At 39.6% G+C, this 72,089-nt stretch overlaps 1 protein-coding gene across 1 annotated transcript; it reads left to right on the top strand.

Moving 5' to 3' along the window:
- Positions 1–31,153: 31,153 nt before the first annotated feature.
- On the top strand, positions 31,154–71,992 carry DKK2 (dickkopf WNT signaling pathway inhibitor 2). The gene is made up of 3 exons (XM_061355167.1): positions 31,154–32,290; positions 70,809–70,959; positions 71,620–71,992. Exons 1-3 carry the CDS (start codon positions 32,033–32,035, stop codon positions 71,799–71,801), a joined length of 591 nt encoding a protein of 196 aa, XP_061211151.1. The 5' UTR covers positions 31,154–32,032; the 3' UTR covers positions 71,802–71,992.
- The last annotated feature ends 97 nt before the right edge of the window (positions 71,993–72,089 follow it).

Here is a 72,089-nt window from a genome sequence, read left to right as displayed (position 1 = left end):
TCTATGCAGCACTGGAATACAATAGGAGAATAAGTCTGGTGCAGATACAGTCACATTGTATCTTTTATTCTGTTTAAGACTTCAAGATTTTGTTTAGCTTTTCTCTGCTCACCTAGCTGTACTTTTGACTGCAAAACACATTTTTCCTTATCTCTGTAAAACTGGTTTTGATCGGTGACTTCTTTCGTGACTGTTACACTACCTGCTACAGCAGTCTCTTAGCAGAAAGAAAGAGAACTTCAACAACTACACTGAATAAACCCCTTTATTAAGAAAGAATACACTTTTATTCAGAAATATCTTCCCCAAGGGAGATTTTAATCAAGAAAGCAAAAAATATGAAGAGAAAGTGATTTTGGGGACTAAGTGCAAATTTTGTCTGCAACTAGTTTTGAATGCTTTGGGAATATGTTGCCTCAGAAATCACCTCATTTCTTCAGTGGAGAGACAGTGTTTGTTACCTGCATCTGAAAAGACCAAAAGCCATTCTCAATGTGGAGCACAGGAGTGCAGAGATCATCACACCCATCAGCGCCAGGTTCTTTCTGGTTTATGTTACAGCTAGGTAATGTTTAAATAGAAATAAATTAAGTGTTAAGCAGAAAGTCTTCCTGCCTTAGTGCAAATAGCAACATACTCCTGGCATGACAATATAGAAGTTGTATGGTCTGTGCTGGAGATGATCTCATAGTTGGTTTAATCAAAAAGGGACATACTCAGTCGGAGGGCCATAGCTATGGAAATTGAATCTTTTATCGTTTTGCAAAGAACTTCCTTTGTTGTCCTTTGGGTCACATTGCAAGGCTCATTTTGTTGCACTAGGGTTTTCTGAGTGAGAAATCACACAACGTTTTGATTGTGGAGTCTCAGAAGGCTTTTCTCATGCAGGCTGGGATGTATTAAAGAAATAAGTGGACTAGTGTCATATCATACATGCCTACTTTCTCCATTGACTGTGCCTTTTTCTTCCTTTCCCCATTATCTTCTTAACATCTACTCAAAATTCCTAAAATGGAGCAAGCATCTGTGCCTTCATACAGAGCATGTTGGACTATATACTAAGGTATATTTTGATGCAGAATATATCTGGAGTATGTTTGGATAGATGACATGAATATTGTAGTTATATGGTCTATTACTTTTCTTTAAAGAGTCAGTAAGTCCTCAGTAGGCTTTATTATTATTTGTTTTTTAATTTTGGAAAAACACTAAGGAATCCACAAAGCCAAAAGCTTGCTTGTAAAGCTCTTTAGTTCCTTTACTCATGTGCTTGTAACTCACAAACACTGTGTTTTTAGAGAAGCTGCTCTTAATGAACAGGCTTTTCCAATCTGTTATGAATAGAGTATTGAAACATGAAAGACACACTGTAGTTGCATCAGCTTCATTAATTCATATGATGGTTTTTTAATACTGCACTTTTCATGTAATTTTCTGTATTTGCATTTTCTTAAAGAAAGAGATTACATTCTATTGAGAAAAGGCTGATATTGCAATCTAGAAGCCCCTTTTATATGTAAAGGGAAAGATGTCGGACGTGTCTGATGTGGGAAGCCCTGTCATACTGTCTTATCTGGAAATACAAATGGAAAGGCAGTGTTATTCAGCAGTTACTACCAAAGAAACTAGAGAGACAGGAAAGGAAGAATCCTTCTGACCACTGCCACATGCAGTCTTGAGACCCAACACATATTGCAGGAATTAAAATCCACAGGTGTTGTAGAAAATCTCCTCATTTGAGGCTAAATTCTATTTGTATTGTGTTCAATAACAGAACTCCAAGAGATACTGAAAGTACCATATCAGAACTTTATTTCGTATCCTGTAGGGATGAATCCTTTTCCTTATAACAGTTTTATGAATTTTTGTGTATAACTCAGACCTCCTACACAACTTTATGGAACAGCAAAATATGATATTTATTGTGGAAATGGCAATGTAAGACAATGCACTGTAAGAGTAATCTATATGAAATGTTTTATTTTGCTAGGATATGAAGTTCACTTCAGTTTGGTGTTCAGAGTCACACAGCAATTCAGCAGATTTATGGCTTCACTGAAAACTGTGATGACATGCCCTTGCACTACTTACCTCTCGGTCCAACATCTGGGCCTGTGTCCAAGACTTGATAACCAAGTTATCCACAAAGTGACACAAACCCCATTCTGATTTAATACAAGAGGACATTCTTTTGACAATTAGTGTCAGTTCAAGGTTCATAGGTGCTTGACTCAGCCAGATACTTAGGCATTCTTTTATCTCTGAGCATGCAATCTGGGTGAGCCCTGTACATGCTTGTAGTCCCATTGATGTCCATGTAATTCAGCACTGGTGCATATCTCCAAAACTTATTGGTGCTTCCAGGAGGTGTAAATTAAAAACAAGTGTTGAAACAAAACAATGCTAAATTCCAGTTTCACAAGCCACACCTTGTCATTATTCACAGTGAACTTCATATAGTTTCTTCATATGTGTTGCCTATGTCTCCTGATAACGATTTCACTTTGAAAGAGTTGGGAGTGTAATTGCATCTCTCGGGCATACTTTTTCCCCTGAATGCCATTCTAGGAATGTATTAATATCTCTTTGATAGGTCAGAAGAATGTGGAATGTGCATACCAAAAGGGTGTTTGGAGCCCAAGGGAGGGCAAATGAGGAAAACAGCTGGGCTGGTAGAAACCTTCTTCCCTACAGGACTTAGGAGTGGTGCAACTTGCTGTGCCATGCTTCTGTACCGAGCCTCTTCTCTGTTTGGCTAGTGGCATCCCTACACAACATTATATCATCTGTTCTGAACCCTTCGCCACCCTCTTTCTTGTGACCTTGCGGCAATCCTGGGTGAAATATAATTGGAACTGAATGATACAATTTCTTCCTGAACTTGCAAGGCTTTAAAACAAGGAGGCAAGAAAGAGAACATGGATACCTCTTTTATGTCTGGTTTATTTCTGTAATTTCAGCTCTGATTCATGCTTTTATATGTGTGTTTCTCTGGTTGTGCTTGAAGCCCCATAGATTGTTACAAGTCCTCACGACTTAAAAATATATATTTTTCTGGCAATTCTTTTTAGGCTCCTTATATTGGGTGACCTAACTGGGGGTAGACTTTATCAACTGTATGTTCTTTCATGTGCCTTCTCTTTCTGCTACATTTCTACATGAAAAAAAATGCATTTGTACTTTTTAGTCATAACCCTGTGTGTCTGTTGTTTTGGGTTACCCTTTTTTAAACATGGCTTATTTCTCAATGTCATTAGTATTATTATGAAATATAATTGTGGTCGTCGTTGTCCTTGTAGCCCTTTTCATGTAAAGCATTTATTTAATTCCCTGGATAGTATTATCATTCAAGCTATTATCAGAAATAGTGGAAATACCTAACTGAGAACAAGCTCCTTGGGAATGTCTATATATACACATATGTATATATGTATTTCCAGTTAGTGAGCTATTAATAAGAACTCCTTGTATATAGTGTTTCACATAGTCTGTGTCTCCCCTGGTAGCTTATGTAAATGTCAGGGGAGGCAGTATTAAAAGACTTGCTCTGGTCAAACTCTATGACATTTAATTAATCTACTATCCTCTAGGCACGTATCCTGTTACAGGAGAGCAAATAGGTTTTGTGTGAATTGTACTTATCTTCTAGTCTAATTTAATTTACTTCTGTAAAATACTTACCTTTCCACTTACTAGCATTACACCCCTGCTTTCTTCAGTTCACCTTAAGCCTTCTGCTTCAAAATTCCCATCTTCAGTATTTGCTTTAGTTCAAGTGCTTGCCTCTCATTCCTGTTCATATATTTTCTATTCAGAAATAGAATCATAGAATAGTTAGGGTTAGAAAGGACCTTAAGATCATCTAGTTCCAACCCCCCTGCCGTGGGCAGGGACACCTCGCTCTAAAACATCTCACCCAAGGCTTTGTCCAACCTGGCCTTGAACACCGCCAGGGATGGAGCATTCACAACCTCCCTGGGCAACCCATTCCACTGCCTCACCACCCTAACAGGAAAGAATTTCCTCCTTATATCCAATCTAAATTTCCCCTGTTTAAGTTTTAACCCATTACCCCTTGTCCTATCACTAAAGTCCCTAATGAAGTGTCTTCCTCAGCATCCCTATAGTCCCCCTTCAGATACTGGAACGCTGCTACGTTCCACACAGCCTTCTCTTCTCCAGGCTGAACAGCCCCAACTAATGTTCTTACTATCGTGTTTCTCATTAGTGTTTGTTTGTTTTATAGAGGTTGACTTTGTCTCGTGTTAGTATATTGAAAGCATTTATTACTTACAGAGTTATGCTTGAATAAGAGTTACAGCTCTTTGTGAGGTGATCTAAGTGTGATATATCTTCACCTTTGTTCTAGTCCCCCAAAAAGAACAAAACTCTCAAAATTTAAAGATACATATGTGATATTTGGTCTTGTTGGAGAGTATCCCTGTTATTTTTGAAATGTCTTTATCAGTAAGAATGAGTAGTAATTCAAAGCTTGATATCCCTGTTAACATAGGCAGAAGCCCACTGGAGTCCTTGGGAATTTTGCCTTTAAAAATGAACAAGCAATTAATGTCAGGATTTCTGTCTTAAGACAATAGTCAAATGGGCATTAGGGCAGAGTGCTGTTCGGGTTGTCAGCCCCAAGTTTTTCTCCCTACCCAAATCAGAGAGCGGTCTGCAATTAGTGCTACGTAAAGGGCTTTGCCAACTGAAGGATGCCGAACACTCAGAAATCTCATTAATTTGAGAGGGAACTGTTGCTCTTGGCCTTTCTGTGGACTAGGCTGTATATGTTTCTAGCTGATTGCTCCAGAGACCTGGCAATGAGTCTGCAGGGCATTTTCCTAGGCTGTTGCACAATGTTTTGCTCACAAATATGCAGAGTATTCCCGAAGGACTTGATGTTGCTGGTAACATAACACATACTCCCACCCACCCCCAAAGAATAATGTCTATTAAACCCTTTTTAATTTGTTATGGTATTATAGATCCTGGACAGTGCATATTCACAAAACTGTTGTGAAGCCTCTGTCCTATCCCATTTCTCCCTAAGAGGCCTTTGATGCTCTTGATCCTATTCCGTGGCTCACCAGTGTTATTCAAGTAATTATTGAGGCTTTGCAAAACCTGCCTTCGGGCTCTCGACTTCTTTGAACATGCCTCAGCTTTTCCAGTCTCGGAGTCCTTTCTTCATACTCTGTACCATGGAAGACTGTTGTGAAACACATTTTCTGCATTCTTACCCCTTCAAGGGCTTCCATATTGAAATGTTCTCCAAACCGCTTTATTTGAGTATAAAGCTCAGAAGTTCTGAAAGCTCTGATTTTATAGACTCGAGGGGAAAACCAAGAAGGACCTTAAAGGGGATGATTCTCTGCAGAGTTTTTGAAGCAACAGGGTTTTGGGATGGTTTAGTCAAAAAATAGATTTTCAGTTAAACAGTTGTCTTAAATAAAGTGTACGCCTCTTGTGATGATTGCAATAGTTCACTGAAAAATAGCACGTTTCTAGTGGCATCTTATTTTGGGCTTTAAGACAAATACATTGACAATGTTCTTCTGAAAAACTGCCATTCTGCACAGCTTCTACTTATTTGATCAACCCTAAAGTTGAGGGTTTGGCAAGAGTGAGAAAAGGAAAGTGGCATTTTAGTGAGAAAAATTAAATTGGGTGGCTGAAACTTCCTTTTTTTTTTTTTTTCTTTTTTTCATTGGGAAATGAGGTGAGGTAGTGGATGGTTAGGAAGAAGAAGTTGCCATTTGACTTGTTTCAGATGCAGAAGGCTGAAATCTGACGGAACCATCTTTGGCTGGAGTGCTTCTTAAAAAGACCAGGGTTTAGCTTAATTAGAATGACTTGAGGACTGTGTTAGCTCTTCAGTGGTAAAAATAAAATAAGTTTCATATTTATCCTTACTGTTTATTTTCTTCTCTACATTTCCCTCCACAGAACAAACTTAAATACAGTGTGTGAAAGCGGAATTTACCTTTATAATCTGATTTGATGGAAGGGTCTTCTGAATGAAAAACATTTAGGCTGTTGGTCCCTTTCTCTCTACACATTTAGTGGTACAGGATGCATGCGTATAAATGGTGGGCAGCTGGGAGATGTTTGTTTTTGGAGAACTGGAAGCTCTTTGAAAACTGCAGGAGTAGATATGTTTCTGAAGTTTTATTTCATTGTTTAGCTTTCTGTCATCCAGAAGTGCAGTGTTTACTTAAACGTTATACAAGCTCAGTGTTGTAAATTAACAAGTACTGTTGTAAATTAGGAGTCTTGGCTTTAAACTGCTGGACTTAATGTTATAATTTAAAACAGCTCTACAAATGCCAGCTGTTGAGTCCTAACTTTATAGAAATACCTTAGTTTCAGAATGTGATATTCCCAGGCAGTTCTGAGCGTGTGTTGAGCTAAACCTGAGGTATATATTTGAATTTTTGGGATCAAATGAAACCTGCCACATAAATATGAGAAATCCATGCAATCCAGGGTTTGGTGCTAACAGTACATGCCCTCTTCTTGGGACATAGCTCCTGTGTAGCATCTACGTAAGGTCTTGTTATTAAATGTGTGCACAGTCCCAAGAATTAGTTTTTAATCTACATCGCATAATTAAGAATGTTTTTTTCTTTTTGAAGGAAAACTTGTCACATTGGCATTCCTATTTCTGATTATATTTTTCCATCATGCTGCATGAAAACATAATCACAGTAAGAGATGGAAGGTCAGTGCAAGATATGGAAATATGCTAGAGGTAAGGTATCTCAATGTGCACTCTCCATATGATGATCTCTATTCACACTTTCCTTTAAAAAAGAGTGTGTACTTTTTATCCATATCTCATGGAGGTATTCATTTAAGAGAATAAATAATGGGCATGGAAATGATTGAGTAGTAATAGGACAGGCATTTATCTTATGGGCATCCTTACTGCAGTTAGGCTACATGTTTTCTCTAAAAAAAAAACATTTCAAGTTAGAGGCTGTTTTACATAATGTTGCCTCAGTGATGGTTTTCATGCTGAACTCATCACCAAAGTAGTAGGAAAAAAACCGAGTGTGTTAAAAAGGCAAACCCCTCTTTAAAAGGTCACTAAGGTAGGCAGAAAGTGTTCATTGATGGATCCTGCCAGGAAGATGGAGCTCCTGTTGACATGAGATTTGGTAAGGGTTAATAGTTAACAGTTAATAAGATTTTAATTCATCACTTTAGTAAATGGGATGCAAACTTTCCCTTGCCAGTTCTCCAGTCTACAGATGAGAGTAATCCTCTCATCTCAGGAATTAAGCATAAGGCATCACTCAATACCAAAGATGTTTCAAAGAGTAAACAAATGTGTTCCTTGTTTCTCTCCCCATTATGCTAGAGTGTTAGATTTTGAGGTTACTGAATTTTGGGAGGGATGGTAGGAAGCAAATATGCTATGTGTTGTGTTGTTTTGGCATGGCTCATGCATTATACCTCCAGTTCCTGAAGAAATGAGTTCCCACAGTTGTGTACATCCCTGTATAAACTGGGGCTAAGCTCTGGGCAAAGTTGCTGGTATTGCTAGTGTTTCAATTTCACATGCAGTTTCTCATGCAATCATGGGAAAATATAACTCATTTTTGGTTTCTTTTCTGATGTTTGATGTTACAGAGGCAGTTCCTGTGCTGCTTTTCTGTTTCTACATTAAAAAACAACCAATTTACCTACAAGAGTGGTAAAACATTCCATGTGGTGTCAATTCTGGTTTCCTCCTCACTGTTAGGAAAGATGGTATGTTTCCCAGCTGTCTCCTGCTTTTCTCTCTACAAGAGCACTCATTTCCCATCCTATACCTTGCAACAGAATGTGACTGAGGCCAAACCACTAAGAGTGATTTTGCAGCTTGGAATTTCCCCATGGCTATTGTGTCCATCTCCTACATACAGCAAAAGAGAAGTGTTTGTCTCATCAGCTGCTTTTGTTAAGGGCTGATTTTAGGTGATGAACACTGCTGCTATGAGCTCAACTTCATAACATTGAAATAATGCACTATGATTTGATTGCTCTGTAACTACTCACTCTATTGGCTTTTGCCAAGAGATTTTTGTCGCATCTATCTTCAGGAGTCTAAGACATTCTGTGTGACCTGCTGTGCACTATCCCTCAGTTCTCTGTGACAAATAAAGTGCTTGTTAAGCCGTAGGTTGTCTCTATTAGAATGAAGTTACATGTAAAGTTATGAGGCAATATTTACATGACTTCTTAATGTGAATGAATCTGTTGGTGACTTTATTCCAATACCGAATAAAGTCAAAACCTCTCAAGCAATAGTCTTTGCACAGAAACAGACTTTTTTACACTATATCTATAGGGATGCTGGGAAGGGACTCTTCATTAGGGACTGTAGTGATAGGACAAGGGGTAATGGGTTCAAACTTAAACAGGGGAAGTTTAGGTTGGATATAAGGAGGAAATTCTTTCCTGTTAGGGTGGTGAGGCACTGGAATGGGTTGCCCAGGGAGGTTGTGAATGCTCCATCCTTGGCAGTGTTCAAGGCCAGGTTGGACAAGACCTTGGGTGATAGGGTTTAGTGCGAGGTGTCCCTGCCCATGGCAGGGGGGGTTGGAACCTGATGATCTTAAGGTCCTTTCCAACCCTAACTATTCTATGATTCTACATTATAGGGGCTTCAGTGTTAAATTCTCATGAGTAAGAAGGCAAAGGGTTTTAGATATTGGAAGAAACCTGCACCTCTTTCAAACCTCTGTTTATGTAGACTTCTTACTAAGAGAACTTATATAATTCTTGGCCTCATTAGAAGGAATTCAAATTGAGTAATTCTATTTTAGTGGCCAAGTTAAAAAAATGGTTAACGTTCTGTCTTTAAATAATGCACTTACTGTTGATGAAATGGTTCCAACACTACAGCAGGCTCCAAAATTGTTCATAACGCCAACCTGGCAAATTACAGCCCTCAGGTATGGTCAGTTCTGGTGCAAGTCTGACACACCTTAAGAAATACATTTAAACCTTTTTGTTGTCTTGATTTTTATTCTTTTTTTCTTTGTAATGGATTGAATGTGGCACTGGTCTATAGATGCAGCTGTGACTGGGATCTGATGTAGGAAATCATTTAATCAAGTGTAATCAGAGTTGGTGCCAGGGTGAGGAACCATCACGGACCATCACCTCTGAAAGCCAGGGCTGTGAGTTTTCATCTTTCAAGGCATCTCGAGTTTTTTGTAAGCAGTGTTAAACATCAGACCTTCACAGCACTCCCTCCTCTGCTTTCAGTGGCATTCAAGGGACTTGATTTATGAATAGGAAACAAATACTAATCTTGCTGAGAGCCCTTGATTGCAGACAGCCTTTCCTGTGCCACCCATTGCTTGTCATTCTGACTTCAGCAGTTTTTTTCAATCCCATACTGGCCCACAGTAATGCCTGTGCTGCTGTCATGTGGCGTGGCAAGCAAGATCATTGGTTAAAGTAACTCTTTTTTTTTAATTTGTGTAAAATTATTTCTATAAACGTTTATATATGTTTATGTTTGTGTAAGGTTGATTCCTTTCCCTGATTTTCCACGTGGTCTTGTGGAGAGCTGAACTGGATCAGCAGAGAGATAGCACAGGAAGAAGAGAGCGAGAGGAAAGAATTGCCTAAGCTGGTCCTGATGCTAACAAATGAAAGGCTGGAACTGGAGCTTTGGTGTATAGGTCTATAGCACATTTGCTCTGGTGGCAAAGCCAATTGATTTCCTTATTCTTTCTCCCAACAGCATTCAGTGGCTTCCCGTATCTCATGTACAATCTGAACTTATTTCCTAGAGTTAGGCATCACTACTGTGCTTCTAGGCTTTAAAGTAGAGCATATAAAACATTCTTATGACTTTTTATATGTGAATTCCCTGTCTTAAATGAAACTCTTGTATTAGAATTGAAGGGGGAAAATACTAGAACTCCTGGATATTATGTGTCTTGTGGTCATCTTTCTAGGTCTATGCTTTGTCTGCACTAATGAGAGCAGCAGAATATATCTCAGCTACAGAAAGCTGTCCACCCATTGTGCATGGAGCCCTCCCAGCACTGCCACTCTCTTTCCTACACCCTGTGGTTATTTTGTACTACAGGACTAAATATTGAACTTACCCATTTCCGCTCTTTGTCAGGCTTTGTTTGTGGCTCAGAAACAGCACTTAGAGGGTCAAGGAGCTTATGTTTCTTCATGCTTGTATTATCCATTGGCTCTAGATCAAGAAACATGTGAGCAACATTTATTAAATATGATCAGTTGCAGACCTGTAAGTTCACATCACTTCCACTGACATTTTTCCATTTAAACTCTTAATTCTCCCTCTTGTGAACTCAAACTGGTAATTTATCACAATCTGCTAGCATTTGAATATTTCTGATGTTATAGACAGAGATGTGTGAATGTCCAGGGCTATCTCAAGCGAGGTCAGTGGATCTGTCTCCCAGATCCTTGAATGTGAACTTCAGGGACTACTCTTGCAAAAGGTACCATTTAGTTCAATGAAAGTTGACACTATTTTCAGGGTTACCTGCGCAGCAAGCAGAGCTTGCAAAAGGTCCCAGTGAATAAGCCAGAGAGAAGAGTGAGGGAGGTCTCTGCTCCAGCACACAGGATGCTGGTCAGGCACAGCCAGTTTGCTCTCCAGTGCCTATTTTGTAATAACCTGAACCATATTATGCCTGGTGATTTCTTAAATTTACATTCGAATTTGAGTCCAAAGCTGAAACTGTGGCCAGGCTAAACTCATCTGGAGTTTTGCCTTTGACTTCAAAGGGCCAGACTTTTTATTCAGGTCTAAAATTGCATGAACGATTTTAAGGAGCACTTTTTCAGCTCCTCTGCAGAGACAGATCTATTTGATGTACAGCTCTCTGCTATGGCAGCAGAGTCTTTTCTCTATGAGGCGTCTGTGCTCCTCTAGCTTATTCCTTCTTCTCAAGTAATGAATCTCTGTTTAGGGCACCAAAATCCTTCTCTGCAACAGCTTGCATTCATTTTGAAGATGCTCCAGGTAAAGAAAAAAAGTCAGTGGAAGGAATATAATTCCTGTTGGCAGGCGGTTTTCCCTAGATATTAAAAAAAGAGAAATGGATCTTTTCTCTCTGTCATGCTTGTTTGTTAGCAGGAAAAGTGTTCAAGAAATATCACCCCTATCCCCAGAGCAGTGACTGAGACACTTGCCATCAATGTTCTACCCTGCAGTGCAAAAGGCTGTCTGGGGAGCACAGGAGAGTTAGGAGAACTGTGGAAAAAGGTAGTGGGAGAAGGATGCAGGATTCCCCTAAGGAGTGATAAGGTTGATCACTTTTTATGTAAGTTTTAATAGTCATTGACAGTGACTTTTAGAACAATGTGGTCCTCCTGCAATCTCTGTGGCAGAAATACCTAAGTATTCAAATAGGCAGGATACTTAACAACTTTCCTTCTTTCTTCTTTCACTCCCCAAATCGTTCTAAAGGCCCTGGCTGTTCTCTTAGCTGAAATAATGTTTGACATTTCAGTAATAAGACAAAAGACAACCTTCTCTTTTTGTCTTTTTTAATCCAGACAATTTAATACAATAAAGAAGTAGAGACATCAAAGCAAAGAAACTATATACATTGTACAAAGCATTGGGGATCTGTTCTCTTTTCAGAATTTTGACATGTGCTATGTAGTGTGGTTTCAGCTATTAAGAAAATACAGACATCTTTCTATGCAGTCCTTTTGCTATTTAAAACAATCATATGAAATCTCTTGATGCTGCACAGAGACACATACAGTTTTATTACCATCTTTCAGTGAAGGTGGGTAGAATATGTTGGCCTTGTACGTCATTAGAGCAAGAGCACAGCAATTAATTCTGAACGAGAGACACAGATTAGTTTTACGATACAAGTTTTGTGTACATAGACTGCTTTCTTGTTCTACCTTCAAAGTTCTGCTTCACTTCTTTTGAAGCACATTTGATAATAATTTATTGCCTGGGAGGGTGTTCTCGGAGACTTTCTTGTCCTATACCATAAGACATAGGGCTTATGTTATAGAACTTGTAGTCTTAGAACTGCTATAGAGACATCATATGGAGATGCACATGATCTGTCTTATCTAAACGGCAGCTTGTAATCCTGTGCCAACATAATCTTTAATCAACATAACAGTTCTTGAAACAGTTGACGGAAGAGCCAAATATTCTAATATTGGCATTAATTTTTCAGAAAATGTTCCTCTTATGGACCAGATGATGGTCTGTTCAAATACATAATGACTTAAATGCAGAGGGGACATAATTTAATCATCTCAGGAGGAGAATATGACCTGTAAATTAGGTCTTCTCCTGAAGATGCCATATGTAACCTTAACACAGGTTTGCTTCTATTATTGCTCTCCTCCAAGTGTGTTTATTTTGGAACTATTGAAAGACCCTATTGAAGGCAGGGTGAGCTGCAGGAACCCATTAGCTCTGAAAGCTATATGCACAATTATTTAAGTTGTGGCATAGATAAACAAAAATGATTTAAAACACCCCCAAAATCGCAGTCATTCAGAAAAAACTCTTTTGTGTGTGTGTGTGTGTGTGTGTGTGAAAGTTGAGTTCAAGTTGTCTTTGTTACCAAGATGATTATGCTTGCTGGGCTCAGGGTATTTCAACAATTATCATCCCTAAGTGTTTTACAACAGTGGGAAGGAGGTGCTAGTAGGTTACTATACATCAAATTAAAGAGAAGGGCTCTGATACAGTGTTTTAGATGGGGAGAGATGAATGGTAGTTCTTGTGCTGTTTTATTTAGCAGTTTATAAATGAATCATTTTGCCTGCATGAAGGTTTATGTGAGATTATTGTCCTGAGAAAACCCTTAAGAGCATGGGAAGAACATTTTTTCACACAGGGTTAATATGCAGGCAGTGATAAGTTATGAAGCTCTGATTCTCGCTTAAGTGGAAAGGTGAGACAGCAAGACTTGTATTAGAAATAAATATGTATTTGTAAAAATGATGTGTGAATACACAAGGTCAGGAGTCTCTTGGTAAGATTTCCAAATACACTGAGTTATTTTAGGATCATGAACTCTCTTGCTTGATAGGGATACCTGGTAGGTAGGGAAATTCGTCAGCCCACTGTCAATGCAGAAGAGATGATCTTCCTTCCTCTCAAGTATAAATGTAGTTGTACCTCCCCCCAGACACATTCTGATCTCTACTTCTGGGGGAAAGGTTTAGAAATAAACTTTCAATCCATTATGAAGACTTCTAATGTGAATAGTAAAACTTTGTGGGTTGGTTTTGTTTTTTTTTTTTTTGTTTTCGTTTGGTTATGACAGACAATAAGCTACACAAAGAAAGGAGACCATATTTGGAAAGAATCTGACTTTATTTTAACAAATAAATTTTATTCATATAAATAATGTATTTTATTGCTATAAAGTACTGTCTACAGAGCCAAGCTAGATATTGATTAAAGACATAGGCATCCACCATGAACAAAACTGAACCAGACTAAGGGGTTATAAGCAAACGAATGAGGTTATTTTCATCTTGAAGAATCTTTAGATGGATTCCTGAGATTATTTAGTGCTCTTTTAGCCACTAAAATTCCCACTGAACTCTTGATTTGTCTTGATCTGGTCCAGTTGGGACATTATTACTTAATCTTTTACATATTCCAAGATGTCACTTGGATTGCTAAGCAGACTCTGTTATGCTGTCAGATGTAATTTCCTTGGAAAAACTATCTTGCTGCATCCAGATAACCATCTTCATATGAAGATCATTTGTTGTTGCCCAACATGGCCAAAATTCCAACTACTTCTCTGACTGGGATGATGAGGTTTTTGAGAAAGCACTAGTAACTCCTATGTAAACTCCTATGTATTCCATTAAACGCATGTTTATAATCTGCAGCTATTCCCTTTAGAAAGGGGATTTTAAGACTGATGCATCTCTTTAAGTAGGTGAACCCATTAAATCAGACTGAAATATTTTTAAGTCTCCAACCAAATGCACAGCTGGACCTAGCACAGCTGAAGGGGGACTTCATGGAAGGTCAAGAATTAATGGCTGGAAAATATGCCAAAGCCTAACAATTGGAAAGTACGTTTGCTATGCTGCTTTTTGATTTAAAGCTGGTAACATGGGAAAGTAGTGATTGAGTTACTTCTACTGCATAACTTAGAGACAAAAGTTCTTCATTTGCCACCAAATTAAAAAAAAAAATAATCAACATTCCAGAAAGGCATTTGATACTTTTCAGATGAGACTGATGTTCCAAACATAACATTTAATCTGTATGTCAGCAGCTAATTTTCCTGATGTGGTATGTCATTTTTGAAGCATATCTAGAGAAAGAGGATTAATACTAAACTTCTTCTATTTTTTGTTCTTGTTTTCAGAATACTTATCATGCAATTTTTATTAATTATGGTAAGTGATAATCGTTATCATAAAATAAGAATCACATGTTCCCATGGATCTTGTACGAAGTGACTAGTACATTTCCTTAGTACCATTAGTAATAACAACAGCAATTCTTATACTTTTCATATGAATTGGGCTATGATAATATTAGGCCAAATAATACATACTACAACAGAGTAAGGATGTGAGTAATGATGCATTGTGGGGGCACAAATGAGCAAAAGGGAACTGCAGCAAGCTTTGGGTGACCCTGTGTTTTAATCCAATGCTGTAAACTTTTAAGCACAAGTTAAACTTTACTTGTGAATGGTGAAGCTGCTGATTAAGACCTGAATTATCTAGCCATAATGAGAACATTACTTTAAAGTGGGAGCTGCCAGCCTGGCACAGAGGGCACGTGTGACCCATGAAACATCTTGATGTGTTTAATGAGAGCCACTGAAGAGGAAGGTTAAATATCCACCAGCTAAAGTATTAGCATAGTATAAAGCTGCTGCAAGCACTATTTTCTTGGCACCTGCAGAACTCCATTTCCAAATGGCTACTGTCTAAAAATGGACAGATGATCCAGTCCAAAAGGAGATGATACAGAAGAGACTTGTCGAGGACCTTATGCTAGAAGGTGTTCGGAGATGTGTCTCAGTCTGCTTCAGTCAGTGATGTGTAGGTACAGAGATTGTTTCCAAAACACAGAAATGCATATCCAAGCCATGGAAGTATTGTGTGTATCAGTACAATTATTGCAGATTCTGGATCAGTACATTCTGTGCATTTATTTTTTGCGCTAGCAGTTTTTCTCCTCCCCCTCCCCCCTGTGATATGAAAACTCTTATGAAAACGTTCTTGATACAGTGGGCCTTTGATATCTGGCTGGAGCAACAGGACTTCTGTAGTTCCAAAGTCTAGATTTGCTTTAAATGTTTCTCACTGGACTAAGTATTTGTATTCCCTAATTTACGGCATTTAATTTCTGTCCTCGAAACAGAGACTCACAGAAAATTGCATGGTTCACAGAAGATTGCATGGTTCAGAAAGCTTGAGCTGAAAACACGTTGAATACCTTTGAAAGAAAAATAGAACATGGTAAAGAAACATCTCTTCAATGGGATGACAGTTCTCCACCTAGCAAGGTGCAGTTGCTGTGTAACTCACTAGAGGGCATGTGATTGTACTTTATAACCCCTAAAATATTCTGATATAAAAGAGGAAAAAGGAAAAAAAAAAAAGAAACCCCCCCAAAAGTTATAAATCTGATATAGCTGCATTGCAGATAGAAGAAGTTAGACTTGCAGCCCACTTACTTCAGCTGCTCATTCAAGTGCATTGTTTGGCAAAGAAGTTTAACCTAATCTTGTAGTATGGATACAGTTCCTTTTCTTTACCAGGGAAGTGAGACAGAAGTATACTTTGCAATTTACTCTGAATTCATTTTATCCACTTCTTTGTTCTTACTGTATTTTTCCTAATGTTTTCCTGAAAAAAAACAACAAAAAGCTATCATACCGATCCCTTCTTACGGAAGCTGCCAGAATAAGCAACTCAGATGCTCACTATAAATATTTCAGAATATCTAGCATTTCTGTTTGTAACCACTTAATCTGGTACACATGTTAAAGGAAATCAATTTTTAAAAGCAATTATTTTAGATTTAAGTTTTCTGTAGGCAATAGAATCTTGAAGACCTGGTTATTTTTAATATATAAACTATGCCCCTACCTCAGAGCTTTAAAATATAAAGGCATTTGGGTCAGTTGTTTTCATCTGCTGTGTAAACAGCCTAAATCTCCTGAATTGCTTTCTGAAAGCAATTTCCAGTTGCTTTCAATTTCAGGGTTAAAAAAAAAGGCATAACCCAAGCAAACCTAGTAAAACCCAATTCCCCCTCATCTTCTGTTGTGTCTTGTATTATGCCTGAGTGCAAAGCCATTTATGTCACAACAGTAATGACTTTGCATTTGCTGAAGTGAAAGGGCACAGGTACAGTACTGATTGGTTAAGAATAGATGATAAATGAAGGAAGACAGAAGACAGTGCTCTAGGAGTCCTGGGTTGAGTCCTGGGCCAGATCCTGAGCTTCTTCATTTAGGTTTTGTTTTACTTCAAACTCTTACTAGGAATTCTCCTGGACTTGGCAGTAAAAAGCCATGTAGAGGGACTCTAACTTCTTTGTTTGCTGAGGTGGCTTTTTGCATCTCCCATTTGCATCTCCCTCAGGCAGGAGGTGAAATGTTTCTGTGGTCCAGGAGTGTCCACTGAAACCTGCCAGTGCCTTTTTCACAATTCAGCTGAAACACATTCACAAAACCTTTCTCCCTGACCCATGTCACTGATCATGGCATTGCTCTCTCTCAGTTTTCATCTCTGTGCTCCAGGTGACAGTGTCTGGTCATTATCCAGCCCCACACGAGCTTCCAAAGATCTTCATTTTGCCTTCCACCCCTGACACGTGCACTCTTATTTCTCTGAGATTGTTCCTCTGCTCAGCCAGAGTCACCCTGGATTTTCCCTTCACACATCTCACATGTTTTTTCTTTCCTGCACTGTTAGTATTTATTCCATTTATTAACTAATAACTGTTCAGCTTACGGGGGGTGGGGGAAGCCATAGCGCATCTGTGCAGAGAATGTTAAAAGCATGAAGGAGATAAAAAGCTGCACTTTGGACATGTAATAGCTAAAAATTAGAATACGTTATCCTCCTTAAATCATTCCTCGAGATTCTCTTTTGTAACAGTGCCTATAAAAAGCCTCTGAAAGATGATATGGCTGAGTCACAGAGGAGCCTAGATAACACTATGGCTTTAATTATAGTGCAGAAAGATATAATAAGTATACGAAAAGTAAACATCAGTGGCTATCTACCCCTCCTATACCCTTCATATGTAATTTTAAATGATCTCTTGTTTGGGTCAGAACCTAAGGTGTTATCTGCACTGCAGGCTGCAGCCCACTGTGAACAAGTGGCGTCAGTCTGGGGCTTGTAGCAACGTAGGTGGGGTTGAGCAGGTTAACCTGCTGTCTTCTGCAGCCAGCACCCAGACAGCTTCCTTAAAAATAGCTCTTGATACGACACTTCTGAGTGCTTGCTTAGTCACATCCACCGTCCGGAGAAGGGATGTGAAGCTGGCCGGTACTGCCAGATGGCATAGCAGCAGCAACATTACATAAACATCTACTCTGGGAGATGGGGACAGTTGTCTCAGAGGCTCTGTGAAGCCAATTTGCCTTGTAGCAGAAGTCCCTGGGCACATTCTTCATCTATCTCCATTAAGATGGAAACCAGCTGGGGTTAAACTCATGTACTTCAAAATGTATTTTAAGTCAAATAGTTAAACAAATGAGGGACTAAGCCATTATTAGGAAAAAATAGAGGGTAAAAAAAAAAAACCCAAGCCAACCCAAACCATCAGTGTCATTACTTGAGAAAAACTCAATTTATTAAACTAGCAAGAAACATTTTTTTTCCATATTGTTTCCCATATTAAAGAAGAACCCTATTCTGCATCTGCCATGAAGATTTGGATGGTGTGTTGAGATCACACTGAAAGTCAGGGTGGCCTACATCAGAAAAGTTGCATTTCACAGAACATTTGCTATTGATATGTTGGGAAAGTGTCAGACTTGCGGGAGGACTGGAGAGTATTTGCATGATACATTAATAAGAAACAGTTTAGTATAATAGATTACTAAAGCATGGTTAATTTTGAAGCCAAAGCCCACACATTCTTAACTTTGTTTCCCAGCTGAAGAGCCAGTATACTCATGTATTGTACAGGAACTGGAGTGTTATTCTTTGAAAGCAAACCCAGTGTTTAGAAAATCCAGAATTGAGCTAACAGCACGGCATTATAGGCATCACACAGGATGTTATTTTAAGCTGTAAAGCAGAAATGTCAGTACACTTGACATCTTTATTTGCAGCACGTGTGTTTTGAGAAAGCAGGTTACATACATTCTTGCTTTACAAATCCTGTGAAACTGAGATAGTTTCATTTGTCTTGGGAAGCTCAGTATCTGACAGACTGACAGGAGGTCTAGTCGACAATTCCAAGAGGTTTTAATGTGGGGACATATGCTCCTGTCCTTCAGTTTTGAGAGAAAGCTGCTTTTTGAGACTGCTCTCCTCATCCCAGGAGCATTTTGAAAAGCAAGTTAATTTCTGAACTGTAGAGTTTAACTTAGTTTAACTGAGGTTGCTGTACAACTACTCCACTTGTCTCCGGGAAGCATTAATCTTCATCCCCACCTAGTAAAGAACAATGGACCTATAGGAATGTATGTACTTTAGGGCTAATTTTAAACATAGTATTGACAAAGTACTGATTTCCTAAGAAACTACAGCAGATTAAGTACATTTTCAGTTTAATCAATGCAATAAAAAAATAATACAGCCTCCAAGGTGAAGCTAGGCATGGCATCCATGTTGCTGCAGAATGAAAATCTGTCAAATGCTGCTGCAGTTGACTGGTCACCTGTAAATTCAGTGTTTAGGAGCTGAGCAGTGATTTTATACTACTGAAGTCAAAGTGAGTGCATGTGCATGTGAGTGATGTTCTGATCACTTTCATCCTTTTTCCTAGGAAGGAATTTTCTCTCTTTGATAAAGAATGCATAGTAACAGGGAGTGGCTTTCACTGAAACAGCAGAGCTCCACCTCCCAGATACTTTGGGTTGGGCACCTGCCTTACAGTTCATTCCACCATTGCTCTTGAATTGTAACTGGTGCCTTCTCAGAAGTACCTAGATTCTTGTTCCTTTTTCTCCTACCTTCCCTCCCCTTTCTGGAAAGTACCTACCTCTGACAGTAGCCATCTGGATTGCTTTGATGGTTTGTTACTGACAATATAGGTTATGTGCAGTAGCAAACAAAAAGAATAGTCTCTTAGATTTTAACTGGGTCACAAAATATTACCATTTTGGTAATAAGTACTGAAGACCATTTGGGAGGGGGTTATTTCTACAAAGATACTCCCTGCTCCTGCCCCGGTGATACAGAGTTTATGATCAGTTGTAAACCAGTGGGGATAGAGATGACAGAGACATGGAGTTACGTAACATTTATGTTTAAAAAAACCAAACCAACCAACCAACCCCCAAATATGTATTTTAACAGTAAACCTGTAGTAATCTCTTTTTTTTTTTTATAGAATCCCTGTGAAAAAACTTCTCTTGATCACAGTTTTAGATAAAGTATTATGATTTTATCACAATAGTGTGCTTGTGATGATGGAGACGTGGCTGTAAAAGATTTTATCAGTAAATTTACATTGAACTTTAAAATTAGTATTAGAATTGATGCTTTGCTTTAACAAGAAGGCGCACATAGAAGTTAGGACTTTATTTTTCTTTTTTTGTTCATTCCCCATTTCAATATGGCTGACTATTTAGTGTTATTTTGTGAAAAATTCCTGACCAAGAAAGATTAAAGTTTATAATGTATCAGTAACAACTTATTTTCATTTGGTATGTAAAGTTAGAAAGGGTGCATGGCCTGCTCAGAAAGTACTGGGTAGTACTCTTTGCACACTGGCAAGAAGAGTGCAGTCTGGGCAGATACATAGGAGTGAAAAAAGAAGAAAAAGAAGAGATTTTAAAAATATAAGTGAAATGCCCAAAACTAATCGGACTGGTGACTGAATATTCAATATTCAGTCAATGTTTTAAGTTGCAGGTTTGAAACCTTGGGTTAAAACCCATGAAAAAGTAGCCAGATTCCTAGATTATTATATGATTTACTACTTCCTGTTGACTCTCTTAGTGCTTGTTCCCTTTGCCCATTATGTTTTGCTCTCTTCCTTATAATTTGAATTTGACTGCTTTAATAATTTAGTAATTCATTCTCTCACTAGTGGTAATTTATACAATTTTCATATGGCAAGTAGTGCCTTTTGTAGCAGTCAAGTGCTTCTATGGGGATTCAGAATCTATCATTATTGAACTGGGCAATATGAGTGATTTCAGTACCTATTATGTCAGGATACAAGTTAATATTTTGGACTATGAGCTAATGCTTCAAGCCTCTAGGGAAGCCTAAAAGATCTAGCCTGGGATGAAAGAATCAGAAACATGAAATGAAAGTCATTCTAAAACCTAACATTTCCATGTTTCCATGAATTCATTATGTTTTGCTTTCAAAAAGATGGAAAATCACATTCAAGGATCAAAGTCCACATAGCTTTCTACTCACAAGCTAGCATTTCATCTAGATTATACATGTAAATAAAGTTGCAGCTTGCTCCTAAAACATAAAAAGCAAAGGTCAGATTATGGAAAGAAAGGGAAAAACATGTAAGTCTGTTTGTTCTGCATTTCTTGGCAGCCAATACATTCAGTATTCTGGTACTTGTTATGCAGAAAAATAAGAGTTGCCTATTGTGGATAATAGCAAAAAAGGCAAAGGACTGGTTCTGCTACTCTTGTAACTTCATTGGTGTCAATGGACTTAAAGTAAAAATTCATTTGGCAGGGAGTCACCCCTTGAGGTTCAAGTGCTAATTTCTTCTAAGACCCAGAAAAGTTATGCTGAGTAAGCGTGGCAAAAAGGTCAGATTAACTCTTTCAGCTGGAAAAATCTGGGACAGAACAGGCCCTGAAGCACAGCACTCGGAAGAGCCAAGCGTTGGGAAGGAAGTGAAGGCTGAGGTTTACATAGTTATTGTCTTTGAAATACCAAAGGCCAGAGTGGGGCCAAGTTACCCAACATCAGAATAGCAGTAAATCTACATGCTCCCTGGGGTATTTGTGTTTCGAGCTGTGAAGCAAACTCCCTTCTCTTTATTGCACTGGGTGCACACCAAAGAGAAGAGGCTTCCCCTTCTGATCATTTTTGTTGTCGTCTTCTGCAGAGAGAAAATGGGGAAATGGCTGCAACCAGGGAATGGAGGAATGTAAACATCCACGTAGAAGAGGAAAGCTGCAGCATGTTGTTGTTACCTGTAACTACTGAGCTTCACAGCTGCTCTCATCTCCTGTGCAATTAGCCAGGAATGCAGCCCACATAGTTGATTGAATGGCTATCCTAATTTTATGTTCTTTGAAGATTTGGGGCAGGGGGGTAGACCCATAATTCCAGATTTTGTTGCTACTTTATTTAGCAGCCATATAGGCAATGTCCTTAAAACAGTATGGCTTGAACCTCTTTTTTTTTCTGTTCACTTTCAATAGATAAAGCAAAGAAAGAGGATACCTTTGGTGCTAGCTTGAAGGCTCATTTTCTCTGCTATTCATTAGTGGATACTAATTTGTCCATTTTCCACTTCTACGAGAATTGCCTATGGAATGCTATTTTTAATTCTTTCCCAACAAATTTCATGTCCCCTGCAAAGCGTACATTTCTTGGTGGTCAGAAAACGGTCAATAAGTTGGCATTTCAATAGAAAAATGGTTTCAGTTGAAACAAATATGATCTTTTTCTTTTTTTTTTTTTTAAGTCCCAGAAATAAAAAAAAAAACATTTGCAAAAGAAAAAAAAAAGATCCAAAACTATTTTGTTTCAAATTTGCTTTTTATTCAGACATTTACTTTCTATACTGCCAATTATTGCAAGCATATTGGAATGAAAGGACTAAGTTGATGCTATTTAAACTTTATTAAGAAGTGAGATGTCCCTTTTTTGGACAACTATTTATAAAGCCTACTTTTTTCTTTTTTTAAGAGACAGTGCAATTGGGACTTCTAAGTGATCAATACCAGATTCTTATTTTACCAAATCCAGTTGTGTTAGCCTGTTAATAGAACAGATTTTCTTTTTTTTTTTAAACTCTATTTAATAAGCTAATTCAGCACAAATTCTTACATTGCAGATTAGGATTTTTTCCCATGTCTTATTAGCTCCTGATTCTACAGCAATATATTTGTGCTAAAAAAAAAAACAACCTGCATGGGGGTTACTTGTTAGAAGACTTATCTCTATCTTTTAGACAGAGTAAAATTGAGCAGTTACACAGAGCAAGAAGCAACGTCCCTAACCCCCTTTTTATAAAGCAGAGGCTTTACTTTTTCTCCAAGAGTGGGATATTTATTACAGCCTGTAGATACACCATCTTAGCTCTAAAAACATTTGCTTAAAGTAGATTTGCAAGCCAAAGCAAATGATTGAACATATTTTTACATTTGCTGTTACATACAGTCTTCAGATGTGACTGCATTTATCAGAAAGCAAGAGATAAATCAGCTTTTTTAGTACTTATTATAGCTAAGGTTGCACAATGGTTTCCATTCTAACTCCCTTTTCAGCCTCATAATTTTCTGCTGCTTTCATTCCTGAGAAGGGAATTTTCCTTACAGTTATTTTTCTTTGGAAACTTTGAGTAACTTGGCTCCAATATTGCAAGAATATTGCAAAGAAAATGGGTGTATGTAGGCTTCCTAATTATTTTTATTGTTTTAACAACTCTTCAACATATGCAGCTGTGGGAGGGAGGCTGAAATTTCAGCTGCTTCCGTATCAAGTCAGCCGCCGTTCTGGGCTACCGCGAGTTCGTGTTTTGGTTTGTGTGTTGTGATCCTCTGGAAAGCCACGTGCTATGCACACACAGTGCAGCTCACATACACTTTCTCTGTGGCGATTTGGGCTGGGGAGCACTCTGGCAGGGCCAGAAGCAGTTGCCCTGTGTGTGGATACAGAAGGAGGATGAGAACGTACCAGCTGACCATCACTGCTCCTCTTGCTTTGCACATGTGCTTTGCTTCCATCTTGCATCAGGGAGACCAGAGGGTTTGACTTGTGGCCTGCCAGGCATGAGACCTGCTCCTTCACCGTGTTTTACTTAAACCTTTCCTTTTCAAAAGTACTTCTGTCTCTGAGTGATGCTGAAACAAATACCGCTTCAGGAGTTTGGTCAGGCCCAGTTTAGTTCACTGACACAGTGATTCAGTGAAGATGTTTTTGAGCAAATAAAGAAGTGCCTTAAAATAGCTTAAATTTATTACATTACCTTTTGAGGCGATGTTTATCAATGTTTCTTAATTTTGCTGGCCTGGGGTTTGTTTTTGTTGTCTTCCCAAGAAATCAGTGGTTCCAACTCCAAGGGGTTAATGGTAGTCAGAAGAGTTGATTCAAATCCTGAACTGTAAGCAGGCAAGCTAGTCACAGCAGTGTCCTTAATTAGCTATGACAGCATCCTGAACTGTTTTAATCAGGAAAAGGAGTTATTTATGAGGAATAACAGTAACATTCAGTACTCATCCTTTTTTTTTTGGGGGGGGGGGGAGGTTGTGGGGAATCAGCAAGAGAAAAATCATAAATATAGATTTCAAAACAGCTTTATTGCATCAGTTGCCTTCCTGTTAGGAGAAACACGGCATTAGGAATCAGACCCAAAAGTACAGAAATCAAAGGATGTGATATTTCTTCTCCTGTTTCCCAGACCGGGGTTGCATGCTGTGAGCCTGCCTTTCTCTGAGCTGCGGTTGTGCCTCCTGCTCCGGCTGCAGCCGGGGCCGCCCGTCGCGGCTCAGCTGGGCCAGGCAGCAATTACACCAGCGGCTGCGCTTGCTGACAGTTTTGGGGAGAGGGTAACCTTTAGAGGGAGAGGTGAGCTGGGACCTCTTGATGTGGCCGGGCTAGGCGGGCGTGATGCCAGCGAGGGGATGCTCTGCAACTGGCGTCAAACCCCTGCCAGGGGTTGTTTGATGCGGCAGCCCAGCAAGTGCTGCTCTGGTGTGCTCTAATTGCTGGGTATGCGGCAGTCCTTAGAAACAAGGCCAAGCTGCTGCTGCCAGCATCTCGCTGTGTCATCTCCACACTCCGCCAGCAGCATGTCCTGGAGGTCAGGGATGAAGGCGAAGAGGAGGAAGAGCTTTACCAACCTGGCAGCCTGTCTCCTAGAATCATAGAATAGTTAGGGTTGGAAAGGACTTTAAGATCATCTAGTTCCAACCCCCCTGCCATGGGCAGGGACACCTCACACTAAACCATCTCACCCAAGGCTTGGTCCAACCTGGCCTTGAACACTGCCAGGAATGGAGCATTCACAACTTCCCTGGGCAACCCATTCCAGTGCCTCACCACCCTAACAGGAAAGAATTCCTTCCTTATATCAAATCTAAACTTCCCCTGTTTAAGCTTTAACCCGTAACCCCTTGTCCTGTCACTACAGTCCCTAGTGAAGAGTCCCTCTCCAGTACCCTTATAGGCCCCCTTCAGATACTGGAAGGCTGCTATGAGGTCTCCACGCAGCCTTCTCTTCTCCAGGATGAACACCCCCAACTTTCTCAGCCTGTCTTCATATGGGAGGTGCTCCAGTCCCCTGATCATTCTCGTGGCCCTTCTCTGGACTTGTTCCAGCAGTTCCATGTCCTTTTTATGTTGAGGACACCAGAACTGTACACCATACTCCAAGTGAGGTCTCACAAGAGCAGAGTAGAGGGGCAGGATCACCTCCTTCGACCTGCTGGCCACACTCCTTTTGATGCAGCCCAGGATACGGTTGGCTTTCAGGGCTGCAAGCGCACAATGAAGCCAGCTCATGTTCATTTTCTCATTAACCAGCACCCCCAAGTCCTTCTCCACAGGGCTGCTCTGAATCTCTTCTCTGCCCAGCCTGTAGCTGTGCCTGGGATTGCTCTGACCCACGTGTAGGACCTTGCACTTGATGAGGTTGGCATCAGCCCACCTCACAAGCGTGTCGAGGTCCCTCTGGATGGCATTCCTTCCCTCCAGCATATCAACCGAACCACACAGCTTGGTGTCATCGGCAAACTTGCTGAGGGCGCACTCAATCCCACTGTCCATGTCAGTGACAAAGATGTTGAACAAGACCGGTCCCAACACCGATCCGTGAGGGACACCACTCGTTACTGGTCTCCAATTGGACATTGAGCCGTTGACTGCAACTCTTTGCGTGCGGCCACCCACGTCTCAGTGTGTTTCAGAAGGGTCTCCCCAGCACTTTGGATCACAGGGTATGGTTGTGGCTTTCTCATATTCTCTGTCAAGAGGGAAAGAGGAGGAGGAGCAGGACCAGCTCTTGGGACAGAGTTCACACCTATGGACTTCAGTGCTGGTAGAAACATGGCATAAGGTATAAAGGGTGGGTCCCCTGGTGCTAATACAGAAATACCACCTGTGAAGAAGAGTTTTGTGGTGGCTATAGACTGCATTAGTGTGGATTTCTGGAACTGACATCCACCTGTCCTGCTTTCAGATATCACATGCCACAACCTGGCCTCTGGGTGCTTTGCTGAGGCCACAGTCCCAGGACACAAAGCTTTTGGTGGAAATGCTGGAGTGAGGAGATCCCCTTGCTCATTCTCCCCATCCTACAGGCCAGTGCCTTTATTCACTTGTGCTTCCTGCCATGCAAAACCTTCTCTGTTGAAGGGGGGCAATTGGTTGAAGGTTGTAAGCTGAATGCAAAAATGTGTCCCCATAAGGAGCTGGAGGACAAAGGGGAAGAAGGAGCTCTTTAAATGTGTTTTTTAAAAGAAATTGTTATATTGTTGAGTTGCAGCCTTAACAAAAGCAGGTATTGCTTGATGGTCCTGATTGAATTTTGTAGTCAGAAATTAAATAAATGACAGAGCAGGCCCCAGGAGCAATGCTAAGGGAGATTTGGCCATATCCAAGTTGTGAGAGTTGCTGTAAGGGGCAATAGAAATTCAGTGCAGCTGGTGAACCTAAAAAATAATAACACAAACAATATACCTCTGTGTTATAGAATGTCTTTCATATGACAAGTATTCAAAAATGCTTTATTTAGAATTAAAACCAGATTTAATTTGAAGAACAGGTAATTTTGTTTATCCAAGGGAAAGAAAAACATAGGATGTTAGACTGAACTAAAGCTGGTGTACATAAAAGATGGTTCAACTGAAGTCAAGTGGCTTAAAATATAAATGCTGTAAAGCACATAGGATTACAGTTTGGCCCATAATATTTTGTATTTACAGTGTGTAATTTTGGTCTTTTGATGGAAGTCAGGTAAAGGATCTCACTGGTTTCATTGTGTTCCTTTATTTCATGCCTTTTTCAAACATTTCCTCTTTTAAAAAGTCTCAGAGATGAAAGGGGAAAAAAAGGCAAGAGGAAAAAAGTTTACTCTTCCAGGTCTTTTCTGCCCCCCTAAAATCCCTAAGGGAGTTCAGACAGTAGCGTCTTCTTATTTTGGGAAGCATATGTAGTGAAACTGGAAAAACTCTACCAAACCATTGCTTGTTTAAGGCCACTCAGTTTTTCTACTTAATTTATAAACAAGTGTAATTAGAAGAAACACCAAAGCATTTATACAAGACAAAAATGTGTTTGGAAAATTTAAACATTTGAACATTTATTCAGGGTTTGAATGCCTGATTTAGAAACACAAGTACAAGTTTTAGTCTGTGGCGCGTCCCCTCTCTATGGGTGCAAATAATACAAAAGAAAAACCTATTTTTTGTTACAGAAAGCATGATGATTCAGCCCAAAAGAGATACAAATGCATATTTCTGATGGAAATATATATATTTAACATTGTGAACTGAGTACTAGTGGTTCACTGCTGTAGTTTTCCATGTTTGCAGCTGGAGGTCTCACTGGTATTTAATGAACATTTGCCTTCTTGACTGGTGAGCTTCCGTGGCTGGGTTGCACAAAGCATAGCCTCTCCTTCTGCCTAGTGGAAATCTGCAGGATGAATTAGCAGTTAAAGCTGAGCATGCGGTCGTCAAACAATCTGCCTCCATAGTTAGGGCATAAGTGCCACCTCTGGAAGATCCCAGACAGATTTGTGGTTACGTACGCGATGGTCAGGAGCAGGCTCAGTCTCTACAATATGGTACTTGACAAGAGGTTTCCAGAGGCCATCCCATGTGTTAAGTAGCATTTGCCACTGACTGTGATTTGTGGGGTAATGCTTCCTCTGTTATTCTGTATGGTTAGCTGCAAAATGCCATGTTGGGCAAAAGACAGCATTGCTCTGAAATGTTTGACTAACCACACGCACACAAAGTATGTGGGACTTGGCTTCTCCAAACTAGGCACCCAAAACTAGTGGTGAACTTAGGAGTAAGGTCTTTTTCTGCCTGATCTTCAGCAGTGTAACAGCCTCTGCTTAGTGCACTTCATGCAAGTAACAGCCGCTGAGTTTTGTAGCTGGTTCCTCTGGTAGATCCACCACGGCTCTTAAGTGTTTTCGAGGTTCTTGGAGTGTCTCAAAATCTAAAGTTGCAGTGGTACAGTCATAAATCTGCAATGGGAGGATGCTTCTTGGTATTTTTGCCTGGATACCATCTTACTTACATAGGCATTGTGAAGTAAATCTGTGTCTTCAAAGGACATCAGAGTTGCTGCAATGGAAAGCATAGGAAATCCACACCTAGGTTTCTAAGTGTATTTGACAACTTTGAAGTACTCAAGGTATGGGCTGAATACTAGTTAAAAGGGGAAAACAAAGGGGGAGGAGGGGAGTGGGGACAACAAAAATACCAAATAGCTCGTTTCCCTACAAGTATATCTGTATATCATGATGTTGTTAAAGAAAAAAGTTCCGCCCTAACACAGATTTAGTGTTCTGTCCATCTACAGATTTCTTTGGTCTCGAGCAGCGTGCTGGTCTGGCAGCAGCTGCCCTGCAGTGAAGTGGTTGTTGATTCCTCTGGAGGGAACCATCTGTCAGGGTAGCAAAGCAAAACCTGCTTCTGTTTCCTCACAGATGCTGCAAACTATCTTCCCTTCAGAGCAGTGAGTTACAAGATAGGTCTTGCCCTGTTGGAGAGATACCCATTTCCATTCCCACTAAATTTAAATTAATGTAGAGAAACTTAGTTGAATCTGGCTGACTGATGAACTTGATACTTAGCTGAATCTGGACTGATTTGGAAAAAAAGAAGAGTTTGGGCACCTGTTCTTAAGTATCTGAAAAGCTTTGAGCATTCCTCCCTAGTTTTCTGCAAATTTCTAGAAGCTACGAATGCACAGGAACTATCTATTTACATCTACAGACCTGGAATGTGGTTTTCTTGTTTACTTAATGAAAACAATAATTTTAATAAGATATGAATAAATATATGATTAATTTAGACAGTCTACTTACTGTCTGATCCTTTAGGTGCTGTGTGCCTCTCTTTAATACCACATATGTCCTTTTATTTCACATTTATTTCAAGAAGAGTTGAATGGTACTCCCATGAGGTCATCGTATTGTGCTTTCATTGTCATGGGTTCTGTTTGCATGCCTCATCAGTTTATTTTGTCCTCTTTGTAATCTTCCCTTATTCAAAGCAACTGTGGTGAAGAACACTCCACCACTGACTTGTACGTTTCTGTTCCTTCCTGGGTAAGAGAACATAAAAAGTAAGTTATCATTTGAGGGAGGTTGCTAATTGCTGTCACCAAAGATATTAGATTCAAAGCCCAGTTAAATATACCATTAATTCTGAGTCTCAAGTGTGAATTAGCACAACCTCCCATATACTTTGATCAATAGTCCCGATCCATATATAATTTTATCTTAGGGATGAGAAAATAACATTTTTCTTGTCCAATTTCTGTGGTAATATTGCAAAACCTGCTGTCTTGATATTTTTACAAATTTAGTACCATCCAAGGCTCTGTGATGGTATATATAGAGAATACTAGGAGGAGAGATGTGAACTGTAACTCAAGCGTTCTGTGTATTTAAGTGTATTTATCCCCAGCAAGAATACAAAATGTGACTGGTGCAGTCCATGGTAATCAGAAGAGGAAATACAGGATTGACTTGTTATTAGAAATCAGGGAGCTGTTACTGGTTTGCGTTTCACCATCTCAGTTTGATCCTACGCCAGTGGGTGGGGGGGCATCAGCCCTCCTGCATTAGTGTATGAGGCTGCCTATTCACATGTATATACACTGCCTGTGTATGTCTGAAGGGTCCGCGGGTTTCTCTGAGGCTGTGATTTTTGTGTGTGTGTGGTGTTTATATGGCTGTCTGCCAATTTTCTATGAAATTATCTGTCAAAGCTTTTCCTGTGGCCCTGATAGCTGTTTGCTTTTGGGTTTGGTAGGGGTGAAACACCAGGAGGGTTGGGTGTCAAAAGTCAGGTCAAAAGCAATCAAAAAGGACTGGCTTTTATCACTTCCTTGTGAAGTTGCAAATTGCTTTCTGATCTTTCAGAAATATTTTCTTAGAAATGTCCTCAGGAGTTATCGGGGATGAAGACAGAAATGGAATTTTAGTTTATTTAAGGCTGTGTGAAGATAGAAAAAAAGAAAATCCCATGAAGAAGGCAGCCTTTTTCATTCCTTACTCCTTGCAAAGCTGAATACAGAAAAAAGTGAAATTTGAATTTTGAATCTAATTTTCTGAGATCAAGTGCTGATAAAATTGCTTCCAGCTTCAATCCAGTAAATGTGAGCTTATACGAAGCCTGAGCGAGAGCTCAGCAGAACAGTTTAAAATCCAGTCTTGAGGGCTGATGTGCCATTTCTGTTGCTACTTAAAACCCCCATAAAACTCAGTAGTAATCCCCTAAGACATGATGAGATAAGATTTTTCTTTTTTCAAAAAAGCCCTGTGAGATGGGATTAAATCCTCCCAAACAGTTCTGAGGTTTGAGCTGTGGAAAAACATGTAAATTAATCTACTCTTTACAAGATGCTCTGTGTAATACAATACAAGCCCTGACATTAGTAGAGATTGCTAGCAGTCACACTGCAATAGATAGCATGTGAAAAAACTTACCTAAGGTGGGGTGGTCCATGGAGTCTTCCCTGCAGAGACCTATTAAGGCCCTGCGTGCTCACTGCGAGACAAAAGAGTGCCCGGTTCCTCGCTGGTATTTCTTGCTTTAGCAACTTCCTTTTGCATAGCTGTTAAGTTAAAAGCTCATTTTCTTCTTCACCTCTTGTGCTATGTGAAGAGGCAGAGTAGCTGGAAGGTTATGACAGCTTAGAGGAGGGACCCCGCAGGAAAAGGGGAAGGCATGAAAATTCTCCGTACTGCTCCCAGGCAAGATAGTGTTCATACATGAACATATGGGACAGCAAGAGGACTGCTTCGCTCATCATCTTTTGTTCCTTCCACCCACTTTCACATGTCCAGGGGAAAAACAAGGGCTGGTAGCTGCTCCACTGCAGTACACAAGTGCCCCATGGCGATGTTCTCTGCACTAGATCTGTTGTTGGTAACAGGGACAATTTAAGAGCTGGGTTTGCCCCAGTTGTGCTAATTTTGCACCCTGTGTCCTGGTTGCCTTCCTTCTTCGAAAACACTGTGTTTTGGTGTTGCAGCAGTGCCTCTGAGCTTGTGGGTTAGTAGCACCTGGGTGCTTCACAGCAATTAGATTTGTGCTTGTGCCAGGGAAATTGAGAAGGTAAATGCAAAATAGCGAACAAAATAGTTATTTGGTGCTGCTAGTGGCACCGTGGCTCGGAGAAGTGTCACCTTTAAGAGTCCTGTAGCACAGCATTAGTGGCTGGACATGCCTTTTACCTGGGCAGTGGACTGTGCAGGCTCTGCTGTAAGATTTGGCAGCCCTCTTGTGCCAGCCCCTTGCTTTCACGGCCCTGCAGGACTGACGTTCAGAACCAGTTTTCCTAGAGTTTCGGGGAGCACCCCAACACACGCTTCAGTTTGGCAGTGCCACTTGGGGACCCCGTGCGGAAATCCGGCACCCATCACCTTCGGCGAGCCTTAGCCTCGGGATCGGACAGCGGGGATGTCGCGCCCACAGAGCGACACGCATGTCCGCGGCCGTGGGACCCGGGCACACCCCATCCGGAGAGAGGGGGACCCACCAGGCTGGGGGGACAGCGGCATCCGGAGAGGTGGGCACTATGGAGACACACGGACACGGAGGGGGTGACAGTGGCTGTGCGGCGTGTCCCCCCTCGGGGTGGGGAAGGAGGAAGGAGCACCCGCTGCTTGCAGCTGTAACAACAAGGGGGCAGCGAGAGGCTGCCGGAGCACCCAGCCGAGGGGGAGCGGCGCGACGGTCTGCTCCTCTGCCCCAGCCGCGCCGCACGGTGCCCTGAGTCCCTCGCACTGCACCGGCCGGGCTGGAGGAGGAGGAGGAGAAGGAGGAGGAGATCGGGCGCTTTCACTCCTGCTGGCTCCGGAGGCTGAGGCAAAAGACAGAAAAAAGGAGGAGGGGAATAAAAATTAAAGAGGGGGGAGAGAGAGAGTGAAAGAAAACTAAGCCCAGCTTTTGCCGGTGCTGCTTGGATTGGATCTGGTTTGAGTTTCCTCTCTGCTGGCTTGTGCAGCAAGAGAGGAGGAGTGGGGGGAAGTAACTCGCTCACTCTTCCTCTGAAGCTCAAGCAAACGTGCTGGTGCCTGCACTGGTGGGGAGCTGCCCTGGGTGCAGTTGCCTCCTGGCTTATTGCTCTCAGTTCCTAAAGAACTGCCTGGACTTCTCGAGGACCTGGAGGAAAAAGCATCACTTCACAGATCAGAGTTGCTCAGTGACTATAGACTTGACAGTTGTGTTTTTGTGGTTTTTTGTGTGTTTTGGTGGTTTTTGTTTTTTCTTCTAGGGGATTCTTTTTTTAATTATTTTTCTCCTGTGTCTCTCCGAGCAGCAGTTCCTTGAGTGTGTGGCATTGAAATCCATTGATTTGTTAACAACTTTGGGAGATATTTTAAAAAACTTTTTTTTCTTCTCTCTTTTGCTTTCTTTGCCTTAAAAAAAAAAAAAAAAGAGAAAAAAAAGAAAAGATAATCCTTTTGGGGGGAGGGGAGATGATCGTGCTGATGTGGAATAAGTGCTCCTGCTGTCTCCTCTTACTAGCCGCGGTCCTGATCGTGGAGAGCTCCCAGCTAGACAGCTCCAGCTCCAAGGTGAACTCCATCAAGTCCACCCTGATGGGGGAGGCTCCAACTCAGACAACCAACAGATCTGCAGGCATCCACCAGGGACTGATACTTGCTAGCAGTAAGAAGGGCAAAATCCTAGAGCAGATGGGAAAACCTCCCAAGCACTATCACCGGCAAGGAGAGGTAGGACATCTCTTCATTGCTCAAGTGTCTGTCTGCGTGCTATATGCAAATAATTGCCAGCCTTCCCTCACATTGTTTTTAAAGCTTTCCTGTGTTAAATCAGTTAATTAACGTTATTCAGGATTCTCTGAGACAATAACATCTCACAGTTGGTGTTACGAACACTGCGAGTGGGAGTTGGGATGTTTTAAACCTTTGCATCTTCTCTATAGGGTTCATAATTGATGGAAGAAAGAGTAATCTAAAAAAATTACCATCTTCAGCAATTCTTTGTTTGACTTCTTCAAAGCATTGTTAGAAGTAAAGGAAAAAAATTTCTTGTAACTCTCAGGCAGTAAATTAATTGAATTTAAACAGTTGGTGAATATTTGAGCATGAAGTGACAACTGTGTTTACAGTGGTGAAACAAACTTGGTTTTAAAAATCACACCTGGCAAGTTGATCTCTGTTACCTTTCTTCATGATGGGAATAAAAATCCATGCTGTCCCAGTGGAATAGTTTATGCCACATTCATTTGCTTAATATGACAGTAAATAAATTCTAGGTTACTTGTCCAGTATGCGCTTCAATGGTTGTGGAAGTTTTGTTTGGTTATGTCCAGCTGAGATAAGTAGGCAGTAATAGCCCTAAATACAAAGTGTGTAAGGAAGAAAAACTGCATGAAAAAAAGACCCTGGCTTACTTATGCAGTCTGGCTTACTTATGCAGTCTTCTTTCCTCTCTACCCTGCTTGGAATCTTGGAAGTCTGGTAGAAAATTATCTTCATGCAGCTATCTCAGTGGTAAGCTACAAAGTAGTATTCTAAGCCATCAGTATTCTACTACCATGTCAGGTCTCAATGGGGATGGTAGGAATGTTGTGCATTGTAGTGTTGATGGAGGTAGGTTTCTTCAGAAAACATAGATTTTTTTTATACTGCTTGGTATTACTAATACCTCTAAATATAGCTGCTTTTCATAAGCAACAAACAGTGTAGCAGCAAGGGAGCTGCCAACATTCAGCACTAAAACGGCAAAATACTCAGTGCCTGAGGGATCTGTATATTGCCTGCATTTCTCTTAAAACAATGGAGAAACTGCAAGTTCAAGAAATCCACTGAAAGTGTTTCACATCAGCTTCCTAATAATTGAATGTTATCAGTTGGTTTTGTGTGCAGGCGTAATAACAGTGGTGGCAGTTTAGGGTTTTGCGTGTGAGAAATTTGGTTTTAAACTCCTCCAAGCTTTCTTTCCCTAACCACTCAATTGTTCTATAATTTACCTAGAATTTGATCACCTCTCCTTACCTCTGAGCAAAGTCTGGTAACAGATGCTGTGTTGAAGTTTCATATTACTAAAGTACTGTGCTTTTTCCTAGTGCACATTGTAATAATTACTATGTTAAATCACCTTGAGGAAATACAGGAGCATGATACGCTTTCTTATATGTTCTCCTTGTGCTTTCTTTGGTTTTCTGTATATTCATAAAAAGCCAATACATAGGACCCATTTTCCAGCTGAGCGTTGCTTCAGTCTCATCAGTTTCCATGTGGGTACTTGTGGGGCTGCGCTGTACAGACTCAAACATGATATATAGTTTTTGTCCTTTGGAAAATCTTGCTACCTTTCACTTTATACAACATCCTTAGCACTTCAATGTATATTCAACACAAGTTGAGAATGATTGATTGTAAGTCACCCAGTTCCTGGGAAACAGTTGCACTGTCCACCAGTTGCTTTTGCAGGATTTGCCCCTTACTTGCCAACCTGGATAGCTTGCTGAGGACTTGCAGTTACTGGCAAGAACTCGCAAAGTACGCTTCAAATCAGAGATAACGCTGTAAGTATCTGTAGTGGTAGAAGAGATGGCATGCATGGTAAGGGGTCCTGTTTGTAGCACAAGCAAAGACCCCTGGAGAGTCAGTGATTTTGGCTCCCAGGGAAGCAAAGCCTGACCTCCAGTTAAGGGCTGTTGGTGCTGATTTCACCCTCTCCCTGAGACCCTGTCCCTGGCTCCTGCACAGATGTAGTCCATGAAAATAGTTCATATTTGCTACCAGTAATTGTAGATGCTACTTTCGGCCATCTGCCTGAAGCAACAAAATTAACAGTGACTTGCAATACAAAGAAGAAAAAGCAACAGAAGTGAAGGGATGGGATGGAAGGGAAGGGAGAAAAGAGAATAAAACAGAAGGGAGATGATAGAGAAAAGAGAGAAATAGAAAAAAAGAAGTAGCTTTTGTGATAGTACTTTATCTTTGGTGATACTTCCAGTTGCAGGATTGGTAAGCCACTGCATTTTTTAGCAGCGGTGTCACACATCTCAACCAGTTAAGACATGATATTTTCATATTTTTTTTCAAGTACCTTCTTATTAGGTTAGTACTTGATTTGTTTAGATTATGGGATTTTGTACTGAAGTTTTGCAAGCCGTTTGCTAGAAGAACAGGCCTGTGCTTTTCTTTCATAAATAATCTGTTGCATGAGTAGAATTTATAAGGTGTCAAAAGTAGGGCTACATTTTATGTCTTGGTAACATTAAATCGTGAGTCGAGTGTCCTGTTTACAATTAGGAAATAGCTTTAGTAAGGACAAGGATATGCAATTTAAAGGAAAATTGATAGAATTTTGCTGTTGTGACAGCTCTGAGCTGTGCATTCAACCCTCTGCGGATACACATAGTGGAAACTGGAGGACTCGCCAAAACTGATGAAAAGCCCATCAGCCAGCAACCTATTTGTTTTTCAATTATGTTAATTCTCTGGACTCGGAGCAACTTGGGAGTCTTTAATCAGCAATAAATCAACAGATACAATAGTTCATGGCTTATCTAGAGTGTTGATGTCTTTCAGCTGGTAGTTAGAGTGCTTCTGCCCAGAAAGGGAAGATCCAGTGCTCCTTTGTCAGGCAAAGTTCCAGTTCAAATTAATGAAAATACTCACATGAGCAAAGCAAGCTGATACAAGTTGCTGGAAGGACTGCTGGGGCAAATGAGGATTTTAGTAAGACTTATGTTTTATGTCTTTCTGAGGAATATTATTTATTTTCTATTCTTATTCCCTTTACTGCCTTGGATCAGCGGAGAATGAGAAGCACTGACGTGCTAAATCGGTGAGATTTCACTGTCTTCACTGCTCTGTGCTGTCTCTCCTGGTTTCCCCTTTATGCAAACTGTTAATGTTTTCTGAATTTCACAAAGAATCGGAAAATATCTATAGCATTTGCACAAGGGAAAAATTTGCTCAGAATACAGAGCATGTTAGACAAGGTTATTTTTTAGGGTGGTCAGTACTGTATACTGTCTGGCACTGATTTTCTTTCAAAACTCGATTTAGAGAGCTGTTTCTAGGAACAGCTAAAACTTCTGTATTGTAGCCTCTCTGGGAACTTGTTCTGGATTTATCATCTCCCTAAATAAATATGATATAGTGAATAGAGTCACAAATGAAAAAGGCCAGATTAGCCACGATGGTGGATTAATTTTTCTGCCTGTTAGCTATACCTTCCATTGTGTTAGGGCAAGCTCTCCATGTGAACACTCTCACTCAGCTATAGAGATGCAGCTTGAAAGGGAAAATCCCACATATTGTAGCTCTGATGGAAAGGCATAGCCTTTCCAGAGATTCCTGGATGATGGCCCTATAACCTCGTTATTTCACTTCACGGTCTTTATCACTTCTTGCGTCTGGGATACAGTCCCCTCCATCAGTGCTGGTGTTTGCTCTCCTTCATACTCAACCACCTGTAATGATCTAGTAGGCTGAGACCTACCAAACCGTATTTCCAGCCATTTTCCTTCTTTAATCCATGGGTGCTATTATCTTTTGCCCTTTCCAAGTCCTGGCCACAAGCCATTGTTTCAGCTCTTCTTTGCTGCTGCATAGCTGGTTGGGTTTGTGCTTCCCACTGGGACTGTTCCTCCCACTTTCCACACAGACGGGAGCAGCAGCAATGAAGGGAACTGGGATGGCCAAGAGAGGGGGCTGGTACAACTGCAGGGTTGAATGAGAGATAATGGGGTCTGGAAAAGAGAGAGAGGAATGAAAAGCTGGGACAAGTTTCAACACTGCAGAGGCACAATAGGCAGATATTAGATCAGCCTTTGTATTCCAAATATACTCGGTTTAATAAAGTTTTTTAATTTTTATTTTATTTTAAACTGTATCACAGCTTGAACTAAGAAGCTTGAGACCACAGAAACCAAACCAAAAAGGCATTAATCCAAACGGCTACATTGACACTGATCTCATACGTATCGATGCATGAACATGCATGTGTTTCTTGAACAGGACATAGCTACCCACAAGGACTTGCTAGAGAATGCTTGGATGATGCTTTGTAGCAAGTAAAACAGCGTGAGATGTAGTAATTGACTGCAGTACCCTGAGAATGTTACAATAAAATGTACCAAAGACACCAAAAATGTAACCACAATATCTTGAATAGCTAGCAAACAAGACAGTGTAAATTATTTCTACATGGGATTAAAAATAAATTAATTACAATACCTAGAAATTACATCCAGCAACAGCTGCTTTTTTTTTTTGAGAAAGAAATAAATACAGAATTGCTAAATCTGCAGAAGTCACCAGAGAATGTATTCTTTGCTCTTGCTGTTTGCTCTTAGGAATCTGGGAGGCATACTGGTTTACTGGCAGCAGTCTTGCTAAATAGCTGAGTGGCTTGTCTCTTGATTGCAAAAATGGGATGCAGAGTATTATCTCCTTCCTGGGTCATCCTTGGTGTCCCCTTCAATTTGTTATTGCTATTTGACTTCTTAATATAGAGAAAAAGCTCCTATAAAGTGGTTTTAATACAACTATTTCCTATTAATGTTGCAACAATGACTAGAAATCTTCCAGCACTTTGATGAGCTATTTGGTGTGCAAATACTTACGAAGAGTTTATTTCTGCCTGGAAAGTCTGTCAGAGTCCAAGGACAACACAAAAGATGATGAAGCATGATTATATTTTGCCTTCAGAAAAAAAATGAGTCTGATTAACTCATTATGTTTGATTAACTGATGTTTTGCAGATGCAAATATAGCACAAGTTTGATTTTGATTTTAATTATCTCAACACCGGATGTATCTTGCAAGCACTTCATATCTCATGGTTTGTCAGTGGAGCCTTTGGTTCTTTTACAGTTGTACTTACAAATGCCTCGCCCTGGAAATGTCGTTTAGAAGGGATTTAACTCTGCAGAGGAGGAGTTCCACGAAGCTCCTGCTCCTGTTTGTTTTCTGAGCATTGCTTTCCTCTTTAGGTTTTGTGTAGCTGAGAAATTTTTAAAGTACATTCAAACAAGTTTTATGTAGAAATATTAATTTGGAGAACACCCTCAAAGCAGAGACCTTCCATTCCTTCTTGGACTTGCTAAAGACCCTGCCAAGCTCATGCTGCCCCCTCATGTACACACTGGTTGTGGCTGACAAGAGTCAGGGTGCAATGAGTCAGACTTGGACCCAGACTGCAGCTCCCACTTGGCTCATCGTTAGCATGTGGCTTGTCACCATGTCCTGCTATGGTGCTGGGGAGGTTCTTGTTGATGTTGGCACTGCAGTTGTTATGCATTTATGATAGATTTGAGGAGTTGAAGTTTGTATGACACTACAAAGGTAGAGAAGAAAACCAGAAGACGCTTCTCTGCTTTTCCTGCATCAGTAAAACTCCAAGAGGTTTTTGTTTGTTTGTTTGTTTTGTCTTTTTGGGGAATTGAGGATGATCCTTTGGAAAATCTTGTCTTTCAGTGCTGTGTTCTAGGCTGTATTTCAGGTACCTTTAGGTTGAAAACAGCTTCTATGAGCTTCATATCTGTCAATGTGAAAGGCCCATATGAAAGCCAAGATCAGGAGGTTTGTTTTGTTACTTTATTAAAAATCATTTTTACCTGCAAAAGTCTTTATTTTCACTAGAGAACACAAACATTCACCTCTTCTTTTTTTGATCAGGGTATAAGGTGTGCAGTGATCATGTGCATTCCCAAACTGTCACTTTTCTTCAGTATCATTTTTCTCTTTGTGATTGAAAGACAGATTTATTTGAATGGAAAATTTCATGAACACAAAGCAGTTTTCACATTACAATGAAATGTGAAAATAGGTTAATTTATGATACTTCCAAGGTCATTGCAGAAACCTTTGCTCTAGAATGAGCTACAGAAAGTAGCATTAGAGAGAGATGGCATAAAAGGATACACATGGCCGTGACCAAAGCACAGCAGTTTTCAAATAAAATAATGAGCTTCGTTCATTGTAGTTACAGCTTTCTTGGGATTGGCCTTAAATCCATCTATGATTTATATATTTGTGTTCACACAAACAGAAATTGAGTTATGAAAATGAATGGGTATAACACACAGTAGGAGCACGGAGTTCACTCATTTAGCAGCTAAAGGGAAGACTGGAGCAGTGCTACAAAAAACAATACAAATGTAAGAGTTGTTGGTTTTTCCCCCTCAAAGCACATAAGCACACAGTTCAGCCCCTTGGGACTTTCTTGAAGCTAAGCTTTGATATGATTGAATTTTCCAACGCGCAGTAATGAATCTTGGAGACATGCATGTTGCACATATGTAGCGCAAATGGCACTGGCTTAGCATTTTTAGCAGTATGTGAAGGTGGACTGTTCTGCACATGCTCGGGAATGAGGTGTTGCTTCACTCTGCAAGCCCTCTGCCTCATTCTCTGTGCATCATGTAAGTGTGAACCAGGCTGTGCATGCTTTTAAAAGCATATTTATCGGTCCAGTGAATGAGAGGACAGGGGTCAGTTCTACGCGTTTTGGCAGCTTGCATTGAGTGAAGCAGTGATTTGCTGTCAGTGTGATTTCTTCCCTGCAAATCTGAAATGCCTGAAGTGGAGATCTCTTAAAAGGAATTGCAAAGAGAATACGTTTATGTTGCAGCAGGAAACTTGTATTCTTGGAATCTCATTCTTAACTAGAAAGGCATCGGGGAAAGTAGTGCATCTGATGGGGGACAAGCTCCATTATTTTTCCTTTTGCACAAAGCAGAGTAATTTCCAAATTGTTTCTTTTGCTATGTGCTCCTACAGAAAATGGTGCACCTCTTCTTGACCTCCTGCAAAGATTCTAAAGCTGGACACTGTTGTAAAGCAAGGTCTTGGAAGGAGGAGAGAGAACTGTATGTAAAACCACTAACAGAAACGCAAAATGCTAAGCCTAACTAATCTAGCTGGCATTAACTTAATTCATTTTCAGAAGTATAAGAAAGATTTACACTGTCAAAAAAAATTTAGATAAATAAAATAGTGACAGATGTGCTACCATCTTCTGTTTAGTCTTTTGCTTTCCTAGGACTTCCTCCCCTCCTTGTAGCATTTTTTATTTTATATGTTCTTTTTTCATCAGCAAAACTCTGGTGTTTCATGAAGTACAGCCGCAGCACTCTGGATGGCCAACGACAGGTATTCGTGTCAGCTCAAAAGAACCCACAGAAATCTAGGTCCAGCATATATAATGGTGTTTGGATCCCATCTCAAATAGCTTAGGTTGTTTTCTTACGTCACTACTGAGAATAGATTTTGAGCTTCCCAATGCTGGAAGCTCTAAGGAAGACTTCACCTGCCACCTGCTCTTTCAGCTTAATTTGCTGGTGTGCCAGAGTGCTTTCCCCAATTTTCTTACTGCAGAGTTCATGTGGAGTATAACACAAGTGTGCTTTGGCTTATATGGTCCCTGTTCAAAGCTCTGTTATAGAGCATGGTTTTAAAAAGAGAAAATGGTTTGTCCAGTATGACATAGAGCTACAAGGGAGTTGATGTTGCTTCATGTATTATCTTAGGGGTAGTGAGGAAAACTGCATAACAAAAGTTAGGCTTAAAGGATATACTTTGTATTTTGATGGAGGGGCTAAACTGCTTAGCTGAATAAATGTTTTTGCAATTGTTAGAATAAATACATGGGTTTTTTAATGGCTCTTCAGGAATTCTTGTAAGCCTCTGCACTTGGTTTTGTCCCTGTTGCTATCTTCCAGACATCCCACTCCTTGCCAAGGAAATGGCTTTTTAACAAGAAGAATCCTCTGGAAATTACTTTCTGAGGGGGTCCTTGCCACAGCAGCTGCAACAAATTGCAACTGAACTTCAGTCCCAACTGCTTTTTATTGCTAAAAGTAGAAGTGACCAAGTGAATGCGTGTACTATAGCTTCATGACAATTTATTAAGTATCAGAATGTAGTGTGTGGTGTTGTCTAACCAGAAGATTATTAAGGTTTTTTCTGTGGAGGGAAATTTCTCTCAGACTTTGTACCAGTGCTTAAGCTGAAAGAGGCTGGGAAAGTCTTGTTGATCACAAAATGTCCTGTGGTTAGGCAGACTTAGGGTTTTCCTTCTACAGAGACCTCGGTGTTGGGGCCCAGCAAGTGACATTGGTGATTGCAGAGTATAACCAGCACAAGGCAGTGAAAAAGAGAAATCATGGCACTGCAGTCTAATGCATGCTGATCTGCTCCCTGCTGTGCAAACAAGTCTCGGGGGGTGTGAGGTGTTTGGAATTTTCTGAGCAAGTTGTTTTTGAGTAGCAGCATAGCTTTAGCATAGCTCAGATTATGTTAATTGGGAAGATTTTTGGCATGATTTTCCAAATAAGTAACATGGAGACCAGAAACATCAAGGAAGGATGAAGCAAAATGTTGAGATGGTACAGACTGCTTTCTTGTGTCTTTGAGCAGGGTTTGCCAGCTGGAAAGGAGTTGCAGGTCTGCTTGCCTTCCACTCAGACTCTCTGCTCCAGCTTCAGGGCCAGTAGGAGGGTAAGGAGGACTCTGTCCCTTCATTTCTCTAGCAAAGTGACTAGAATGGGAAAGAAGGTGCATCTTTTATACATGGGAATTAGGAGATTCTAAGTTTTGGTATTGCACAAATACATAAAATGTACTAGACAGTGCAAGATTTTCTAAGGATTTTAGTGGTACCAACTTAGCCTTTCTTAGCCTAAGTGTTTCCCTGTATGAATATGAAAATTTGGTTTAACTATTATCTAATCAACAATGGTAGAGCGAAATAAATAGTAAATTAAAATACAGCATTATTATTATTAAAAATGCAGGAGCTATTTTATCTTTGTATTTCACTTCAAGTGTAGAACAAACAACTGTCTGGAGCACTGAAGGGAGAAGGTTATCAGGTGGTTGGAGGAATAAGTTTGAAAGTTGAAGTTGAATGTTTAGCTTTTCCCTGCTTGCTTTCCTGATTTACCAAACTGGGAAGCACATATTTGACCCTCTGCATGACAGGGATTTTGGATGGCTTTATTAAAAAACATTTATAAAATATTTAAAGACTTTTATGCATGGAGATGACTGATAGGCAGATGATGTGCATTCATGCAATGTCTGTTACTGGCACTTCAACGAATTCAGGTTAGGGAGGGTTTAAATACGAGGCAGTAAAACTGGAGATGTTCCTCAGTCCTTTGGAAAGCAGATCTCTAATGAGCTTCATGAGTCAGGTTTCCCTCTTTCCAGGCACACTGGCCTTACTGTCACTGCTGTAGGTTTGGGATTTGGGTTTATTTGTTACAGTTGCAAGGATGTTGCCTTTTCTTAAACCCTGTTCTTGAAAGTTATCAGTGAAGGATAGATAAGAGACTCTTTATTACAGGCACACATGTGCACCGCAGGTGTGAAGGGAACTCTTAAACTGTTTATGAGCACACAAAGCCCCATGAACAAAGAGGGCAGAAAAGAATGTTGTCATTTTAAGGAAAAAAATGTTTTAAGGCCCTGTTAAAAATAAAGCCAAAAAAGAATTGCAAATGTACCGCAGATTGTGTGTATAAGAGGGATTAGCACTGTGAAAATCTTTCATTCTTCTGAACAGGCATATACCACAGACAGGCCCGGATAGCTGAGATACCATTTGACATTTTCAGGCTCTTGTCTCAGTGATTTAGCCACAGAATCCCTCTCTAATTACAGCAAGCAGACAAAGAGTAGGATAGCATCGTCTTAATTCTGTTTTAAAGATTTTATATAAGTAGAAGTTGGTGCATATGTTATACAACGGTGTATGAGTACCAGGTCTGGGGGCAGCTGTCACTCTTGAATTTGGTGGGACTAAAGTCTGTTTTACAACTAAAGGTCCTAATGGGAGGGTAAAGGATGGGGAAAATGGGAGAAAACACATTCTTGTCTGTAACAGCCATGTGATGATATCTTCACTTGCTCAGGAACAACTTTCAGGTGCACTGAGGGGCATGTTCATAATGGTGGTCACAATTCAGTGTTAAAAGAAGTGATGAAACTTGCTCCACTCCAGCACTCTTTCCCAGCAGATGCAGCAAAAAAATGTGGCCACAGGTGGAAGTTCATGCTGCCCAGAAATGCCACATTTCGGCTCCTTACTCTGCAGAACATACTGTGCTATTTCTTGTCTTACCCATGAGGTGCTGCATGCTTCTGCACAGGAAGCCATCTCAAAGGTTAGGCCCTGTTTATAGATAGGACGAATTTGAAGAGTATTTATGTACCTAACTCCTTGACTGTTTTCAGTGGCAAATAGGTACTGCATGCCTTTTGGGAGTGGAACTGTGGCCTTTTCCATAAAGGAGAGAAATTCAGCTCAGAGGAAAACATCCAGCTGAGACTCTCTCACTGCAAAGCATGCTTTAGGGAAAAGGAGCTCTCTTGTCTTTCATCAGCAATGTAAGAAAGTCTTGATTTGAGCATCAGAATAATTTAAATTAATTACTATTACAGGAAAAGTTAAATCAGAATAATTTGTGCAGTTCCCTCAACAGTAGAATAATGACATGAAAAATTGAGATGGATCTGTATCTAATGTACACAGTTCCTCTGGCCTTTCTGTATAGGTTTTGAATTTCATCCAGAATAACCCTTTTCTTGAAGCAGTGTCATTATTTTTTTTTGGTGTAAATCTGGACAAGGATGCAGAGATGTTGCAAGCAGAGCTGTAGCGTTTCTCTTTAATGAGCCTCTTCCTGACCCACCCTATGTAAAGCAGTTGACACATCATGTGTTGTGCAGCTGGGATGACTACCCTGGCACATGTATCTGACACATGAATGTATTGACTTTGGCCTTTTGGAAGCATTGGACCCATGCTGTTCTCCAGAGATGTGTCTAAGTCATTTCGCAGATACTGTGGCTATAGCAGCAGTAGGAGCAAAAGCTGCAGTGGAATTCACTGATTTAGTGGATTCTGTGAAAATAGATTGCACAACAGACTAACACTCAGTTTCTGGATTTTATTTCCTATCTTTCCCTGGTTTGACCTACAGTGCTCCTTCTGGCTGCGGGTCAGCATTTAGGTCTCATGTTGTAGAGTTTGTGTGGGGGTATTTGTTTGGGGCTTGGGGGGGACTGGTGTTGATGGTTTGGGTTGGTTTTGTTTTGGTTTTTTAAAATGCAAGGCTTTTGTGATGTAGCACTTTACATTTCAGTTTTCCCGTTCACTGAAGGGCAAACCAGTTCTGTCAGTTACCAGCTGAAGGGCTCAAAAGGCTGCTTAGGTGGCACAGGGATGAATTTCAGTGAGCCATGCTGCTGAAATAGCATGAGCAGAAAAGACCAGCCATGAACACAGTTCATGTGGTGTCAGTGGTACAACATATATGTGTTACTGCAGGACGGGGAGCTTGGCTGCTCCTGGTGCTGTTGACTTCACTGAAAGTCTTTGTGCTTGTATGCTTTGACCAGTGGTTAGTAAAACATCACGCTGCTTTTACTTTTGATCCTCTTCTGTCCTAAATGACCCAATCGACAGGAAATTAGTTTAAACAGTAGCTACTAGGAGGCATTTTGTGAACATTTGCTTCTTCTAAAGTTTATTTTCACAGTACGTTTCACCTGAATATTTTCCAGAACAAAAAACCTCAAAAGCCCTGCCGTCCTGATAACATGTGTGAGGCTGAGGCTTCCCTCTTCCATCCAGCCTACCTCACAAAACAGTCTTTTATTACTTAGCCTTAATTATGTTTGTAAAGATAATATTAAGGTTAATTTTTCAAAACAGCACGCTCTTACCAGGCTAATGACAAATCAAAATCAAACAACATTTCTGGCAAGTAATTTACCACTGCTCTTCAAGAACTTGTGTGAAGGGATCTATAGCTCAATTATAAAGATATCAAAGAAATAGAATAAGTAATAACTGATCAGTAGCCAGGAAAAAGTAAGCAGGACTAAGCAGCCAGCTTCACAATGCAGAGAGGCTACAAGCAAAGTTTCACACAAATCTTTTAGAGGCTGATGCTGTTCAACTTACTGGTAAATTGTCTGGAAAATGAGGGATTAATGAGGCACAAAAGTTTTTAATGAATTGTATTCAGAACAGTAAGAACTTAAACAGACCACAAATGTCAGTGTACTGAGCATCTGAGAAATAAAAACTATGGGTAAAATTCCATTTCTACAGTATCAAGCAATGTACATGGCAAAATGTAATGTACACAGCATAATGAATGGCGTAACGTGATGGCCGCTAGACACATACAGTGAGAACTTCTACAGTTTGGAAAAGGGATGTCCATGGGAGAACAGGACAGATATATATAAAATAAATACTGAAGAGTTTGGAAAAGGTGAGTGGAGAGCAATCACTCAGTATTTGCCCTAGAAGAAGAGCAAGATGGTGGGAAATTATCAGGCAGCGAGGAACTTTTTCCTATTATATAGCTCATTGCCACATGATGCTGCAGGAGACATATGGAACTGCTCAAACGGAGATGAAACAGGCACAGAGATGAGAGATTGCAGTGGTAGGTACTAAACGCAGTGGTAAAACTTAAAGCTTCAGATGGGTCTAAGCTGCTGTTGGCTGAAGCTGGAAGAATGCATCTGGGAGATATCCTTCTGTACTTGCCTATGCTCTTACTCCTTGGAGTATTTGCAAGTAGCAGGATGCTAACCACTTTGCTCTGATACATTATGGCACCTTTTATGTACTTTTGTAGTTTATAAATAATTTTCAATTTTTATCAGCATGTGCAATATTAATTTATATTTTATCAGTATCATAAATAACCCAACTTGGTACTTCAGTTTATCAGGAAACTTAAGCATATATGGTTCAATGTAAGCATTTGTGTAGTTTTTTTAATCTCAGGATGTACATATATAAGTATTAGGCATATTTTTTTCCTGGAGTCAATCTATGGGTCTATGACAGTAGGCGATTTCATATCCTATCCAATGCCCATGTGTATCAGTGTGAATATTCCCCTGAACTTCAGTGTGGGTTTGTTTTCCAGAGAGACTTCTAGACAAAATGTTAAATATTCCAAAGCAATTGTTGCGGCAAGTGGAAAACATGATTTATAATGAAAAGGAAATGGAAAAATGAAGAAACAAAGAGGCTGGGGATGGATTTGCAAAGTATGTAGCACGCATAAGTCAGGGGAGACTTTTCAAAGAATTTTGCTACCCTTTAGTCAGCTACAGAAGTAAATACTTCAAAAAAGTGTCAGATTTTTGTGTCATTCATCACTTAGAATTGAAGGATTTGGGTTGTCTTTTTGCTTCCCTTTGTTGCTTCCTCAAGGTGTTTTTTTGCTCCAGAGTAAATTTTTCCCTCCCAAATTATCATTATGCATCAGGCTGAGTATCTTCATACCCTATAGAAACTTCATAAATGCATCCTGTAATTTTGTAGTGAGCTTCTTTGTTAAGCACTATATATATCAATGAACTGACTTAAATTTAGTTTCAGAATTCACCTTATTTTATCTTAGCCCTCTTAGCCATTCTGTATGCACAGTTATCTTTGAAGGGCAGAGTTCGCTATAGGCAAGATCAGCAAACTTGGACTTGACAGCAGAGTAAGTGACAGTAACTTCCTTATGAACTCATGGTGGAAGCAGCCAGTACTTCCTCCTGCCTCTTAGTGAAGTATATCCTAAGCTGGTGAAAATATCCAACCCTGGAAGACTAAAGTGAGATTTTCCTCCTTTAAATATGCTTTATGTATTTCAGTGATTCATTAATGGAATGGTTTACTAGTGCAAATTATATTTATCATTTCTGCTGTTAGCACAACCTTACAGCTGTTTGAAAAGTCTAATGTTTCCAAAATTGCTACAGTTTTAATGGGAAATACTCTCATACCAAGAAAGTATAGGGTTGGTTGGCTCCATCTACCAACAGATACAACTGAAGACATAGAGCAACTCAGGAGTAGAGTCAACAACGCAAGAATCTTTTACTTTGTATTTCAAGTCTATTTGAGCAGAGGTTTTAGGGAACCTAATCAGAAGTCATTGTGTTGTAAGTGCTGGTGGTGGTGGGTGGAATCTTTTCTCTGCTTTTATTCAATCTCCCTTCACATTAGCCAGAAGAGGGAATCTGCAGTCTAAAAAATATTGTGTTCCCTTTGCTGCTCCCTTTGGCTGCAGTCTCCAGTTACCAGTTCTGACTTAAATTAATATCAATAGTATTGAAAACAAAATTAAAAAGTCTCCTTTGATTATCTCTTCCACCAGCAAGCTCCAGACTAGTTAAAAGCCAGGGCTAACACACCTGTTTACTTTGGCATTCCAACCACCCAGGTTCAGTAAACAGCTTGGCAGAGCTGCTGCCTCTCTACTGTACTTGAAAGCAAGGCATAACATCTTCTGACAAGTTAATTGTTGTGATGAGTCTTGTTACATTTATGGCTAATGCAGTACATGAGTTTTGATAGAAGTTTCCAAGTTCAGTCTACTCACTTTAAAGCAAAAGTGGAAAGGAACTTGCTACTCTGAAATACCCTTTAACACCAACAAAAATGGTGTTAAAATTGGAAATCTTTTTTTGCTGGAAAAAAAAACAATCCCAGCTAATGGTGTGTATTTGTCATTCGCTGATTTTGTGCATATAGAATACTGGTTATCTGAACACACTGCTTTTAATGGGCATGCGATACAATATTTACTAGGGCCACAAATGCTTGGTTGGTTGGTTGGCTGGTTTTGTTTTTTCCAGACTGGTGTGGGGCTGTCAGCTCCCTTTTGCAGTTTATGTAAGTAGTCTGATTTTTCAAATTGAGCTTCCAGCAATACTTACAGGTCATAGCTGGAAGATGATGGGTGCTTATCACTTTTGAAAATCATCTGATTTAACTAGATGTCTAGAGGAAGCCTGGGTCACAGCTCCATTACATTGTCTGTGTCTGTTCTCATTTCAGCACTTTCTAAATTTAATTAAAACCTCCAAATTCTTCCCTCTTGTTCTCCTCTCAAGACAGTGGTATTATGCCTTTGTAAGATGGCAAATAAAAATGAATTGTTAAATAATTATAAAATTAGAGTGCATGGATCAGCACTGCACAACCATTCAAGAAAAAAATAGAGTTGGTAATAGACAGCTGATTGAAAATAATACATCTTCTCTGTTGATGGGCTCATGATTGGAGAAGTTACCAGGTCTTTTCTAGCCTATGCACTGTCAGCCACTGAAGCCAATACAGGTCTGCATGATGTGGTGATAAAAGTGTTGGTTTGCTACTTGCATCTTAATGTCACAGCATTGCTGTTACTGATAGAAATGCACTGGTGAGACTAATAAAAATCTGGGGCTTTGGAGATTGTTTTTGGTTATCCAATGACATTTCTTTGCTTAAAAAGAGAAAATACAGAAATTGTTTTTATGACACAGAGTTTGAAATAAGAAGTAGGTGCTTCTTTTGAAAGAAATCAAAATTTTTATTTGAAATAAGAAGTAGGATTTGGAGCAGAATCTTGCCTCTCCTTTTCCTGAAGACATTTATCCAGATCATCTAAGTTTTTTCTTACAATTCAGCAGACTTCTGACATACGCAAAAAGAAATACTGTAACTTCCATGTTGCATTACCTTCAAAGAATTGTATCATTATTATTAAAGGATGCAGAAGTTAAACTGAGTCATTCAAACAGTTCAAAGGCACAGAGTGGAATTACCTTCCCAAGATGGTTCATTGTTATGTGAGTGTAAATTAAAATGAATTTACTTAAGTTTACTGAAACTTGCACCAAGATCTGTATTCAGCAGATGACCATTTCTTTCAAAAGCATAAAGGGACCACTTGATTAACCCATGAGTGAAAGCCTGTCATTTTAAGTATAATGTATTGTCAGCTGTCATCAATTATGCTAAAGTTTTATGTCAGTGATTCCAAAAACTTGCTATTGTATGCCATCTGAAGTTCCCCATAATGTAAAAATGCTCTTCTCTGAAACAAATATATGATATTTTAAGGAACTCAAAATGTTTGGAAGATGATAACATAGATGGCCAATCCAAACATTTGCATAACAGAAATTAGAGCATTTTCAGAGAATTAATGAATGGTGTTAAATGTCATAAAGCTTAATAGTTAGTACACAGGTTAAAAATGATACTGTTAAAACCAATATTTCTTTAAACAAAATTATTTTCTAAATTTGCCTTGGAAATATTTGTTTTCAAAAGATGCATACCTAACCTATTTTCTACTTTTGGAATTCCATTTTTTGACAAAATATTCTGGTTCTAGAATTCCTGGAAACATCAGAATTTGTGAGTGTTTTTAGTGCTTAAGAGGAAATAGAAAATCATTGAATGGAAACTGCAAAACTTCACTGGGACTGCTTCATTTTCCCATCAAAATTCTTGGAATAAAAAACTACTTTTTTGTTTTTAATCATTCAAGGAAAAATATTTTGCTCTATTCACTATTTGTAGAGATTCCAAGCAGAAGAATATCTCAGTTTAATGCTGATAGGAAAAATATTTGCTTTGAGAACCTGCATTGCTCTTGAATCGGCAGGTTACTGCTGAATTCGTTTTCTGTCTTTCTCAGCTTTCACACTCGCTTACCATTCTCTCTGTGATATTACACTGGTCAGTTTAGAAAACTCTTCAGTGTATAGAAATCTAAGTTCCCAGTATTCTGAATTAGATAGGAACTTAATTCATCTGACAAACTTTTGAAACTGGGGTTGTAATTCCCAGTTCGTTCAGATACTTAATGATCATTTAACCTCCTGTCTGTATTTTTGATTGCTGACTTGCTTTTTAGACAGTAGAAGTCCATCAATCTTCAGATCAGAAGCATGGGGTGCCCCTCCAGCAGACAAACGTTTTCCACCAACATTTTGAAGAGAATAAAAATCTAAATAAATAACCCCCAAGGTTGAAAAGAGTCTATTCACGAAACATTGGTAAAGTAATTCCACAGGAAAATAAATGTTCAGCAAAGTGACCTTTCATTTGAAAATTGGATCCAGATTTTACAGACTGAGAAGGGTGAACAACTGTGTCAAATGCAGGGCAAAGTAGTTTGTCTCTGAAGTGTGTTGCCACAAGATACTAATGTTTTGCTTATGGAGAAGTGCAATCTGGGCAAAAAGTAAACAGGCTTTTTTATCAGAGAACTGTTGAAATCACAGTACCATGAACACTCTCCCTCATGAATTATATGCAATTCATATATATGATATATATGTACCATCTACCAACTAGTTCAGAATGATACAATTCAGGACAGATTCATCTGGTAACAAACCCTTTTGGAAATTAAGATTTCTGTTCTTTGAAGAAAGATGGTAAAACTATTCTGTCTGGAAGGCAATGAAAATGAGACTTTTGGGAAAACCAGGCATTCAGTTCCCTGTTTATCTTTTGTTTTCACACTGTTGTTCCTTAGCTAAATTCCTCATTATTGCCTTTATATTCTCCTTTCATGAGGAAAAGAATTCGCTTCTACCATGGAGCTAAATTTAGTAGTAGTAGTAGAATTTATTGAGGATGAAAAAAAGTGTGGTAGGAATATAATGAGCAGTTATAACAAAAGGCAATGTTATAACTCTTCCACTTCTTCAGGCATCCATATAAATTTAAAATCCCTAGTTCTTTCTCTGTAAAGAGAAGTCACTGTGAGCTATTAAAACTTGGAAAATCTTATTCTCCCTGAATTGCACTGATTTATTTTTTTTTCCACCTGTGCAAGCCCTCTGAGTTGAAAGGAAATTTCAGCCATGCACTACTTGTAAGTCTGTGGTATTTGTGACAACTAAGCCCAATCTTTGTGCTCCAGGTTACGGTGAATTTGTGCTGCTATCGACTTAGCAAGTGATGAGTTAGGGTGTGGAAAAAAGATTTTCAGAAGGCAACAAAAGCATTTCTACCTTTAAAACCCTTGGAGAATTTTATCCAAGGACATAATTTTAGGGACGGTATCGTAAGGAGAATGTCTTTCCCATTGTAACAGTTTATCCTAATTTGGACCTGTACATTTATGTTTCACATTATATCTGACATATAATATCTGCATGCATATGCATGTATACTAAGGCTATCTATGGTACGTGGATTAAGCAGGAAGGTTATAACATATTTTCTGTTTTTTACTCTGATATTATTAGAATTGCTTTTGCAATCTCTAGAACCAGGAAAAGCAAAAATACCATAGAAGAACTTTTTCTTGACAAATTTTGATAAAGACACAAAACTTCAGTTCTTGTTAGGGAAAAAAAGAACCCAAACACCCAACAAACAGATTTCTACATATTAGGTATTTTCAGAACTGAAATATTCACAATTATTTATTCATTAGATTTCATTATTCAGTCTTACTACCTGGTCAAAGCACAGAGAATTTCCTTTTCTAAATAGTTTTTGAAGATAAGTTTGAAGTTTGGAAGTAAAATAAAAGTATTGTGAAACAGATTTCTTTAAAAATGGCAAAATGCACTTTCATTTGTATTGTTTTCGAATGTTTAAATTTAGTCAGTTCACAAACAGGACGAGGATGATTTTATCTGGACATTAAATCTTTCCTGGAATCAGGCTGTGCACTTTTTCTGGTTTGCTCATCACCAGTAATAATAATTCTGAAATTGTCTTTTGGTCAAGAAGTTTGCTGGTCATGCACACACTAGAGAGAATACAATTATTTATCTGGATCCAGGTTAACAGGAGTGATAAGTGGGGGGAAATATTTATTGTATTAAGGAAATTGAGAAACAGCTGATTCTAGGCGGATCTCATGGGGTAATTTAACACAATCCCTTATTTCAGCAACCTGATTTCAGATGGGAAGACTGATAAAGACTAAGAAGTTTTGTAGTGCAAAATTAGTGTTTCTTAGGTTAAAAAACCCCAGACTGTTACAGTTGTGTTTTTCACATTGGAAAACAACGTTTAAAAAGAAAAACTGTTAGCACAACGCAAAGAAGAAAAAGTATTTGCCATCCTCTTTCCCTTAACACTTGTCTTTTGCCATTGCTCCCAGTTTTGTGGGCTGGACTTCTGTTGCTTCTGTAAGGTGGATTTCCTTTTGTAGTATCCTTAAAATAATGGGCACCTTTTCATTTTCTCCTGTGGTAGCAACAGGACTTCCTTCAAGTGAAGACACATGCAGGGCTTGTTCAACAGGACATTCTCTCCACACTGGGACTTTGAGGAAAACTAGAAGCAGTAAAAGAATTTCCTGAGCACTGTTGAATAAGAAAATTATTTCTGTAGAATCGCAGCTCATCACACTGCCTCCTATTTTAGAGGAAAGCTAACACAGGTGAGACTGAAGGTGGTTAGAACATATATACTCTGCCCCAAAGCCTGTTAAAGCTAGCCTAGTGTCAACTGATTTTAAATTGCAGGGACTGCTTTGACTTTAAGTAAGATCTCCCAAAAGAAGTAAACACAGTAATAATAAATGTAACATTAATCTTGTATAGGTATGCAAGAAATGTGGAATGTAAAGTACAATCCAACTACCTGGTGCAACCTGACATACTGTTGTGGAAATTGGTGGGAGACTGACAATTCCCAACAGAAAATCTGCCCCTGTAAATAACTTTACCTTCTTTTAATTCAAGTTTTTCCTAGACTGCAATGCCACAAAACAAACTTACATTACCTATTTCCTCATGTAAGTGTGTATCTTGGCATATCTGACACAGAACAGTAGTTAGGGATATCAGCCAGCCTTCTATGTCTGGTTTTGGAAAACTGCATGTCATTTGAAATTGCCATGCAAATATGTGTTGTCTTTGTCAAAGTTCTCAGCTTCAGAGCCAAATTTTAAAACATGGCTATAATGCTTGTTTGCTTGTACAGATCTGTTAGCTAGCGTTGTTTCTGCCTCACATTCATCATGAGAACACATGGAGAAACACAATTGTTAGTTTTATAGAATTCTTTCTAAACAGCTTCCTACTTGGTAAGGTGAGGATGGGATTGGCAAAACAAAGAAATATCCATTTGACAAAACAAAGAAATATCCATTTGGTGTTGTGACTGGGTTTACTCACGGGGTAAAACTCTGCGCGTATGACATCAGTAGGTTTTCAAACTACATCAGGGGGATATTTATTGGCCTTGCTGTTTTTTGCAGCACTCAGAAAAGAATAAAGAAGTGTAAAGGAACAGCTTTTTAAAGTTCTTCTAGGAGAATTTAAATCCCATATTTTCCAACAACACGAACGCGGCTGCATTTGAACGCTAAACCAGAAAGGTTTATAGCGCATATGGTACCTATTTGAATTTTTTAAATGTCTAATTTCTGCTGTGGAAATGGAGGCCAGCTTGAGTTATTTATTGTGGGATGCAGAAGGAAATCACGACCCTTTGCAGGGACACGTTAGAATCCCTGCGCCATTCAGCCGGTTTTCTCCTGTCACACCTACTTAAATTTTCAAAAAGACGCTTTAATGTATTGAGTGTGCTCTGGATCATACTAGTTCCTGAGCACTTATGACAGCTTTCAGAGATTGCTGGTGGCTCCCAGTAGATTGTAATTCTAGAAACAGGAGCCTGATGCTAAGCATCACCACCTGTTCTCCATTATTTTCCTTCAGAAGAAAACAATGCAAGTATAAGATTACATACTAATGGAACCCATTTTCCTAAATAGGTACATTTGGTCACATGTAATTTGGTGGCCCATAAAAGAAAAAAAGAAAATAGTAAGCAGTTTTCAAAAGGGAAAAACAAATAAAATTTAAATGAAGAGTTTCCTAACTACGTTAAGTAAACCCAGTTCTTACATGGCAGGTATACACCAATATGTAAGTACATGCAGATTCCTTGTTGGAATAGCTGTGTTTTCAATTTGATTTGTTGACATATCCTAAAAGACTTTGGACCTCATTCAGCTCTTTGTAAATCCACTACAGGGCTAAATTTGAACCCTTCTGGCATTTACATTGGAATTCCTATTTCTACTTAGCTTAGAACAATGCAGGTCTTGTCTCTAACTGAGGTTCCTCTGCTGCCTCTCAGCAAAAAATGGTGTAAGCATGTATAGAATGTTGTCATAATAATACTTGCAAATAAAATGTTTGTTGTGTTCTGTTATCATCTGCTATACACCAGCATGGTCCCATGTTCTATCTCTGCTATATATTCATGGGACACATCTAGAAAAATGAAGGAATTTTGAAACTGAAATCATCAATGCATTGGTTTTTGCACATACATGTGATATAAGCAAGCAGTACATTTTGCAAGCATGAAAGCTTTGTCTCCCTCCTTTGAAATCTTGAACATGGTAGTATTCATATAGAGCCTGGCTCATGGTAGTAACCAGCCCTGGTTACAGATTCAGACCAGTCTCTAAATGGTACCCATATCTACTTCTTATCACTTCTCGTTTTTTGGGTTTTTTTTTTTCCTTTTTCTAATGTATTATTCCCAAAGCTACTATAAAAAGGCAGATACTTTTTTCTTAAGGAAAGCTTTTCCTCACTTCTGCTTCTTGGTGATTCCCCACTGAGAGTCCACATCAGACTGTTAGGTGGCTTTTCAGTAGTACCTTTCTTGCAAACTCTTCGGTAAAAGAGGTGGGTTTTTTGAAATAACATTTGTTTTCTGAAGTGTGTTAGCTCCTGAATTTGAAAAATGAATTCCAGTTAACTGACAGGCAGGAAATGAAGGGTCGTGGTACTTTATCCACAGCTTTGCAAGTTTGGAGAGATGAGGTGTTGTTAGCAGTGTTTTTTCTCTGTGTGTGCTCAGGAGATGCCAGGTGCCAGTGCAAGCCCCGTACCTGGGGTCTTGTGTCTTGGCATCTTGTTCAAGGGCAGCTCCAGAGAAGCCTTGGTGGCATGCACCCTGCCTGGGGACAAGGAACATTTTAATTCCTTCCAAGCAATGGTGAAATTTGCCAGTTTGCCAGTCACCCCTGGTTTTGGGGGCAAAACATAGGTAGAATCCTGAGAACTAGAAGATTCGTAGTCCAGATGTCCTGTGTGATCCATTGGAAGACATCCAGCAGGGACCTACAGACCTTCACCATGTACTGAAGTTAGAGCTGATAATAGTAGAGAACCATCACCCTTCTCAGCTGGGGTTTCACTACAAACCTGCAGGCCTTCTCTGTTTTACCACAGGCAGCCTGATATGTGAAGTATAGAGCTCCTGTATTCCCTCATTTAGTGTAAAAGATTTAACCATTAATCTCATGAGAACTGATGGGGCCATGTGTATACTGGACACTTCATAAGTACTTAGGTCATTTTCTAGAGTAGTTTGGTGGCTGTATGGAACAGTTGAAATGTAAGCACTGCCTTAGCCATAATTACCACTGGAGAAAGGCTCAGGATCAAAAAGGAGTCTGGTTTATTCTCTCAGATGTGTTTGTCCTGCAGTAGTCAACTGGAGTCTTAAATCTGAAACTGGAACAGCTTTTGTTCAGAGGAAGCAGAAAAAGTAGATTTATGGAGTGCTGTACAGCTGCTATTTTCTGAATGCAGTAATGGTTTTTAACGTATTTTTAGATTTGCAAATATGTCTACTGACTTAAATATTTATTCGTCTACAAAACAAGATTATTTAAATGTCAAAATACTTTAATTTCAGAAGTACAAAATGGATTTTTGAGGATATTGACAGACCATGACCTTATTCTGTACATAGATGAGTGGAGGTAGTACTTCAGAAAAATTGATACACAGTCTTAGCTTTTCTGTGAACAAACCAGACTGTTTGCATGCCTCTTTTTAAGAGCTTGGCCAAGTTGCTCTAAAATAACTCAAAGCAAATGCCTCCAACTAATGTATAATTTGCGTTTCATAGTATTTTTATGCAAGTAATGTATTGATGACCTGCTCATCAAATCTTTACTCATGTGCTTAGTCTTTAATGAGAAAATCTATTGTGAAGCCCAGTGAAACCATGGGATTATGTATCATGGTGAGGACTACTCACATTAGGGAGAGATTGCTAGATCATGCCTTTCCAGCCTTCTAATTTCCTAAATAAATTAAAACCTTTGTCCTGATTTTGGCTGGGAAAGATCCTTTGTTGGCCAGCCATAAAATTTCCCTTCATTTATGTTCGTTTTTTAGTTCTTCTTACAGAGGAGATAACAGCGGTGCTGGATTGAACATCTTAAAGACAGCACTCTGGCAGAGCAGGAGCCTGCATCCAAGCAATGAGTGCTGTACAAATAGCTTTGCTGTTACTCATGTAGTTTGCTAATGAAAACAGTGATCTGTGAGATTCATGAATAGAGTTCTGCCTAATGGAGTCTCATTAAAACAACAGTTTGTTGCTTTCCTTTTGAACTTTCAGAGGTTTTTCTTGAGTTATACCCGATAGGAATGATAAGGGTACTACTGCATGTTCCTCAGCAAATCTGTAACATGCAGGCGTTTTTCCATGTAGGTGGGTGTGTGTATTTACATGAAAGGTGGGCCTAAGACAGACTCATTTCCAAACCAGATGTACTTTGACATGAAGACTTTAAGATAATTGAATTTTTTGGTATATGGTAAACAACTGTGGCTTAGCCATGAGTAAAAAGAAGCTGACACTGGAAAGAGATGAGGAAAGAAGGTCGGCAAGGCTTTGTATAAACAGCTGGAAGAGGTGCTGGGGAGGATCCAGGCATTTGTATTTTGCTCCTAGCATGCACTCCCTACTGGCCATCACTCTACAAACAGATGGGTTTTTCCTGGTGTGACAGATTGGTGAGCTGCTCCTAATGCTATTTGTCAGTGCCTTCGATTTCCCTTCACTGAGTTTTATAATGAGCATTTAAAAACGCAGTAGAGAAATGGTGAGGTCGGTGATTGCAAGGGTGTGTGTGTTAGACACAGCTTGTCTTCTCTTTAAAGAAAAATGGACTAACTGAATTAGCATGTGCTTCTTACTTTATTTTTCCAGATCTCATGGTCAAGGTAAATCTTGTTAACACATGATGAAAAATGAGAACAGATTTGGAGAGGGATGTTTTGGAGCAGAGTGATTATGTTCTTTTAGAATGTTCTAGAAAGATTTCAAAGTATCAATGCTGTATTTACATATTCAAGTAATATTATTAATAGTATGAAGTATACAGAGGCCTACCTGATGAGCAGTACTTGTATGATACGGCTTACTGGGGCTTCTCTTAGTGTTTACACTGATATCAGTGATCCCAATGCTCTTTTACACCTTCAACCTTTATGCTTCAGCTGATTGCATTGGTTTAACTGAGGAGAAAAAAAAAATCTTTTCTATTGAATAAACCTGGAAAAAGGTACTTAGATTAAATCTTTTTAAGTACACTACATGCTATCTAAAACTTAAGTTAAGTACTATTTCATATACCCTGTTGTTGCTGCTCAAGATAGCCTGACAACCTCGCACCAAGAATTTTGACTGATTATTTTAATTATACTGATGGAAACGTATGTTCTTCCTTTAGTGAAAAGGCTTACCTCTCTACAATATATATCCTAATTGTTAACCCTCTAAGGCAGGGCACTGTCTTGCCTTTTGGTCAAGTCCTGAACTGTCACATTTAAATGTTAACTAAAACAAGAACAGTGCACCGAAGTGACCAAGTAAGAGTTTTCAGGAATAAAGCCAGTGTTTGCTATGCACCATACCTATGTACAAAAAAAATAGTTAATCTTTGACAGCCTAACTCTAGCAGAGAGTCCAGGCTTCAGAGAGGGCTTTATGGGAGTATTTACAGGAGCAGCTTCCCACAGCAGGCAACTGGGACTCTGTAGCAGCTCTTCCTTCCCTTGCAGGCATTGAGAGTGGAGGGAGTCATTCCTCCTTCCTTCAGCCCTTTCATCCACACCGGGCATGAGGGCACCTGTAAAGCAGGCTGCAGAGAAGCTGATGGCTTCTGTCCCACTGATACCAGGGCAAAGGATTAGGAATGAAAATGGCATTTCAGTATTTCCAGAGAGGAGCATTTCTATTCATATTCATCTGGACAGGGATCAAAATGCAAAGTTGTAGCAGCAAAGAACCACAGAGGTCTTGTACTCTCTCCTCCCCTCCTTTCTTATGTGTGCAGGAAGGCCAGCAAGAGATTGGTTTAGGAAATTATGGCAAATCCTGATGTTTAGTCCCTCTGGTGACCATTTTGCATGACTCTCAGGAAGCTAAATTCCTGAATTAATGAGGCAGCAAGTAGCTGTGAGGCTTCGTCCCAGTGCCTCAGTTTTGAGACATCCTCTTCTTAGGCAAAGTACCAGTCCCATATGATCCTTTGAATGGGTTTCACAGAAAATGCACTCTAACAGTTTATCAGAGATATTTTGTTATTTTATGGACCAATTTTCATACTTGAGAGAAACTTTTGAAGCCAGCGGTAATTGTGCCTATTTTGGAACGGAGTGGTCTGTGGGAAAGGGTGACTTTCCCACTTTTTTTTCCATGTGTTTTTACAGAATATGCAAACGCTCAGGTGAATTTAGATGCTTGGATATGCAAAGAGCTTCCTAGTGGATTTTGCAGCACTTTCAGCAGGGTAGGTGTGTAACTACCACAAATGCAACTGATAGTTCAGTGCAGGTGGAGAGAAATCCTTGAGCTTGAGTGCTCATCAGACCACAGTGCTAAAGACAGTGGAAAAGGCACCTTGCTGTGGAAATGTATTGCCTCAGTTATTTTAAGTGCAAAAGTATTCTGTACACTCCTGTTTCCTGTTGAACCAGAACAGAAGAACGAAGCAGAGTTGATTGACTTGGGAAATACAATACCCTTCTCATGACTGAGGAAAGCCACCTAATGTTACTTCATTACTTTTCTGTAACAAAGTACTTTCATGTCAATCTAGTCTGCTTTTCTACCTCCTTGTGATGTAACTAGGAAAACAATCTGAGAGGTGAATCATGCTTTGTGTATAGTAAACTGTTACAAATGACAAGCATAAACATACAATTAACATCAGGCGTTTGATTAATTCCACTGCTGCAAGTTGAATTAACCAAGACTTAGTTATAAATATTTCCATTTGCCTAATTAATTTGGGTTTGTTTTTTTTTTTTTTTTGGAGTGGCATGTAAAGTACAGGGAAAACACTATAAATTACATCTGCTCCTTTATATCTTCCAGCAAACACTCTAGCAAAGACACAAGGAAGGAAATCTTCCTTTGCCATAATCACGTAGGCATGGTTGGTTTCAACATGGAGTTTAGGGAGAGCTCTGCGTATATCCATGTTCTAAGAAATGTTCGGCAGTTAATAAATAAGCTGAGTAAGTTCATAATGCTTTAGGCAGTCAAGTTATTTATGTAACATATGCTTCCATGGATATTACTGGAAAGAAGAACCATAGTCTTTCATAATTGGCTGGTAAATGTGGCCGTCCTGATTTATGTCTGTATCCTTGATAAAGAAGATAGCTGTTAAAGACTCTAGCATAACTGAACAAAATGGTACAAGTTGAGAAGAAGGAAAGAATCATACAGTGAAATGGATGAGGGTTGATGAAAATCACTTGCATACTGTGGACTTCTTATGTGGCCCTGGCATAGTCAAGCCATTTAATCTCAACTATCTCAGGTCCATCTGTTTAAAAGTAAAAAACCCCAACCAGCCAAATCCCTTAGAAAATCTTTTCTGCCCTTGTTTAGTCTTGCTTATATAGACTGTCCAGCAGTTAAAGAACTGATCGTGTAGAAAGCATAGCACTTAGACACTGCCTCTGGGCACGGTTATAATGCAAATAATGCCAATAAGAGAAGTTCAGACATGGGTTGACTCTGTTTGCACTCTGGGGCATCTAAATGTGAAAAATGCTTGCTAACGAAGCATGCAGTACCCTGGAGAATCCAACTCATGCAGAATAAAAGTTGTCAAGAAGGTGGTGCAATATTACCATGGTTCCTGTTTCTTTGGCTTTCCTAACAAGTATCAGATACACACGGAAGTTTTCATTACAATAAAGTTGCGTGAACTAAAAAGTAGTATCAGGTTGCTGCATCTGGCTTAGCTTTAGAAGTGGAAATATAGTAACGGTATAAACGAAAGGGCCACCCACTATAAAGTGTGGGTGACCAGTATAAGGAAAAAAAAATAAAAATCCTTAATGGATATTTATTCCAAAGGCTGTTACAAAGAACTGCTCTCAGTCTGATGTAGTGCCAAGCATAGAGGATTAAACTTTTTAATGACTTTTTGTTGATCAACATCCAAGACATCGAGGAACAAAGAAGAGATTCCGTAACTCCACATAAAGAATATTATTTTCAGACAAGAAGAGAGTGCTTAAAAACATAAGTTCAGTAGATGCAATAAAACGTAGCAGGGAAGAGGATAAATACTAGTCTCAGCTGCAGAACAGCTTATTTTGAGGGTGGAGAACAGATTTATAGTTAATTCAGTGTTAAATGCCAGAATCTTAGGTAATTGTGTGCTGCCAAAAACTAGAATAAGACAATGTCTGTTTTGGCTTGATTCAGAAATTGCATGGGAATATTCCTGGGTTTTTTTTTTTCCTGTTTTTTGTTTGTTTGTTTGTTTGTTTTTAATGGGAAGTACCGTTATTGGGAATGGACAGTTCCCTGTAGGTAGTGGACCTGAGTCTGGATTTTTTTCCTCTTTTTTTCTCTCATTTATATGACATTAGATTTTTTTTTCTATGAATCAGATATTTTTTGAAATCCTATTGTCCTGTCTCCTCTGTATTATGGTCCCTAGTGCTGAAGGAAGTCTTGCTTGAAAATGGAAAGGGCCCCATAAGATACAGAAGAGGGTGTAGTCAGAGCACAGAGTCTGGAATGAAACATGGTCCCTCAGTGACTATTGCAGACTGAAACTAAGAGCAGTCCCTACTAACTCAGGGGCTGCAGACACAAACGCAGTCTGAAGCCACCCTGTTCTTGCCTCCTGGACTGCATGTGCTGAGCTCTCTCTTCTGAGAATTGGGGCCTGGGTTTGTTTGAATTAATAGTGAAGTCATTACACTATGTAAATATGTTAGTGTTCATCTGGTTTTACTCACAAGTTATTCTTGCCTTGCTGTGTTGTTCCTGTTTTCTTGTTTGTGCAAAATTAACCAGGAGCATTTTAAAAGGAAAGTGAAAAAAGGATAACCAGTGTTGAAACGTTGATTGCTACGTTATTTACCACAGGCTGAAGTTGGTAGATTTCTCCACAAATCTAACTTAATTGTATAATAAGAGTACAAATATTTTTTTTAATGATGCTGTTATGATCCTTTTCTGCCATCTTTAGCCTCCTCCGTGTAAAGTGTGATAATTTGCCTCAATAGCCTAGTATTATAATTTTTCCTTATACCCTTACCAAGGAGTCTGCTGAACAGCAGTATGAGTCTAACCACTTCACAGAGGTTGCATGTGCTCTCAGGGGCCTGTGACCAAGCACTTTCCCAGGACAGCTGCTCTTTTGCAGGTAGTTCCACTGCATGAGTGCTGCTGGTTCCTCATACAAGCATAACTGTCTCTAGAATGAGCCTGGAAGAGGAGCCACACTCCTGTATTGTAATTCTTCCTGTTACGAAGGGGAAAGCCCCACGTTGCATGATTGACTTGTCCTGTTTCTCAGTCTCATTTACTCAGACCAATGAAATGAAGAAATATCACATATACACCCCTTTCTAATTTTTTTTTAAATAATTTCCTCCTCCTGGCCCCATTTCTCCCTGTCCTTAAAATACATGAACTTCTATAAATTGTCTGTGGTGTGTGAGATTGGGAGCTGGTGCAGGTGCCCTGGCATTTGTTTGCTCTGATATTAAAGCTGGGCTGGCTGATTTCTGAGGTCTGATTTCAGTTCTCTGTAGGTGCTTCGGCATTTAAAAGACTTAGTCCCTCGCTTCCCCTTGCAGTGGAGCAGTCACAACCATAGTGTTGAAGAAGTAGAGCAGGAAAACAGGGAAGGAGTTCTGAATATCAGATGACAGTGGTGGTTTCTGACGCATAGAGAAAGAACTGGGGATTGAAAGAGGCATATGAGCCAGGTGTTCTCACATAAATGACCACCAGGGAGGCAAACAATAATGCTGACATTCAGTAACAATGTTAGATTGCAGTCAGCAGTCTGCTGAGGTGGAGACTGCGGTTCATCCTTCTCAGACATACGGCATCTGGCTGTCCCTCCAGCTGACACGAACTCGTGTTTACAAGGCTGTCTTTTTAAATATGAGGGCCAGAGAAACTGCACTTTGAAAACTGGTGTCTTAAATAATTTGTATTCTGCAATACAAAGTGTATTCTGCAAGAAATACCTAAGAATCATTTCCAAGATAAGGACCGCAGATGCTGCACAAATGTTTATAACCTGGAAGCATTCTCTCTCCAGGCACTGTAGCAGACAAAGGGAATTTTTGCACTGACTTCAATAAGACAAGGTTTCCCCCCTTGCTTTTTCTAGATTTTGTGAATGTTTAAAAGCAAAGGAAGTTTACTTCCTTAGTAGCTACACTACAGAAGGTAAAGCTGTCATCTCATTTTTTTTTGCTGTGAATACACGCCTCCAGAGATGGCTCCCAATAAAAGCTCCACCTTGAAAGTGCGTCATGATGTGGGGATGTTCAGACCCAGGTGTTAAACAGTAACATACTGCCAGTTCCCAGCAGTGTTATTCTACTCCCAACTACAAAATCTGAGTATCTACTGATGGTTTAATGCTTGGTGTTTTGTGAGCCATAGGATCTGCTAGCTGTTTCCATCTGGATAGTATTCTTAGATTAATAAAACCACCATACTTCTAGAGTTAATACTTCCAGAGGGAAAACCGGTTTTGGCAACCCACTGTTCATCTATCGCAGTAAACATGTTGATCAAAAAAGCCAGAAGAACCTCGCTCTGGAACAAACGATAAATAGCTAATTAGAGATGAAACTAAAAAGTAAAACCATCAGAAAAGGGGTGGGGAAAAGGCAGAGATAAAAGTCTGCTGAAAAGGCTGGACACAGAACAAAGTGCATGTAAACAAACCTTTATTCTTTGAGCAGTCATTGGTGATGCATTTGAAAATGATGTAAAATGAAGACCTAGAGGCTTCCTGTTATATTGATTTAGTTGTTGACTTTAAAGATTACCTAACATTGTTTTGATATATCTGCTTTAATGCTGCTGCTAATAGCTCACTAGACAATATGAATCATACACATTGAGACAAACTCCATAAAGTTTGGGGTCAAACTGACTGTTCCCCAAACTTTTGAACCTTCTTTAGTCATGTATTCTGTGAGGTACCATTTCTATGGAGCAGGAAGTCTCCTTCATAATCAAGCAGCATAGGAGGCTCATGATCTCTCCAAATGTTGAGAAGGAAGTGCTGCCACGTAATCCTGTGGTCGTGATAAAGGCAGGGAGGAAAACTTCAGCACTTATGTATGCACACTGTGTGTGGGGTAGGAAACATAGTATGCTTCCTTTGAAATGGCAGGATTCAGCAGAGTGACACCAAGATGGACCTAAGGTTAATAGTTTGCCTTAAAGGTGTGATAGAACAGGAAGAACGATAGATATTCTGTCTTGGAGGCTACAGTGTATATGCTGTGTCCTGGTGGTAGTTTTATGTTATTCTGTGGTATAAACAACGTATCCCTGTGCATATTTTGGGCATAGTATGCTGTCCTTAAAGTCATTTGGAAATATAACTCATTTCAGGTTTTTATCTAGGTGAAGAATTGAAGGTGAATTTAGTTGAATTAACTCATAAAGTGGATTTCTTTAAGTGCCTTCTACCTTTGCATTTATACTTCTATAATGCATGTAAAATGCACTACATTAAGGCAAATTTAGTTCAGATAATAGTGCCTATCCAAGAACTTAATTGATCATTTGCAGTCTTTCAAATTATCTTCTCTATGCCTCCCTGAAAGCCAAGGTCAGCTTTAAACAGACACTACCACCCCCAGTAGGATACAAAATACAGGTAGCTCTGTAAGAAAAGGGATTGAATTCTAAGATGTCGAATAGGAGGTTCTGCTCCAGGCCTAAAATGCTCATTGAAATCTACCACATGTATCAGGAGATCACATAGGGTCACAGTGTGAGTGAGATTTCATACGGGAAAAGTCTTTGGAAGTTTTCTGTCTGCTCTGAAAAGGTACCATGCAGGCTGGCAGAACAGGGCAACGCAGCTCCTGGGTTTAAGGTGTCTGTCTCTGCCAGGTGCAGTTACGTGCTCCTGATAAGCGCAGCTCCCTACTCAACTGCCTACCACTTGAACAACAGGAAGCTCTTCTCCATGGCATTTTTGCTACGGCAAGGAAAGGCAGAGGCAGGACCCACATGAGTCCTGTCACCTTGTTGAGAGGGACCTCAATGAAGCTTGTTTTTTGGTTGTTAAGATCTGGGTTTTCTTTGGCTGTAGCAAATCATGAGAGCTGAACTACTGCATGTGTTAGAAATGCTCATCCCCTGGTGGTCTAGCAGTGGATTGAGTATTACTTTGAAATACAGATATTTATTGTATTAATAATGCAGGCTTCTGGGGCCATTAGCCACACAGTTTGAAAGAATGATCTTTGGAAGCTGCAGTATTTGTGTCTGTGATGTAGCACTCTGTGAATCAGACCTCATGAACAGAACTGTTTGAAGTTGAATAGAGAAGTTATTGCTAGAAGGAAGTAAATGTGCTTAATCTAGAGGCAGAAGATGGTGCTTTTCTCTCTGGGTCTGGCAAAGAAGTGGGTCAGAGATGGATTATTTTAAGAAGGAGGAGGTTCAGTGAGAAAAATTGAACAGTTAAACTTGTTATGGCAACTGAAGGGAGTAAATCTGTTTCATTGCAACTACTGTGAGTTTTGCTTTCAGGACTGGTCTGTGCCACAGCAGTCACTAAGAGTTGAGAGTTTCTGGTGAGATCAGTCTGAGACAGGATCCATGTCTGGAGCTGTCTGAGAGCACAGCATGATTTCCTCCCTGGGATAAATTAACCATGGCTTTCTGCTTGTGCACAGTGAGATCCCTTGCTATCATCTATGCTTGTGTTGAGCTAAGAATAGAAAAAAGCAACATCAGCAGTGCTGTGGGAAAACTGCATTGCTCCAGATGGCTGCTGATAAACTCTTTTCTCATTTGGGATTAAAAACAAAATAGTAGTAAAGGACAGTCATTTCCCATCCACAACTCAATGTACATGCAAAAAAGCTAGGCTGAAGTTTGTCGGTTAGATATGGATTTGTCTGAACATACTTTAGGAGCTATTAGAAAGTAGCTTGATTGCCTCACAGAATGAAAAACAACCACAAATTGTTGAGACTTTGGTTTGCTTGTTCGTTTGTTAAAACCCTTTCATTCCCCAGGGTTTTGCTTTATCGCATTTATTGTGGTTCTGAATGAAGAGCTCTTATTTCCATTGTTACAAAGATTTGTATCCTTTGAGATGGTGTTAGGTCTTCTCCTTGACTTCCATAGAGAGGATTTTCATTTTATCTCCAAAGAGGCAAGTGGGACAAATCCCACATGCGATATGTTCATCTAGCTCTACAGGCCACATGTTGCAAGCAATTGTCCCACCAATGTTGATATGATAAAAGCCAAAAGATATTTGAGATCCCAGCACAGAATCAGGCCCAACTGAGGAGCCAAACAATGACTTGTGTTTGTTGTAATTAGTCTCGACAGCAGGCTATTTGGTTAAAGCATATGTTTCCATTTCCTATTTTATTGGCATGCTTTTACTTTGGATTAACTAATTCTTCAGAGAGAGAGAAAAGCAAAAGCAGACCTGGCACCCCTGTGGCTATTTCATATGTTTGCTCTATGGGGACCAAGGACTTGCTCAGAAAGACAGTTCCGTCCTGTCCAAAGCAGGACAGGAAGGAGAGGTTCTCACCATGAGTGAGCCAGTTGGTTGCTTCATCATGCCTGATGGCTGTGAAATATTAAGCAACATGCAAAGTCCCTAGACTAAAGAGCAAGCAAGCTCTATTGTTCATCTCATATGTGGACAGTGGAAACTCTGTCCTCTTGCCTATAGTTCAGGCCAGCTTTGATCATCTAGTTATCACCTGGCTATGGAGAGGTAAGATTCCGTCTCCTTTACAGTCATTATGTTAAAATTTATAAAAGAAGAATTAATTGAAACAGAGAGAATAACTATTTTCCTTAAGTAATGAGTAATAAATACAGTTGCGACACCAATTCATTTGTGATAAGATGTCTCACAGGTGTGGTGTGAGTGTAAAAGATCATGTAGGTGTGATATAAAAGGGAAGTCTTTTGACAGTAGAAAAAGACATTTTTTTCTGGATGTGATAGCATAACCTAGTGGCACAGGTATTTGCATAAGTTATTAATAACTAGGGATTATCTATGTACAAGACTGTGAACAGTAATTTAAATTTTATTTCTAATACGCTGGTAGCTAGGAAGCAAGACCATTCCTGGGTTAATGTATGTGTTTTGAGCCACTTGCTTCACCTTTGCAATAGCTACTGCCTCTTTGCAAGGTGAGAGACAGTGGTAAAGGATTGCTTTGTGTCTGTACAACTGGCTGTGACTTTTCTCCTGTTCTTCAGGTCAGTCCCCAGTACCATCAAGGGGTGACTGTATGAGACAGAAGCTAGCTGGGTGTCCAGTACAGTAACTGCAGTGATATTGTCATTTATGTGGTACATACAACCTTAGCTCTCTTTTGGAGTACAGCTCACGAAACACAGTGAAAGGGTAATGAATAACCTCCATGCTGTTCTTCTGTGAGTAGCCACAATCTGCTGCCAGACCCAACTCCTCACTTGGACTTTATGATGTGTTTAAATATAAAAAAGTAAACTACTTCTGGGGGCTCACTACTGGTATCTGTCCACCAAATCACTTGTTTAGGAACAGCTCTTCTCAGCACTGAAGGTAGGTCTGAAGCCAGCAGTGTCTAGGGCTGCTTGTGCTGGATAAGTGATGACAGCCTAGGTAAAAATGCCAGTGACTCTTCCTGCCTTTCTCTGACATAGTTAGCTAGTACAGCGTGGAGTAGCTTCAACATAAAGACAAATGACGCATCATAATATGAGCAAATGAGAGCCTGGTGACTGAGACACTATCCGGGAATATTGTCTTCAAATATTTGCTGAAGGCCATACTGAAATTCAAGCCATTATCTCCCAAAGCTCAATAGTGTGTCTGCCATCAGTCTACTTATTCACGCTTCAGCACATTATAGTGTCTGTCTTACTGTCCCCCCCCAGTGCTTCTCCATTACGTTTTATAGCACCAGACAGAAAGACTCAGACTGACTGACTCCATAGAGCAACGGTCCCACCACTTAGTATTGCTTCAGCTTGCAGTGAAACTCTGTGGTTCAGGATGAGCATATAAAATATGTGGCATAGCAAATGACTCCAGAAAAAATATAAAGAAAACCTCATTAAACTGAGAAAAGGTGCTAAATTAGATTTCTTGTGCCAAAAGGGGAAGGCAAAGGTAGAATAAACCTCACTCCTGCACACTCCTGAAATCAAGGGAATGGTGCTAGCCACTTATTCACAAAAGTTAGATAGTCCCTTCCTCAGCCTCACTGTGAAGTTAATGCAAAAAGAGGAGCCTCAGTAACCTGGACGGACTTCTTTAGCTGTAAAAATCCCTAACTTTCCTCCTCCTTCATACGCATGGTTTTTCTCTAGTTTTTCCGTCAGTCATCCACTTTGGCAAAAAACTTTTTGAACAGAAATTCTGGAAGGATGGGAATGTAGATGCAATATTCTCTCTCTCAAAAAGAAAAGTTTAACACTTACGTGTTACTATGACGTGGCTGGCAAAGGTTGGTGGACTGATGCAGGAGACATCTTGGCACAGAATAAGCAGCACCCATTTAAATATCTAGCCTGAACCCTTCAACTCTGCAGAAAAACCCCAATAGATCTTTGCTGTACATTTTTGGACACACATTCAACAGTATCTTTTATACAAGGATACAGAAATAATTGGAATGACTGAGGAAAGAACATCTCAGCAAACAATGCTCCTAATCAGCCAACACATTCTGCAAATATGACTCATTATCACAGGCGAATCTAATTTATGTCATGCTATGGGTGACTTGATCGCCTGTAATCTGGGCAAAGAAAAATTAAATACGATTGTTTAAATGCAGCTTCAGGGAGTGCTACATATTTTATCTCAGTTTCATCTGGTTTCCCATGATATCAAAGCTGTGTTTAGTGGATAGAGATTTACAACCAGAAAATGATATGTATAGCTAAAGAATGTGAAGGGATGATGTCTTGTAGAATTAGTTATCATTGTTAGGGAAGTGGAGCTGGTTTACAGCTTGCTTTTTCCTGCTCCATCTGGGACTGATCTGTGTCTTTGCACTGTATATAGGAAATGTTCTCTACAATTCTCTAAATGTAAGACACTGTTTCAGGCATTGGGGTGCAGGAGTTTTTGACTGCACTTGACTCACACACAGACAATTGTTTGCGTGTATGTTTTTACAAGTAAGTTTTCTTTACCCTGTATTTTAAAAATATGTGTACTTATTTATGCCTAGATTGTCTCAGCTCCTGCCAATGATGAGATAGTTATGAACACATTTACCCCCCTGTTATCCAAGGCTAAGTACACACTATATTATTTTTATTTTTGTGGTTTAATACTGAATGCAGTGCAGTGACAGAAATTATTTTGCTGGGAGCAGGAGTTATTCTAATAAATGTGTAGTGACTGGGAGACAGACACAAGGCTATGTGGTCATTTTTGTTTCAAGCTCCCTGTGATTGATAACTAGGCTATCAAATAGATGGTGGTTTTGGAAGAACGATCAAGGCAGTTGATGGTATCAAGCATTTGCAAGAGGGTTTTTCATCTAGCTGGCTGGCAGCTGGTCTTTTGGGGTTTTGAATAGACTTGCCAGTTGTTATCTGAGCTACATGTAACACAAAATTATTTTTGATGTACTGCTGTGATTTGCCTTAGGTAGGTCAATGTTTTGGCTTACTTTTTAATTTCAAAAGTGTCATCTTCCTTTAAGATAGGACTTTAGGGTGGCACTAAAGGCAGAGTTACAGCGCTTTCCTTGGTAATTGTTAACAGCAAAATAGACTTTTATTACCTTTATCATTCTGAGACAGAGCTGAGAGTTGGCAATTAGATGCATATTGTAAATATCTTTTCTAGGGCATTCAGGCTAATAGCCAAAAGTAAACCAGTCTCTAGATATGGTATGTGAGAGCATTCATTAGCATCATTCAGGGTTAGACAACAATTTAGTTTTGTTGTTGGGGTTCTTTTAATTATTTATTTTTTTAAAAGCTATTTGAGGAGCCAGAAGAAAACTGCAAGTAGGCTTCTTGCTGACAAGATGCAGGTGTATACCACATGCCCATATTGGAAAAAAGATGCGGTTATGAAGGACCTGATGACAGACAAGGGTCTAAAATGCCTTCATCTCCAGGTTTTAGCTAGTCCATCTGTTTTTTATTTACATTTCCCCCAGCTAGCAGTGTTAGTATTTTCCAAACTCAGTATAACCATGCACAGGTCTGTATAAAATTGCTTTTCTGCATTGGAAGATCCTTAGTTTAGTAAGTTCTCCTCCAAGATAGGGAAGCCTTACTTTTAAGGTAACTGTATTATAAACTGTAGGTCTGTGTTCATGATTTCTTTCTGGAAAAATGAGGGAAAGGAGTGATGAGATTGAGGGGAGAGCACTTTTGTTCTGCCTTGTTAAAATCGGTAGAGTCCATTTATACCTTAAGAGTATCAAATGGGTGAGTGCTGCTCCTAGCTAAAAGATCTGGCCTCCTTTGATGCTCATCCTCCCAACAATGAACTCAAGAGGGAATGTTTATTCTTAAGGGAGAAAAACTTACACACACATCAGGTTGCTCCATACAGCTGCACCCTGAACTTCTTCTTCAAAGATGTATATTCAGAGGGCAGAAGTAGTGGGCAGCAGCACTTGGGAAAAGTACCCAGCCAGCAGCTTTGGTACGGTAAAGTAAATTTTGACAAAGAAAACTGATGAAATCACATGGGAAATGGCATGATTCCGCCTCTCACTAATGGACTAGAGAAACTTGCTTGTAGTTTTTTCATCAGACCACTTGTTTCTTTGAATCTCAAAAGAACAGCAGAAAGATAGAGAAACAAGAAGTTCTCCATCTAAAAGAACAATTTTCGGAGCAAATTCTCAATGGCCTCCAACTTTGTCTTTTCTGAGAACAATATAATTAAGCCTTGATTTAAAACATTATTAGAAACCTAATCAGCCTACATTGAAAATTGCTCCATTGAGCATTTTGTTTGTGGTTAATAATTAATTGCAAGAGTCACTTTGAAAACAGTAAAAGCAATACTTTTCTTTATTTAAAATGACAGAGGAAATTAGATGAGGAAGTGTAAACATGATTTTTCAGAAAGTGCCCAAATTTATTCTCATTTTTTTATCTAAACAAATTCCTCAAGTATAATTTTGAGGAATGAAAAAAATCTATGATTAATTTAATAGGCAGTAAAATTAGATGCAGACAGAGAGCATAGTTATAGCTGTGTGGGAGTCAGTGGAAACTATCCTGGAATGTGGCAGTGTGTTGTTTTGTCTCCATAAAGCATCATGTCTTTTCCTTTTGTAGGAATAAACTTTTCTTTCTTTATGGGACACACCCTTTTTTTAAGAGTCAGTTTTCATGTAAGGTAATGCTGGTTTTGATGAATGTAAGAGAATTGTATGTGTGCCTTTGCTTATAGGGAATTACATGTGCAAGACAGTTTATAATATATTTCATGCTACATACCATAGGGTGTTGTTTAGCAGGTGACAAGTTTGAGTATACTAAGCCCATAGATGACGTAAAGGTTATCTAAGTGAAATGGTGACCAGTAATGTTTGTTCACTTCCAAGGATTCCAACTGGTGTAGGTCAGTGGGGACTGGTGTAATTACAAAGGACCTTGTACCAATGTGGTGTAGATGCTAACAATGAGAACAGAAAACCTGTTATCCATCAGTGTGCTTGACAACTATCAGAGGAAAATACCTTCTCAGAGTTTAAATTGTTACATACTGGAGGGGTATATCAGGGTTTTTACTCACTGAGAGGAGTTTTCTGACTCTGCTTATAATTCACTTTGGAGTTCTAAGCTCTTGCCTAGGAAACAGAGGCCTGAACCCACAAAAATATGATGCCAACATATATTTGAGGCAAAAAAAGATGAAACCATGAGGGAACTGGTTCTATTCCCCTTATTCTTTAACCAGATACGTCTTCACTAGCAGCATGAGCTTAAAAATTGCTATATGGCTGCAGTGAAGCATCGCTACCTGCATCTCCTGGCTCCAGTGAATGGTATCCCAACCTTTGGTTTCTTTGTTTGGGTTTTGGTGTTGTTTTCTGGTTGTTTTGTTTTTAAACAGGCTGCATATATGCCTTGTACAAAGGAGCGCTTCATTGTAAACCTTTATTTTACCCACCAGGCCTATCCTTGTACCAATGATAAGGAATGCGAAGTTGGGCGATACTGCCACAGTCCTCATCAAGCAACTTCTGCATGCATGATGTGCCGGAGGAAGAAGAAGCGTTGCCACAGAGATGGCATGTGCTGCCCTGGGAACCGCTGCAACAATGGTACAACAGGCATTTCTTTGTTTTCCTCCATAAAATCAGCATTTTGATAGCATCTATTTCTCTGAGTGTTCTCAGCAACAGTATTTTTTTCCTGGGTGACTGAGCTTCTTTTTTCTAAACCTAGAAAACTTCATTTTCTATTTCATTATATTCCATTTAGTTTACAAATATTTATATATTTAAGGCTTGTGTACTACCAGACCTTTTCCTATTTTGGGATGGGGAAACTCAAAAATGCTGCTCCTGACTGAAATCACAGCACTACATTCAATATGGTTTGATTCACTAGAAGGCTGTGCAGAACCCATATTTTTAAGGAATCAAAAGAGACTTAATCAGTCATCAATCTCTTCTCCCTGGGAATGGTTACAACCATACTGTTTACATTCCCATCACTTCCCTGGAGACTGGAGAGAGAATAATTCTCCCGGTGTTCAGACCATAAAGCCAGAGGGATAACGAGACTGTCTGACAGTGAGTGAAGCAGAGCTGTGGTGAAGTTAGGTTCTGGGGGTCAGCGACATAGGTATTGTTATATCCAGGTTGTCACTAAGGCCAAGCCCCAGCTCTTTAATGGTTCTGGTCCTGATCATAGTCTATGTATGTGTGTCTGTTGCTTTTTCTCTTGTTCAAATCCTTGACTGACTGTTTTCATTGCAGGTATTTGCATACCAGTAACCGAAAGCATCCTTACCCCTCACATCCCTGCTCTAGAAGGGCCACGCAATAAGAAGAATGGTCATTATGCTAGCAAGGATTTGGGATGGCAAAACCTAGGAAGGCCACGCTCCAAGCTGTCACACATAAAAGGTAAGATCACATTTGCTCTAAACTGTGTTTAGTTTGTTCCTTTGTGTTATGAATCATGTTGCTGTTAAGATACAAAAACGAAAACCAGAAATAGGTCATAATTTCACAGGGAGAGGATGTCTATCATGAGAATTAACAGTATGACTCAAAAAGTGATGTAAGATCAACCAACAGTTCCTGTGTTTGAAATAGCATCTGCTTTCTTTTTCATTGACACGAAGTCAGAGGTAGCCAAAAAATGATTTTTTCAGTTGTGCAAAATTGCACACATCCTCCTTTTTTAGCAGTCATGTAATTAAGCACTTGTAATTCTGTTTACG

The sequence above is a fragment of the Neopsephotus bourkii genome, unplaced genomic scaffold, assembly GCF_033783945.1.
Source record: "Neopsephotus bourkii isolate Nb327-2 ecotype Australia unplaced genomic scaffold, CSIRO-AGI_Nbou_v1 NB_787, whole genome shotgun sequence".
Lineage (NCBI taxonomy): Eukaryota > Metazoa > Chordata > Aves > Psittaciformes > Psittacidae > Neopsephotus > Neopsephotus bourkii.
Note: the sequence above shows the minus strand (reverse complement) of the source record. Positions and strands in the feature narration are given on the sequence as shown.

Bases quoted from the DNA above. Each gene is read 5' to 3' on its own strand.
- DKK2 (XM_061355167.1), top strand. From the start codon at position 32,033: ATGATCGTGCTGATGTGGAATAAGTGCTCCTGCTGTCTCCTCTTACTA. The intron at 32,291-70,808 runs GTAGGACATCTC...TTTACCCACCAG, and splicing joins ACTATCACCGGCAAGGAGAG to GCCTATCCTTGTACCAATGA. The intron at 70,960-71,619 runs GTACAACAGGCA...TTTTCATTGCAG, and splicing joins TGGGAACCGCTGCAACAATG to GTATTTGCATACCAGTAACC.